This window comes from Bubalus bubalis, chromosome 7 (assembly GCF_019923935.1).
Source record: "Bubalus bubalis isolate 160015118507 breed Murrah chromosome 7, NDDB_SH_1, whole genome shotgun sequence".
In the NCBI taxonomy this organism is placed as follows: Eukaryota; Metazoa; Chordata; class Mammalia; order Artiodactyla; family Bovidae; genus Bubalus; species Bubalus bubalis.
Window position 1 is genome coordinate 74,828,732 of NC_059163.1, and position 72,089 is coordinate 74,900,820.

Genomic DNA, 72,089 nt, shown 5'->3' on the forward strand with positions numbered 1-72,089 from the left:
TCCCATCTCTTTCAGAATTTTCCACAGTTTATTGTGATCCACACAGTCAAAGGCTTTGGTATAGTCAATAAAGCAGAAATAGATGTTTTTCTGGAACGCTCTTGCTTTTTCCATGATCCAGCGGATGTTGGCAATTTGATCTCTGGTTCCTCTGCCTTTTCTAAGACCAGCTTGAATATCTGGAAGATCACGGTTCACGTATTGCTGAAGCCTGGCTAAGAGAATTCTGAGCATTACTTTATTAACATGTGAGATGAGTGCAATTGTGTGGTAGTTTGAGCATTCTTTGGCATTGCCTTTCTTTGGGATTGGAATGAAAACTAACCTTTTCCAGTCCTGTGGCCACTGATGAGTTTTCCAAATTTGCTGGCATATTGAGTGCAGCACTTTCACGGCATCATCTTTCAGGATTCGAAAGAGCTCCACTGGAATTCCATCACCTCCACTAGCTTTGTTCATAGTGATGCTTTCTAAGGCCCACTTGACTTCTTATTCCAGGATGTCTGGCTCTAGGTGAGTGATCACACCATCGTGATTATCTGGGTTGTGAAGATCTTTTTTGTGCAGTTCTTCTGTGTATTCTTGCCATCTCTTCTTAAGATCTTCTGCTTCTGTTAGGTCCATACCATTTCTGTCCTTCTTTGCATGAAATGTTCCCTTGGTATCTCTGATTTTCTTGAAGAGATCTCTAGTCTTTCCCATTCTGTTATTTTCCTCTATTTCTTTGCATTGATCGCTGAAGAAGGCTTTCTTATCTCTTCTTGCTATTTTTTGGAACTCTGCATTCAGATTCTTGTATCTTTCCTTTTCCCCTTTGCTTTTTTTTTTTTTTTTTTTTTTCCTTTTTTTTTTTTTTTTTTTAATTTTATTTTATTTTTAAACTTTACATAACTGTATTAGATTTGCCAAATATCAAAATGAATCCGCCACAGGTTTACATGTGTTCCCCATCCTGAACCCTCCTCCCTCCTCCCTCCCCATTCCATCCCTCTGGGTCGTCCCAGTGCACCAGCCCCAAGCATCCAGTATCGTGCATCGAACCTGGACTGGCAACTCGTTTCATACATGATATTTTACATGTTTCAATGCCATTCTCCCAAATCTTCCCACCCTCTCCCTCTCCCACAGAGTCCATAAGATTGTTCTATACATCAGTGTCTCTTTTGCTGTCTCGTACACAGGGTTATTGTCGCCATCTTTCTAAATTCCATATATATGCGTTAGTATACTGTATTGGTGTTTTTCTTTCTGGCTTACTTCACTCTGTATAATAGGCTCCAGTTTCATCCACCTCATTAGAACTGCTTCAAATGTATTCTTTTTAATGGCTGAATAATAGTCCATTGTGTATATGTACCACAGCTTTCTTATCCATTCATCTGCTGATGGGCATCTAGGTTGCTTCCATGTCCTGGCTATTATAAACAGTGCTGCGATGAACATTGGGGTACTCGTGTCTCTTTCCCTTCTGGTTTTCTCAGTGTGTATGCCCAGCAGTGGGATTGCTGGATCATAAGGCATGTCTATTTCCAGTTTTTTAAGGAATCTCCACACTGTTCTCCATAGTGGCTGTACTAGTTTGCATTCCCACCAACAGTGTAAGAGGGTTCCCTTTTCTCCACACCCTCTCCAGCATTTATTACTTGTAGACTTTTGGATTGCAGCCATTCTGACTGGCGTGAAATGGTACCTCATAGTGGTTTTGATTTGCATTTCTCTGATAATGAGTGATGCTGAGCATCTTTTCATGTGTTTGTTAGCCATCTGTATGTCTTCTTTGGAGAAATGTCTATTTAGTTCTTTGGCCCATTTTTTGATTGGGTCATTTATTTTTCTGGAGTTGAGCTGTAGGAGTTGCTTGTATATTCTCGAGATTAGTTGTTTGTCAGTTGCTTCATTTGCTATTATCTTCTCCCATTCTGAAGGCTGTCTTTTCACCTTGCTAATAGTTTCCTTTGATGTGCAGAAGCTTTTAAGGTTAATTAGGTCCCATTTGTTTATTTTTGCTTTTATTTCCAATATTCTGGGAGGTGGGTCATAGAGGATCCTGGTGTGATGTATGTCAGAGAGTGTTTTGCCTATGTTCTCCTCTAGGAGTTTTATAGTTTCTGGTCTTACGTTTAGATCTTTAATCCATTTTGAGTTTATTTTTGTGTATGGTGTTAGAAAGTGTTCTAGTTTCATTCTTTTACAAGTGGTTGACCAGAGTTCCCAGGACCACTTGTTAAAGAGATTGTCTTTAATCCATTGTATATTCTTGCCTCCTTTGTCGAAGATAAGGTGTCCATATGTGCGTGGATTTATCTCTGGGCTTTCTATTTTGTTCCATTGATCTATATTTCTGTCTTTGTGCCAGTACCATACTGTCTTGATAACTGTGGCTTTGTAGTAGAGCCTGAAGTCAGGTAGGTTGATTCCTCCCGTTCCATTCTTCTTTCTCAAGATCGCTTTGGCTATTCGAGGTTTTTTGTTTTTCCATACAAATTGTGAAATTATTTGTTCTAGCTCTGTGAAGAATGCTGTTGGTAGCTTGATAGGGATTGCATTGAATCTATAGATTGCTTTGGGTAGTATACTCATTTTCACTACATTGATTCTTCCAATCCATGAACATGGTATATTTCTCCATCTGTTAGTGTCCTCTTTGATTTCTTTCACCAGTGTTTTATAGTTTTCTATATATAGGTCTTTAGTTTCTTTAGGTAGATATATTCCTAAGTATTTTATTCTTTCCGTTGCAATGGTGAATGGAATTGTTTCCTTAATTTCTCTTTCTGTTTTCTCATTATTAGTGTATAGGAATGCAAGGGATTTCTGTGTGTTGATTTTATATCCTGCAACTTTACTATAGTCATTGATTAGTTCTAGTAATTTTCTGGTGGAGTCTTTAGGGTTTTCTATGTAGAGGATCATGTCATCTGCAAACAGTGAGAGCTTTACTTCTTTTCCAATTTGGATTCCTTTTATTTCTTTTTCTGCTCTGATTGCTGTGGCCAAAACTTCCAAAACTATGTTGAATAGTAATGGTGAAAGTGGGCACCCTTGTCTTGTTCTTGACTTTAGAGGAAATGCTTTCAATTTTTCACCATTGAGGATAATGTTTGCTGTGGGTTTGTCATAGATAGCTTTGATTATGTTGAGGTATGTTCCTTCTATTCCTGCTTTCTGGAGAGTTTTTATCATAAATGGATGTTGAATTTTGTCAAAGGCTTTCTCTGCATCTATTGAGATAATCATATGGTTTTTATTTTTCAATTTGTTAATGTGGTGTATTACATTGATTGATTTGCGGATATTGAAGAATCCTTGCATCCCTGGGATAAAGCCCACTTGGTCATGGTGTATGATCTTTTTAATGTGTTGTTGGATTCTGTTTGCTAGAATTTTGTTAAGGATTTTTGCATCTATGTTCATCAGTGATATTGGCCTGTAGTTTTCTTTTTTTGTGGGATCTTTGTCAGGTTTTGGTATTAGGGTGATGGTGGCCTCATAGAATGAGTTTGGAAGTTTACCATCCTCTGCAATTTTCTGGAAGAGTTTGAGCAGGATAGGTGTTAGCTCTTCTCTAAATTTTTGGTAGAATTCAGCTGTGAAGCCGTCTGGACCTGGGCTTTTGTTTGCTGGAAGATTTTTGATTACAGTTTCAATTTCCGTGCTTGTGATGGGTCTGTTAAGATTTTCTATTTCTTCCTGATCGAGTTTTGGAAAGTTGTACTTTTCTAAGAATTTGTCCATTTCTTCCTCGTTGTCCATTTTATTGGCATATAATTGTTGATAGTAGTCTCTTATGATCCTTTGTATTTCTGTGTTGTCTGTTGTGATCTCTCCTTTTTCATTTCTAATTTTATTGATTTGATTTTTCTCCCTTTGTTTCTTGATGAGTCTGGCTAATGGTTTGTCAATTTTATTTATCCTTTCAAAGAACCAGCTTTTGGTTTTGTTGATTTTTGCTATGGTCTCTTTTGTTTCTTTTGCATTTATTTCTGCTCTAATTTTTAAGATTTCTTTCCTTCTACTAACCCTGGGGTTCTTCATTTCTTCCTTTTCTAGTTGCTTTAGGTGTAGAGTTAGGTTATTTATTTGACTTTTTTCTTGTTTCTTGAGGTGTGCCTGTATTGCTATGAACTTTCCCCTTAGGACTGCTTTTACCGTGTCCCACAGGTTTTGGGTTGTTGTGTTTTCATTTTCATTCGTTTCTATGCAAATTTTGATTTCTTTTTTGATTTCTTCTGTGATTTGTTGGTTATTCAGCAGCGTGTTGTTCAGCCTCCATATGTTGGATTTTTTAATAGTTTTTCTCCTGTAATTGAGATCTAATCTTACTGCATTGTGGTCAGAAAAGATGCTTGGAATGATTTCTATTTTTTTGAATTTACCAAGGCTAGCTTTATGGCCCAGGATGTGATCTATCCTGGAGAAGGTTCCATGTGCGCTTGAGAAGAAGGTGAAATTCATTGTTTTGGGATGAAATGTCCTATAGATATCAATTAGGTCTAACTGGTCTATTGTATCGTTTAAAGTTTGTGTTTCCTTGTTAATTTTCTGTTTAGTTGATCTATCCATAGGTGTGAGTGGGGTATTAAAGTCTCCCACTATTATTGTGTCATTGTTAATTTCTCCTTTCATACTTGTTAGCATTTGTCTTACATACTGCGGTGCTCCCGTGTTGGGTGCATATATATTTATAATTGTTATATCTTCTTCTTGGATTGATCCTTTGATCATTATGTAGTGACCATCTTTGTCTCTTTTCACAGTCTTTGTTTTAAAGTCTATTTTATCTGATATGAGTATTGCTACTCCTGCTTTCTTTTGGTCCCTATTCGCATGGAAAATCTTTTTCCAGCCCTTCACTTTCAGTCTGTATGTGTCCCCTGTTTTGAGGTGGGTCTCTTGTAGACAACATATGCAGGGGTCTTGTTTTTGTATCCATTCAGCCAGTCTTTGTCTTTTGGTTGGGGCATTCAACCCATTTACGTTTAAGGTAATTACAGATAAGTATGACCCCGTTGCCATTTACTTTATTGTTTTGGGTTCGAATTTATACACCATTTTTGTGTTTCCTGTCTAGAGAATATCCTTTAGTATTTGTTGGAGAGCTGGTTTGGTGGTGCAGAATTCTCTCAGCTTTTGCTTGTCTGAAAAGCTTTTGATTTCTCCTTCATACTTGAATGAGATCCTTGCTGGGTACAATAATCTGGGCTGTAGGTTATTTTCTTTCATCATTTTAAGTATGTCTTGCCATTCCCTCCTGGCTTGAAGAGTTTCTATTGAAAGATCAGCTGTTATCCTTATGGGAATTCCCTTGTGTGTTATTTGTTGTTTTTCCCTTGCTGCTTTTAATATTTGTTCTTTGTGTTTGATCTTTGTTAATTTGATTAATATGTGTCCTGGGGTGTTTCGCCTTGGGTTTATCCTGTTTGGGACTCTCTGGGTTTCTTGGACTTGGGTGATTATTTCCTTCCCCATTTTAGGGAAGTTTTCAACTATTATCTCCTCAAGTATTTTCTCATGGTCTTTCTTTTTGTCTTCTTCTTCTGGGACCCCTATGATTCGAATGTTGTAGCGTTTAATATTGTCCTGGAGGTCTCTGAGATTGTCCTCATTTCTTTTAATTCGTTTTTCTTTTATCCTCTCTGATTCATTTATTTCTACCATTCTATCTTCTAATTCACTAATCCTATCTTCTGCCTCTGTTATTCTACTATTTGTTGCCTCCAGAGTGTTTTTAATTTCACTTATTGCATTATTCATTATATATTGACTCTTTTTTATTTCTTCTAAGTCCTTGTTAAACCTTTCTTGCATCTTCTCAATCCTTGCCTCCAGGCTATTTATCTGTGATTCCATTTTAATTTCAAGATTTTGGATCAATTTCACTATCATTATTCGGAATTCTTTATCAGGTAGATTCCCTATCTCTTCCTCTTTTGTTTGGTTTGGTGGGCATTTATCCTGTTCCTTTATCTGCTGGGTATTCCTCTGTCTCTTCATCTTGTTTAAATTGCTGAGTTTGGGGTGTCCTTTCTGTATTCTGGCAGTTTGTGGAGTTCTCTTTATTGTGGCGTTTCCTCGCTGTGTGTGGGTTTGTACAGGTGGCTTGTCAAGGTTTCCTGGTTAGGGAAGCTTGTGTTGATGTTCTGGTTGATGGAGCTGTATTTCTTCTCTCTGGAGTGTAATGAAATGTCCAGTAATGAGTTATGAGATGTCTATGGTTTTGGGGTGACTTTGGGCAGCCTGTATCTTGAAGCTCAGGGCTGTGTTCCTTTGTTGCTGGAGAATTTGCTTGTTATGTCTTTCCCTGGAACTTGTTGGCCCTTGTGTGGTGCTTGGTTTCAGTGTCGGTATGGAGGCGTTTGATGAGCTCCTGTCAATTAATGTTCCTTGGAGTCAGGAGTTCCCTGGAGTCAGGGATTGGACTTAAGCCTCCTACTTCCAGTTATCGGTCTTAATTTTACAGTAGTTTCAAAACTTCTCCTTCTATACAGCACCACTGATAAAACATCTACGTTAAAGATGAAAAGTTTCTCTACTGTGAGGGTCACTCAGAGAGGTTCACAGCGTTACATGGAGAAGAGAAGAGGGAGGAGGGAGTTAGAGGTCACCCAAATGAGATGAGGTGGAATCAATAGTGGAGAGAGTGGGCTAGCCAGTAGTCACTTCCTTATGTGCACTCCACAACTGGGCCACTCAGAGATGTTCACGGAGTTATACAGGGAAGAGAAGAAGGAGGCAGGAGACAGAGGTGGCCAGAAGGATAAAAGGGGGAAATGAAAAGGCGGGAGACAGATCCAGCCAGTAATCAGTTCCTTAAGTGTTCTCCACCGTCTGGAACACACAGAAATTCACAGAGTTGGGTAGAGTAGAGAGGGGTTAGGGAGGAGATATAGGTGACCTGGTGGAGAAAATGGAGAGTCCAAAGGGAGAGAGAGCAGTCAAGCCAGTAATCTCGTACACTAGTGAAAAATGGGTCCTGAAGATTGGGTTCTTAAAGGTACAAAATTGGTAACAAATACATAAAAACAAAAATTAGAAATCTAGAGTAGAGTTTGGAATTTCAAAAATGCGATGTTAATGAAAAGGAGAAGGAAAAGAAAGAGAGAAAAAACGAACAAAGAAAAACAAACAAGGTCGTGAAAGTAATAAAGAAACTACAGGTACAAAATTGATAACTAATACCAAACAGCAAAAATTAAAAATCTAGAGTAGAGTTTGGAATTTCAAAAATACAACGTTAAAAAAAAAAAAAAAAAGAAGAAGAAGAAGAAAAATAAAGAGAGAAAACAAACAAACCAACAAAAACAATGTCGCAAAAATTATAAAGAAAATACAGGTACAAAATTGATATCAAATACCAAAAAGCATAAATTAAAAATCTTGAGTAGAGTTTGGAATTGCAGATATACGATGTTATATAAAAGAAGAAGAGAAAGAAACAGAGGAAAAAAAAAAAAGTCACAGCAATTATGAAAAAAACTATAGGTACAAAATTGATAACATATATCAAAAGGCTAAAATTAAAAATCTAGAGTAGAGTTTGGAATTTCAAAAATGCAATGTTAAAGAAAAGAAGAAAAAGAAGAAAAAAAAAAAAAAAAAAAAAAACCACGGTCAAAAAATTATAAAATATATATATGAAGTTTGCTGAAGAAGAAGAAAAAAAAAAAAAAATAGGGTCTTTTTTTTTTTTTTTTTGCAAAGTAATAGTTATAAAAGTGAAAATTAAAGGACAATAGAGGACTTAAAAAAAAATTTTTTTTTTAATTAAAAAAAAAAGAAAGAAAGAAAGATTGATCGTAAAAATAGTAAAAATATATCTAGGTCTTTCTCTGGTTTTGTTGTGAGTATTGTGGGTTCAGTTCATTTTTGGCAGTTCCTTAGTCCGACTTATATTTCTCAAGATCTATAGGCCCCTTCCTATGTAATCCGTAGTAACCACAGGGTTTTAATCTATGGCCTGTAGCTTCCAAGGCGTTTCCCTCTGTTATAGCTTCTTCTGTTTGCTGGTCTCTTCAGTGTCTGGTTCCCGCCCTGACACAAAGGGGACGGTGGAGGACCCTATTTTTTTTTTTTTTTTTTTTTAAATTTAGGCTCACTTGTTCAGCCGCGCTGTGGGGAGGGAGGGAGGGATGCTGCAAACAGATAACACTGGCGTGCGCTCGAAGTGCCTCAGCCACACTGGGTCTGCCCCCGCTCACGGCGCGTGTAACCTCCCTGCCCACACTGCTTGGGCTCTAGGTTGTTCCGCCGGGAACAATCAGAGGCCGGCCCTGGACTGAGCTCCCAGGTCCAAGCCGCTCAGGTTCAGGCACTCGGGTAGTCCTCAGAGGCGCAGACTCGGTTGGGCCTGCATTTTGTGTTCTTCCCAGGTCGAGCAGCTCAGGTGATGAGGTGTTTGGCGGGCGCCAATGCTGCGACTTATCGCCTCCCCGCCACTCGGTTATCTGGGTGTAAAACCGGCGCACCTTCTCAGGCAGATATTGACCGTCCAGACCCCCAAGAAGTTTTAGTTAGCAAAGAAGCCTGCTTACAGTTTTATAGATAGTGTCTCTCTGGGGCTGCGATTGCCCCCTTCCGGCTCTGGCTGCCTGTCACCGGAGGGGGAAGGTCTGCAGCCGGCTATCTCTGTTCAGTCCTTTGTTCTGTGCGCGGGCCTGGCGGTGTCTTAGGTTAGGGCTGGCTTTTCGCGTGGTAGATATCCCACAGTCTGGTTTGCTAGCCCAAATTATTTCGCTCAGATAGCGCTCAGGACATTCGGCCCGATTCTTACTCTAAGGGACACAGCCCGTGCCGCACTTCCCTGCCCAGCCCCCGCTTGCTAATGCCGTGTGCAGGCGTCTGCGCTGCTTCTCCGCTGGGGGAGTTCCCGTAGGGCTCACAATCCGCGATTTTTAATTGTTTATTTATTTTTTTTTTTTTCCCCTCCCTTTTATGTTGCCCTCTGTGCTTCCAAAGCTCGGCACAGATTCGGCAGTGAGAGGGTTTCCTGGTGTTTGGAAACTTCTCTCTTTTTAAGACTCCCCTCCCGGGACAGAACTCCGTCCCTCCCTCTTTTGTCTCTTTTTTTGTCTTTTATATTTTTTCCTACCTCCTTTCGAAGAGTTGGGCTGCTTTTCTGGGTGCCTGATGTCCTCTGCCGGCATTCAGAAGTTGTTTTGTGGAATTTACTCGACGTTTAAATGCTCTTTTGATGAATTTGTGGGGGAGAAAGTGTTCTCCCCGTCCTACTCCTCCGCCATCTTGGCTCCTCCTCTCCCCTTTGCTTTTTGCTTCTCTTCTTTTCATGGCTATTTGTAAGTCCTTCCCAGACAGCCATTTTGCTTTTTTGCATTTCTTTTCCATGGGGATGGTCTTGATCCCTGTCCCGTGTACAATGTCACAAACCTCATTCCATAGTTCATCAGGCACTCTATCTATCAGATCTAGGCCCTTAAATCCATTTCTCACTTCCATTGTTTAATCATAAGGAATTTGATTTAGGTCATACCTGAATGGTCTAGTGGTTTTCCCTACTTTCTTCAATTTAAATTGAAGAGTACCTAGATTAAGTCCACCATATTCCTAGTCTTTCCACTTATGTAAATGAAGATTTCCCCTTTATAAATTTCTCTTACAGATAACAAACTGAGTGCTACAAAACCTTAAAATTGTCTCATCACAAAAAAAGAAATGTTAATTATATAGCATGATAGAAGTACTACAGCTAACCAAGATGGCAAATATATTGAAATATATAAATGCATCAACACTTTGTACACTTTAAACTTTCACAGTTATGCTCAGTTATATCTCAATAAAGAATAATAATGTTTCTGTTGTCTTCACCTGAATCAATTTTTAATGTAATAGATTTTCAGTGAGAGTTAACAAATATAAATATTGGCATCTAACTTTTGAATATTTGAGACAATTCAGTGAATCAGTGTTGTGGCTAACCTTTAAGGGGGCTTCCAACAATCTTTACTTCCTGATGCTTGTACCATGATGTAGTCTTTTCCAACAATAAATAGTTCTGGCTATGAACAGTGAAAGAAATGATAATGTGTATTTCTAAAGTTAAGTCGTAGAAAAGCATTAACACTTATTTAGGTTAGCTTTCTTATTTAGCTTAGTTTCTTGGCTCTCTCCCTCTGGGAGAAGATAGTGTCATACCATGAAGATACTTAAATATCCCTGTGACTGTTCCACATAAACAGAAAAAGTCAGAAATTAAGACCTACCATCAACCATCAGACAACTTGCCAATTACAGAGTGAGCCATTTTGGAAGCAATTTTGTCCCAGGCAAGCCTCCAGATGATGGGAATCCAGCACCCTGGGTGTTGTAACCTTGTGAGAAATCTGAGCCAGGACCCCCAGCCACACCATTCCTGAATTTCTGACCTGCAGACATAACAAAAAAAAAAAACAATCATAGCTGTCTTAATTTTCTTAATTTTGAGGTACATTGTTACATAGAAATAGCTAACTAATATGGTTATCAAGTATTTAATAAGCATGTAATTTTTAGAAGCAGGAGAATAAAATAGTAAATGATATCTTTCTGGTTAACACAATCTTACTGGAAAGATAATATCAAATGAAGAAAACACATTTCTTTCCATGTAGTTGACATGCAAAATGAACCATTAATTAATGACCAGTACATATAGACTTCTAGCAAAGACTGGAGAAGACAATGTCACCCCACTCCAGTACTCTTTCCTGGAGCATCCCATGGATGGAGGAGCTTGGTAGGCTGCAGTCCATGGGGTCGTGAAGAGTTGGACATGACTGAGCGACTTCATTTTCACTTTTCACTTTCATGCATTGGAGAAGGAAATGGCAACTCACTCCAGTGTTCTTGCCTGGAGAATCCCAGGGACAGGGGAGCCTGGTGGGTTGCAGTCTATGGGGTCACACACAGTCAGACACGACTGAAGCGACTTAGCAGTAGCAGCAAAGACTAAATTGTGTAGTTCAAGAAATAGCTATGAAGTTAGTCAGCTGCTCACCATTTCCTGTAATGAAAAACTGTGTATTGTTTTATTATAATTATTAATTTAAATTTGTTAAAAATAAGATTACATCTTAAGGTTTTTAATTCCTACAGTAAAGTTTGACTAATAAATGGTTATTGGATCATCAATAAGCAGTTTACATTTTAAGATTTATGGAAACTATCTTAGCAATGGTTTATGAGATGCCAAAAACCAAGAGAGCTAACACAATAATCAATCAACAACCAAAATTTTATATAATTAACATTTGTAATAGAAGCTCAAGAATGCTCAGAAACAGCTAAATATCAGGAAATAAATATATATGTTTTCCCCTCAAGATGGAAGAATAGAAGAAACAGTATGACCATGGAGTCTTGCCAAAGATGTGCATGAATGGAGAGCTTAAAACACAGTTTCCCTCCCCTATGCAGTAGCTACTTACAGCATATGAAGTGGAAACCGAGGATCACTTTAGTACAAAACAAACAAGCAAAAAAGGTATATATGTTTGTTTAGGTCTGTAGGATAGTTATTCTAATGTTGGAAAAGTAAACTACTATTAGGTGGTCATCAATTTGCTGGAGGACTAGGGACATCTAATACCAATGATTTCATTAAGCTATTAGATTCTCTTTGATTAACAGTAACAATTGGTGTTATACCACCTGACAAAGGAGGCTTTTCATCAGGGCAGCTAGTCAAAATACACCAGCGTAGTCTCTCTTATCACTGCTTCCATATGAAACTCCTAAGAATAGAGCTTCCTCAGTCCAACAGCTGGAAAACCCCACTTCTGAGATAAGAGATTGTGTTCATCATGACAAAAAGTATAATATTATGAAGGAATTTTCAGAAATAATAAGATCTACAGGAAATGCTGAAAACAATTTAACAAATGTCCTAACTCTGCTTATGTTTTAAGCTTCTCTTCAAAGCTGGGCATTGCATTCATGGCTGCTAACTTGCATTTGGCTTTTCAGCTTTGGATAATCACAGGAATCTATTCTCATTCTCTTTTTTTCCTCTCTCTCTCCCTTTCCTTCTGTCTCTTCAACAACAGAAATGATATTTTACACTCAGAAGAGAATTGACTATAGCCAACCTTTCTAAACCTAATAATGATAGTTTTGTTTAAAAATGGAAGATTTCATTTTTAGCAGAAGTAAAAATAATACTTGCTAGGCACTGGGCTCAGCTATAAAGAGTTTACTCATATTGACTCACTTGCGCCTCACAAGAACCTTGAAAAGTAGCTTACTATGATTATTCCTATTTTACAGATAAGGACAGTAATACATCAGGAAGTTGAATGATTCACCAAAGGTCATGTAGCTAAGGAGCCTTGCCACCTGTTCCAGACTTCATGTACTTATTGCCCAACTTACTAGAATGTATGTTCCCCTTGCCCAACTTTTGTTTTTTTCATTTTTAATGTGACAGCAATCAAGGAATCAGAACTCTGAATAGAGCTGCAGACTTTTTTGTGTTAGGCAAAGTGGGTTTTGTCTGTTGTTTCATCTTTTTAAAACAGCTCCAATATAAGCAATATACCAGGTAGAGCAAATATATACATTCTTGAAAATATTTGTACAAATCCAATAGTTTTGTACATAAATGGTATTTTAAATGAACTAAGAGAACTACTGTTTAAATTACTTTTTGAAGTACATTTTAGAAATTCAAATTCTCATAACTTGGGTTTGGTTGAAGCATGTCACCTTGTAAATGATTTTTTTTACCTTTCTTGGATAAAAGGGGAAGAAAATAGAGCAAAGTAGAATGATAGAAGTGATGCCAAATTTTAAGAAGAAAATATTCTTCAAGTGTTATTCAATCATATGACCCTTGAATAAGTATAACAAATTCTTTATTATATAGAACTTTGTGGTTAACAAAATGTTTTCAAATCCATTTGTGTTTTGAGATTTAAAATGGCCCTGTGATGAAGAAAGTCCAAGTATAATCATAATCACATTGTGTGTGTACTCAGTTGCTAAGACGTGTCCAACTCCTTGCAATCCCATGGACTGTAGTCCTCCAGGCCCCACTGTTCATGGAATTTCCCAGGCAAGAATACTGCAGTGGGTTGCCATTTCCTACTCCAGGGGATCTTCTAGACCCAGGGATTGAACCCACATCTCTTGCATCTCCTGCATAGGAAGGTGGATGCTTTACCACTGCACAACCAGGGAAGGATAATTGCATGTGAGTAACTACTTGGCTTTCAGCTCTTGAGAGATGGGAATAACCTTTTTGTTATTCATTCCTGTATCCCCGATCTTAACATAATATCTGGAATGTGCAGATACTCAATAAGTAATTGCTAAATAAATAAAAGAATCAATCGGTTAATAAGTCATTGTGTGGATGAGAGATCAAGATTTTTACCTCTGGCCTAACTGCCTGAGTATGAAGTCCAGCTCTACTTTAAGGGAAAGAGAATTGGATTCCCATGAGTGAAAAAAATTAATTTTGACTTGTACCCCATACCATAAGCAAAAACAATTTTTTGAATGGAAAAAGACCTAAATATAAAATTTAAAAATATATTTAAAAGACAGTTTAGGAGAATAAGTCCATAACAGCTGTTTTGGGAAATTTTTGATAAGACATAACTTTTTATAAAAGAAATGATAATGAATTTGACAATATTTTGTTCATCGAAGTCACCATTAAGTAAATAAAGAGACAAAGATGGATTGGGAAAAGATATTTCAACAAATATAACGGACATAAAACTAGTATGCAGGATATGTAAAGAACTTCCACAAATCAATAAGAAATAATGGAAACAAAATAGAAAAAAATGAATAGGAGACTGAATAGGTACTTCACAAAACACTACTTCTCCTAATAGTATTCATATGAAAAGATGTTCATCCTTATTGATCATAATGTAAATTTAAAACTCATGGATTATGACTTCAGGCCTACCAGAATAAAAAAAATTTAAAGGCTGAAATTGCCACGTGTTTCCAACATATTGGAACCAAAGAAACTCTCATGTACAGATGGTGAGAATGTAAATTGACACACTTTGGAAAGTAGTATGACATTATTAAAATTGAAAAGATGTGTCCCTAATTCTACTTCCATTTATATATACCTCTGAATTGCAACACACACAATAATTAATGGTAGAATGGAAAAATAAACTGCGGTTTGTGCAGCATGCAACAACGAAAATGGAGAAACCATTACTACATACAACATAGAGGTAATATGATCACAATCAAAATATCAATGAAGAAAAACAGATACAAAGAATACACAAGCTCAAAGATTAATTCACCCTATTTATTCAAAGTTCTGCTGCTAAGTCACGTCAGTCGTGTCCAACTCTGTGCAACCCTATAGACAGCAGCCCACCAGGCTCTCCAGTCCCCGGGATTCTCCAGAGAAGAACACTGGAGTGGGTTGCCATTTCCTTCTCCAATGCATGAAAGTGAAAAGTGAAAGTTAAGTCGCTCAGTCATGTGTGACTCTTCGCGACCCCATGAACTGCAGCCTACCAGGCTCCTCCGCCCATGGGATTTTCCAGGCAAGAGTACTGGAGTTGGGTGCCTTTGCCTTCTCTGATTCAAAGTTCTAAAACAGATAAAACTAAACTAATCCTCTTAGATATGTACAACTAGTATGTGGTATATATGTCAAAGAGATTGATATTTTTAAAAAATTGAATCTATGATTACCTACTAGAAGATCCTGGGGCATTAATTGGAAAGACACACACGAAGGGCTTCTGAGATGATAGTTCAGTTCAGTTCAGTTCAGTTCAGTCGCTCAGTCGTGTCCAACTCTTTGCGACCCCCTGAACCACAGCACACCAGGCCTCCCTGTCCATCACTAACTCCCGGAGTTTACCCAAACTCATGTCCATTGAGTCAGTGATGCCATCCAACCAGACCTTTGTGGACAAAGTAATGTCTCTGCTTTTTAATATGCTGTCTAGGTTGGTCATAACTTTCCTTCCAAGGAGTAAGCGTCTTTTAATTTCATGGCTGCAATCAACATCTGCAGTGATTTTAGAGCCCCAAAAAATAGTCAGCCACTGTTTCCACTGTTTCCCCATCTATTTGCCATGAAGTGATGGGACCAGATGCCATGATCTTCGTTTTCTGAATGTTGAGCTTTAAGCCAACTTTTTCACTCTCCTCTTTCACTTTCATCAACAGGCTCTTCTTCACTTTCTGCCATAAGGGTGGTGTCATCTGCATATCTGAGGTTATTGATTCCAGCTTGTGGTTCATCCAGCCCAGCGTTTCTCATGATGTGCTCTGCATAGAAGTTAAACAAGCAGGGTGACAATATATAGCCTTGACGTACTCCTTTTCCTATTTGGAACCAGTCTATTGTTCCATGTCCAGTTCTAACTGTTGCTTCCTGACCTGCATATAGGTTTCTCAAGAGGCAGGTCAGGTGGTCTGGTATTCCCATCTCTTTCAGAATTTTCCACAGTTTATTGTGATCCACACAGTCAAAGGCTTTGCCATTTTCAATAAAGCAGATATAGATGTTTTTCTGGAACTTTCTTGCTTTTTTTATGATCCAGCAAATGTTGGCATATTGATCTCTAGTTCCTCTGCCTTTTCTAAAACAAGCTTGAACATCTGGAAGTTCACAGTTCACATATTGCTGAAGCCTGTTTTGGAGAATTTTGAGCATTACTTTACTAGCATGTGAGATGAGTGCAATTGTGTGGTAGTTTGAACATTCTTTGGCATTGCCTTTCTTTGGGATTGGAATGAAAACTGACTTTTTCCAGTCCTGTGGCCACTGCTGAGTTTTCCAAATTTGCTGGTATATTGAGTGCAGCACTTTCACAGCACCATCTTTTAGGAAGCAATGGTAGCAATATCTAATTTCTTGATCTTGGTGATTTTCATGAGTGTTTCTTTATAATAATTCATTAAGCTATCAGTTCAAGGAGATCCAACCAGTCCATTCTGAAGGAGATCAGCCCTGGGATTTCTTTGGAAGGAATGATGCTAAAGCTGAAACTCTAGTACTTTGGCCACCTCATGCGAAGAGTTGACTCATTGGAAAAGACTCTGATGCTGGGAGGGATTGGGGCAGGAGGAGAAGGGGACGACAGAGGATGAGATGGCTGGATGGCATCATTGACTCGATGGACATGAATCTAAGTGAACTCCGGGAGTTGGTGATGGACAGGGAGGCCTGGCGTGCTGCGATTCATGGGGTTGCAAAGAGTCAGACACGACTGAGCGACTGATGTGATCTGATCACTTTTTGGTAATTTTTGCATATTTCATTTCATAACAAAAAATCTGAAGTCATTAGAAATATACTAAAAATATAAGCAACTTTAAAAATTGGGGAACAGAGAGAGCATCTCTGTATCTTCCTCTCAATATTGTTGTAAGCCTAAAACTGCCCTTTACAAATGGTCTTAATTTTTTTAAAAGGATAAACAAGATTTTTTTCTTCCAGTTGTATTGGGATATTATTGACATACAGCAATATCTAAGATAAACATAATAATAATTTGACATATGCATCATGAAACTATTACCACAATAAGTTTAGTGAATATTCATCATCTCATGTAGATGCAACATTAAAGAAATAGAAAAGAATGTTTTTCCTTGTAATGAGATTTCTTAGGATTTACTCTCATCACAACTTTTCATATATAACATATAGCAGTGTTAAATATATGAGAAGGCAATGGCACCCCACTCCAGTACTCTTGCCTGGAAAATCCCATGGATGGAGGAGCCTGGTGGGCTGCAGTCCATGGGGTCGCTGTGAGTCGAACTCGACTGAGCGACTTCACTTTCACTTTAATCTTTCATGCATTGGAGAAGGAAATGGCAACCCACTCCAGTGGTCTTGCCTGGCGAATCCCAGGGACAGGGGAGCCTGATGGGCTGCCGTGTATGGGGTCGCACAGAGTCGGACACGACTGAAGCGACTTAGCAGCAGCAGCAGCAGCAGCAGTGTTAAATATATTCATATTGTATGGTTCATCCCCTAGTACTTATTTATTTTATAACTGTAAGTTTGTATACCTTTTCACTACGTTCATTCAGTTCACCCTTGCCCTTCTTCCCACCGTTAGTGCTACAAATCTGCTATCTGCTGTGTGGAGTCTAAAAAAATAAATAAATAAATGAACAAACATAACCAAAAAGAAAGTTATAGATACAGAGGACAAACACATGGTTTCCAGAGGAAAGAAAATGATGAGAGGTGATAAATAAGTGAGAAAGATTAAGAGGTACAAGCTTACAGTTGCAAAATATATACGACATGGTATAAAATGTACAGCACAGGGAATATAGTCATTAATTATAAAATATTTTTGTATGGTGACAGATCATAACTAAACTTGTAATGACCACTTTGTAAGGTATAGAAATATTGAATCATGGTGCTGTGTAACAGAAATTAGCATAGTCTTGTAGGTCAATCATGCTGGGCTGGAAGAAGCATGAGCTGGAATCAAGATTGCCAGAAGAAATATCAATAACCTCAGATATGCAGATGACCCCACCCTTATGACAGAAAGTGAAGAGGAACTAAAAAGCCTCTTGATGAAGGTGAAAGAGGAGAGTGAAAAAGTTGGCTTAAAACTCAACATTCAGAAAATGAAGATCATAGCATCTGGTCCCATCACTTCATGGGAAATAGAGAGGAAACAGTGGAAATAGTGTCAGACTTTATTTTTCTGGGCTCCAAAATCATTGCAAATGGTGACTGCAGCCATGAAATTAAAAGATGCTTACTCCTTGGAAGGAAAGTTATGACCAACCTAGATAGCATGTTCAAAAGCAGAGACATTACTTTGCCAACAAAGGTCAGTCTAGTCAAGGCTATGGTTTTTCCAGTGGTCATGTATGGATGTGAGAGTTGGACTGTGAATAAAGCATATTCAAAAGCAGAGACATTACTTTGCCAACAAAGGTCAGTCTAGTCAAGGCTATGGTTTTTCCAGTGGTCATGTATGGATGTGAGAGTTGGACTGTGAATAAAGCTGAGCACCAAAGAATTGATGCTTTTGAACTGTGGTGTTGGAGAAGACTCTTGAGAGTCCCTTGAACTTCAAGGAGATCCAATCAGTCCATTCTAAAGGAGATCAGTCCTGGGTGTTCTTTGGAAGGACTGATGCTAAAACTGAAACTCCGATACTTTGGCCGCCTCATGCGAAGAGTTGACTCATTGGAAAAGACCCTGATTCTGGGAGAGATTGGGGGCAGGAGGAGAAGAGGATGACAGAGGATGAGATGGCTGGATGGCATCACTGACTCGATGGACGTGGGTCTGAGTGAACTCCGGGAGTTGGTGATAGACAGGGAGGCCTGGCATGCTGCGATTCATGGGGTCGAAAAAAGTCAGACACGACTGAGCTGAACTGAACTGAACTGTAGGTCAATCATACTTGAAAAGCAAACAAGCTCATAAGAGATCAGATTTGTGGCAAGATTTTTTTTAATTATGAAGGAAAAGAGATTTTGATTATAGACTAAACTTTTGAGGAGTTCTGTTTCAAAATGAGTAAAGAAAATGAGGCTGAAGCTGTTGGGGGAGGTGATCTCAAGAGGATGACTGATGGAAGAAGTTTATTCTGCAGAAAGCAAATGGAGAAGAAATAAAAGAGAATCGCTGAAGCAAGGTTTTCCAATAGGCAAAAGGGGATGGAATCCAGGACACAAGTAGAAAAGTTGGCATCAGACAGATGCATGGCTACTTCATCTGTGGAAATAAGCACGTTGTACTGAAAACATATGTTGGCAGTTGAATTAATGTAGGGTGTGTGTGTGTGTGTGTGTTAGTCACTCAGTCATGTCCACTCTTTGTGACCCCATGGACTGTAGCCCGCCAGACTCCTCTGTCCATGGGATTCTCCAGGCAAGAATATTGGAGTGGGGTTGCCTTGCCTTCTCCAGGGGATCTTCCCAGCCCAAGGACTGAACCCAGGTCTCCCACTGTGCAGGCAGATTCTTTACCATTTGAGCTACCTGGGAAGCAATGGTGCCCTACAAATATTCTCTTTTGATAGATTTTGTTTTCTCAAAGAAACAAGAGGAGAGGTCATTGGCCAAGAGAGAGGATAGAAAAGCTGTGTTAGAGATTGAGGAGAGAGACAAGAAGCTGTAAAATAGTTCTCTAGAAAAATAGAAGAGTGAATGGATTAAGGAAGTATACTATAAACACTAGGTAAATAGCAATGAGTCCACTTTTAGTTAATGGAAATAAACATAAAATGGGAAGAGTGAGCACATTGTGTATTTTTCTCCAGCTCCTATTCAACTGCAGAGATGAGGGTTCTGATTTTAGTACACACAAACACATACATGTAAACACTGAAATAAATTCATTTATATGCATATGTACACATATGTATATGTTTCTTTTTTGGTCTCATCTTATTAGAATGTAGTCTCCAAGAACCAACTATTCTTAATAGGATATTGAATATAGTTCCCTATGCTATAAAATGGGTTTGTTAGTCACTCAGTTGTGTCTGACTCTTTGCAAGCCTACAGACTGTAGCCTGCCAGGCTTCTCTGACCATTGGATTCTCCAGGCAAGAATACTGGAGTGGCTTGCCATGCTCTTCTCCAGAGGATCTTCCAACCCAGAGATTGATTCCTGTTCTCCTGCATTGCAGGCAGATTCTTTACCATTTGAGCTACAGGGAAGTCCTTATGCTATACAGTAGAAGCTTCTTATTTATTCATCCTATATATAAAAATTTGCATCTGCTAATCCTAAATGCCCAATCTTTCCTTCTCCTACTCCCCACCACTCTTGACAAACACAAGTCTGGAGTCTGTTTGTTTTGTAGATGTGTTCATCTGTGTTATATTTTAGAATCCACATATAAGCGATCTCATATAGTGTTTGTCTTTCTCTTTCTAACTTAGTTCACTTAGTATGATAATTTCTAGATCTACCCATGATGCTGCACGTGGCTTTACTTCATTATTTTTCATGACCAAGTAATATGCCATTGTGCTTTTGTACAACATCTTCTTTATCCATTTCAGGCTTCCTAGGTGAAAGAATCCACCTGCCAATGCAGGAGCTGCAGGAGACATGAGTTCTATCTCTGGGTTGGGAAGATCCCCCAGAGGAGGAAATGACAACCCACTCCAATATTCTTGCCTGGAAAATTCCATGGATAGAGGAACCTGGGGGAGCTACAGTCCATGGGGTCACAAATAGTCAGACACGACTGAGCAACTGAGCATGCACACAATATTCCATTGTGGTTATATATAACATCTTTATCCATTTCTCTTTTCACTGACATTTAGGCTGTTTCCATGTCTTGGCTATTGTAAATAGTGCTGCTAAAAACAGGAATGGGCTTCCCAGGTGGGGCTAGTGTTGAAGAATCTGACTGCCAAAGCAGGAGATGCAAGAGATGCAGGTTTGATCCCCGGGTCAGGAATATTCCTACTGGAGTGGGAAATGGCAGCCCATTCCAGTATTCTCACCTGGAAAATCCCATGGACAGAGGAACCTGGTGGGATATAGTCCATGGGGTTACAAAGAGTCAGACACAACTAAGTGCACACACACATACACACACACACACACACACACGAACATAGGGATACATTTTTTTTTTTTTCAGTTATAGCTTTGTTTGGATATATGCCCAGGAGTAGGATTGCTGGATCGTATGATAATTCTACTTTTAGTTTTTTGAGAAATCTCCATACTGTCTTCCACAGTGACTGGACCAATTTACATTCCCACCTACAGTACAGGAAGGAGGGTTCCCTTCTCCACTCCCCCTCCAGCATTTGTTATTTGTAGATATTTTAATGCTGGGCATTCTGACCAGTATGAGGTGGTACCACATTGTAGTTTTGGTTTGCAGTTCTCCAATAATTAGTGATAAGGAGCATCTTTTCATGTGCTATTGGCCATGTATATGTCTTCTTTGGAGAAATATCTATTAGGTTTTCTGTCCATTTTTTTCCTTTTTTTAAATTAAAGGATAATTACAATATTGTGATGGTCTTTGCCATACATCAAAATGAATCAGCATTAGTTATATATATGTCCCCTCCCTCTTGAACCCTCCCCACACCTCTCTCCCCATCCCACCCCTCTAGGTTGCCACAGAACACTGGCTTTGAGTGCCCTGCCTCTTACACTGAACTCTCACTGGCTATCTATTTTACATATGGTAATGTATATGTTTCAATGCTATTCTTTCATATCATCCCACCCTCTCCTTCCCCCACTGTGTCCAAAATGTCTGTGTCTCCTTTGATATCCTGCAAGTAGGATCATCAGTACTATTTTTCTAGATTCTTTATATACACATTAATATAAATGGATAAGGAAGCTGCAGTACATATACACAATAGACTATTACTCAACTATAAAAATGAACACATTTGAGTCAGTTCTAATGAAGTGAATGAATCTAGAGTCTATTACAGAGAGAAGTAAATCAGAAAGAGAAAGACAAGTATAGTAAGGCATACATATGGAATTTAGAAAGATAGTCCTGCCCATTTTTTGATTGGGTTGTTCTTTTTTGTAATTGAGTTGTATGAGCCAATTACTTTTACATCTTATACATCTCTGTACCCCTAACATCTAAAATAATGCTATAATGCTATTCGTATGGTAGATATTCAAGAAATTTGTTAAATAAATGAAAGAGAACCTTTGGTAAATATTATCAATGCTTTAGTTTTAAAGTCAAAATTTCTACTATTTCTTTCAAACATCTGATTCATTTCACATGAAAAATATCTTGAAATTGTAAGAACAGTGGAGTTAAAAACTAACCAAACTATTGCAACTATTTCTGTCTCCATCACAGTATTCTCAATACTGTGCAATGAAAATATTCAAGTAAATTAGATAAGATTGATCTGATTTCAACTGTCATCCATAAACATTGATTTTAAATTTTGTGTTCAACAATAACATTTGGCTAATATGAACAACTTCATAATGAATAAATATTAATTATTTAACTTGCAGAATAAGATTATACAAATGTCTCTCTTACATTTTAGAATGTTATGTAACAATTTACTTCAAAAATCTTTCTGTTCATGTAAATTTTAAATCCACTACCTTAGATAACAATTAGAAAGGCAGGCTCATCAAAATATGAAAATGACATGAAATTGAGGGCAGCAGGGATATCAAATTCATTGATGAAAGCAAAATGAAAAATACTCTGACAGAAGAAAGTATTGTGTTACATCTAGTAAGTTAAAACTCAACAGGAAGAAAAGTATTTAGTTAGTATTGTGGCCCCCCATAAACTACTTCACCAATATAACACAGGGACAATTTGGCTCAATAGAGCAGGTAAAAATAATTGTTGTAGCTGGCAATAGGCTCAAGAAATGCTTATGATGAGATGAAACTGCCCCCCAAAGAGCTAGCGTGATTTTAAGCGGCATTAACAAACCGTATATCTTGAGCAAATGAGAAAGCAACATTCTTTTCTGTGTACTACTTATAACACGCTTAGTGTTCTAATCCAATTCTAAGTTCCAATTTAAGTCAAATTAGAATATTTTTAGAAGACAATGTATAAGATGGTGAAGAAAATCTAATGTCTTAAGTGAAAGCATTTTTAAAAAGAATGGGGCTATTTACCCAGAAGTAGAGAAAACTCAGAGAAGATTACAGTCTACCTCAAATATTTTAGTATCCATTTATGAACAGGATTCTACTCATTATGGCCCCAAGAAACAGATTTGGGACAATGGGTAAAATATAGGGAAACACAGGTTGGTCAAATCACAAAATTTTTGAAATTAGAAAATTGCAATTTGGAGGTTTTCCATCAATTTCTGCACTCTGAGTTAGAGAATTAGATTTGCCCTTGAAACAGATCTACCTTTTTTTCAGGAAGAAGCACCTAAAACCAGGTAAACTCCTCTGGTTGTGCAGATGACAGGAATCAGCTGATTATTCTTGATACCTGACCTGATTGAAATATCCCAGATTGAACCATTAAATATTCTTCTGACAACTAAAAATTATTTGATCAATGGGTTTTTGTGTTCTTGCCCATCAATTTGCTCACAGGAGGGTTGGAAATCAAATCTAGAATCTTCATGTCAATCTGTGAACAAGACAAGATTCATAAGATGCTGCCTGCCTCTCCATTCAGTCCACACATTTTTATTGAACTTCTACTGTTTATCAAGCACTGTTCTAAATGGCAGGTTCACAAGAAGGAACAAAATGTTCTCACAAAAGTCAGTTTTTCAGCTCTCAAACCGTCCTCATTTCTCACTTTCTCAATAAAGCCGGCTCAGACCTTACAACTGAATGTACATTCTGCTTCCGTCATATTACATTCCACCCTTATCCTCACACCCAAGTCCTAATATCCTGTTCTATTTTTCATTTCTTCTTATTTTTTCACAGCATTTGCCACTTTCTAATATCTGTTGCAATTCACTTACTTGGAACTTAGATTCTCGAAATAGATTTTTGACTATTGTGTTTACTGCTAAATCCCCAGCACACAGAAAAATGCCTAGCAAAAGTAGGCACACAATAAGCACTTGTGAATGAATGAATAAAAACCCTGGTGCTGCCTACAAATTGCCTTGGTTGTTGCTAGCTCACCTTTGGGTTTTGTGGGGGTGAGTGGGTCAGGAGGGGGGTGCTGGCCAATCTGGTGATCAGTCTTACGTGAACCTCACAGCAACCAGTATAAGATTTGCTCCAGTTGGGCAGAAGATTCTACCTCCTTTGAGGCACTGTTACAAAGATAGGAACTTACACTGAAGGTGAAAGTGAAGTCGCTCAGTTGTGTCCAACTCTTTGCGACCCCATGGACTGTAGTCTACCAGGCTCCTCCATCCATGGGATTTTCCAGACAAGAGTACTGGAGTGGGTTGCCATTTCCTTTTCCAGAGGACCTTCCCAACCCAAAAATCAAACTCAATTCTCCTGCATTGCAGGCAGATGCTTTACCATCTGAGCCACCAGGGAAGCTGAAAGTCCCCACCAGGGACACTGAAGGTGAAATGGGAAAAATTCTTGACCATTGTGAGCAGAAATCAGGCAAATCATTATTAGAACTTTGTCCAATTGGCTTAGGAAATTGGGGTTGGGGCTTGATGAATATCACTTTGTAAGGAAGCATGCTGCAAGTAGCTCAGTCGTGTCCGACTCTGTGCAACCCCATGGACTGCAGCCTACCAGGCTTCTCCGTCCATGGGATTCTCCAGGCAAGAACACTGGAGTGGGTTGCCATTTCCTTCTCCATAAGGAAGCATGGGCAATATTAAAGTTCATCCCATAATATAGTTTATCATGCCAGCTAAAATGGTGGCTCAGATGGTCAAGAATCTGCCTGCAGTGTGGGAGACCCAGGTTTAATCCCTGGGTCACCAATATCCCCTGGAGTAGGAAAGAGCAACCCATTCCAGTATCCTTGCCTGGAGAATTCCATGGACAGAAGAGCCTGGCGGGCTACCATCCATGGGGTCGCAAAGAGTCAGACATGACTGAGTGACTAACACACACAAAATCCATCAGAAATGACAGTAAGAGTTCTCAGATTTTTTTTGCAATGGATCCTAGCTACTACAAGAGAACTTTGGCCCTCTCAAGGAGATATTTCCATGAGAATGAAATAGTCATGTGAGAAAACATAGGTGGAGCACTAACATTCAGTCAGTTCAGGTCAGTCGCTCAGTCGTGTTTGACTCTTTGCGACCCCATGAACTGCAGCACACTAGGCCTCCCTGTCCATCACCAACTCCCGGAGTCTACCCAAACTCATGTGCATTGAGTCGGTGATGCCATCCAACCATCTCATCCTCTATCGTCCCTTTCTCCTCTTGCCCTCAATCTTTCCCAGCATCAGGGTCTTTTCCAATGAGTCAGCTCTTTGCATCAGGTGGCCAAAGTATTGGAGTTTCAGCTTCAACATCAGTCCCTCCAATGAACATCCAGGACTGAGCTCCTTTAGGATGGACTGGTTGGATCTCCTTGGAGTCCAAGGGACTCTCAAGAGTCTTCTCCAACACCACAGTTCAAAAGCATCAATTCTTCAGCGCTCAGCTTTCTTTATAGTCCAACTCTCACATCCATACATGACCACTGGAAAAACCATAGCCTTGACTAGACGGGCCAATGTCTCTGCTTCTTAATATGCTATCTAGGTTGGTCATAACTTTCCTTCCAAGGAGTAAGCGTCTTTTAATTTCATGGCTGCAGTCATCATCTGCAGTGATTTTGGAGCCCCCAAAAATAAAGTCTGACACTGTTTCCACTGTTTCCCCATCTATTTCCCATGAAGTGATGGGACCAGATGCCATGATCTTTGTTTTCTGAATGTTGAGCTTTAAGCCAACTTTTTCACTCTTATCTTTCACTTTCATCAAGAGGCTCTTTAGTTCTTCTTCACTTTCTGCCATAAGGGTGGTGTCATCTGCATATCTGAGGTTATTGATATTTCTCCCGGAAATCTTGACTCCAGCTTGTGCTTCTTCCAGGCCAGCATTTCTCATGATGTACTCTGCATATAAGTTAAATAAGCAGGGTGACAATATACAGCCTTGATGTACTCCTTTTCCTATTTGGAACCCATCTGTTGTTCCATGTCCAGTTCTAACTGTTGCTTCCTGACCTGCATACAGTTTTCTCAAGAGCCAGGTCAGATGGTCTGGTATTCCCATCTCTTTCAGAATTTTCTACAGTTTATTGTGACCCACACAGTCAAAGTCAATAAAGTCATAGTCAATAAAGCAGAAATAGATGTTTTTCTGGAACTCTCTTGCTTTTTTGATGATCCAGCTGATGTTGGAAATTTGATCTCTGGTTCCTCTGCCTTTTCTAAACCCAGCTTGAATATCTGGAAGTTCATGGTTCATGTATTGCTGAAGCCCGGCTTGGACAAAATCCCCCTAAATTCCTGAGTCTGGTTTATTGCTGGGTCACTTAACTGAAACCCAATAGTGTCCACTGACTACTACAGTTGTTCAGCATCAGCATTACAGAACAGAAAGTAGATGTGATTCTTCAGTTCAGTAGCCAAAACTTAAGACCATTCTCAGCTCTCACTAACTTGTGCTTGGGGCTCTTCATACCAATAACCTAGCTAGCTGGTCTACCACTTGGAAAACCAGAGGTAAACAGATTAAAGACAACCATCTTTGGAATCAAACACTGCAGAGACAAATCACAGCAGATGATCAAACAAAAGTCACTCACAAAGATGTTTATGGTAAGGGTCAGTCAAACCAAGTGGAATAAAGCTGGAATTAATTCTGCATTTCCTAGATTGACAGAAGCTTCGTGAACACCATCACAGTACTGGACATGGCAATGCATCCACCATCACAAATTGGGCACAAGACTAAGAATTCCCCTGTATCTGAAGCAGAAGCTACCACTATACGTAGACTGTGAATCTTGCCGAAAGTTGACCAGTTTGTTTTAAAGAGAGGAAGACTGCATTGCAAAATGTGTGGCCGCCACCCATTTGCTATTGATTATGTTAGACTTTTGACCCCTCCCAGAACTACTGGTGATGCCCCACCACTGCGGACAATTTCTCAGATTATAAGTCACTGTGTCAGTATAATCAGTCAGCTCTGCCCATGCCATTGCAACCTATAATACTAACCTGTGTTGGATTTTAAGGTTTCTGGGCCATTTGCAATCTGATAACGGTGCACCTCTTACTGCAGGAGCTACTCAAAAACAGCTTACAGTCAAGGTAGTCGATGGACTCCCCATCCCATCCTGACACATCTGGTATTGTTGGTAGTTTTGATGGCTTCCTCAAACACTGAGTCAAACACTTTTTTGACTTCCCCTGTTTCAACTCCCCCTAGCTAATCAATTTGTTTCCTGCAGCTGTCCACAGGAAAGGATTATCTCCTCTTATCTGCTTCTGCAGTAATTGTCAGGAAGAAAGCAGTGGACATTATTTAGAAAAGTTTGAAAATTCAGGATTTCATCCTGACCATTCCTAGCCATGAAGCTACCTTCTTTCCCTCAGCAAAAATCCCAGAATGACCGAGAAGATATATCATCAAGGTGTCTGACCAAAAAGAGGCTTAAAAGACTTACAATGAATTTTGGTTCAGTTTCCTGAATTCTCCTGTTGGATTGACATGAAACTAGATCATAAGGATAATAAGTACACAGCTCGATGAGTTTTTCTATAGTGGTACAAGTAAGCCAAAAGAGTCAAATATATAGTAAGCGTATATTTTAAGATATCCTTAACCCTTTTGCAGCAGTGTATTCCAAACAAAAGGTCTAGCTATGAAAAGAAGATGGTTGGGGGAAAATGTGAAGTTATGACTACTGTAATGGGACACAGTGGAGAGAAAGCAACGCTCCAGTACCCAGGAGCCTAGACCCTGTGAGGAATATTAGAAGGAGGAACACTCATGGTCTTTTGTCCTCCACAGGCACCTTTAGAACTTTTGTCACTAAGAAAATACTCTGGTACAGCTCTCCCAAAGTATTGCAAGCAGATTCAGCAACCTACTGGGCCTGACATCCCCTGCCAGACAGCCTGAACACAATGTGATCACCATCCTCATTAACCTTATTGAGGAGTCTATTTGAAGCAGCAGCGATTCCCCAGTCCCTGTATCTCCCACTCATAACCCCCATCATCAAGTCCCAATATCTTCCCCACTTCTACTGCCATAACTCTTGCACAGGTGGTTGTACAAACAAAACAGATTAGATGGACTATATCTTGGGTGGTCCCTCCAGGAAAAAGGACTAGACTCAATTATTCAAATTGAACTGGGAAGCTTCAGGTCTGTTAGATGTCCAGGGGGCCATGTTGGAGTCACTGTCTACCTATGTCTCCCAACTGCCATAGGTCCCGCTTACTGAGGGAGTTTAAATTTGTAAACAACACTTTCTTTCAGATGTGGATGCTCCCATGCATGCTTCCAGTACTCTGCTTGTACAGAAGCCAAGTATTAATTTGCTTCGCTCCCCAAAACATAGTTACTTGCACCATGACAAGCTAAGTCTATTGGCATGGAAGACAGCACAGGGAGTACTCGGGGTACTTATTGCTGCTGCTGCTGCTAAGTCACTTCAGTCGTATCCGACTCTGTGCGACCCCATAAGACGGCAGCCCACCAGGCTCCCCCGTCCCTGGGATTCTCCAGGCAAGAACACTGGAGTGGGTTGCCACTTCCTTCTCCAATGCATGAAAGTGAAAAGTGAAAGGGAAGTCACTAAGTCGTGTCTGACTCTTCGCGACCCCATGGGCTGCAGCCTATCAGACTCCTCCATCCATGGGATTTTTCCCAGGCAAGAGTACTGGAATGGGGTGCCATCACCTTCTCCGTGGGTACCTATTAGGGAGTATTGAAAGACAAAAGTGGATGTACTGAGAGCAGTCAGCTTTCAGTAACTAGACCATTTTGGTATAGATTTGTGAGTATGTGTGTGTGTGGGTGTGTGTGTGTAAGAAGAATATAACCTCATTTTGTAGTCTTATTTTAGGGTAAGGGAAATATATAAGGTGGAACAGTTAAAGTACTTCAAAGATGAGATGAGTAAATTTGCTGATTGTGGGTATTCTGTAACTAGAGGCACTCAAGTATGGAATGTATAGTTATTTAGTAAAAGAATTTTAGAAGAAATTCAAATGTTGACAGCAAGACTGGACTAGAGTCTATGATATTTTTCCCTCAATTTTGATATAAGGGAAAAAAATAATCCAGCATAAAAATGTGCACAAATATTTTAAAATATGGAGCTTTATAACTCCTGAGCACATCATCAATATAAATAACCCTTTGCATTATACCACCCTTGTCATTCACCTGAAGTTCTTTGAGTAACAAGGCACCGTAGAAATCTACCAGCTCCTTTTATTTGACATATAAAGAAAATGATACCCAGTGCAATTAAATGGCTTTCTCAAAATCTCGTAGATCTACGACATACCAAAATCAGAAACTGAGTAGCATGGCTTTCAACAAGACTTTCTCATCTGGGGTCCCTTATCTAATCCACAGAATTCAGAAAAATCATTTGAATGAATGTATGCTTGCCTCTTCCAAAGAGGGTGCCTAACACCATTTCAGAGGCTAAGGGAAGAAGACAGGGTCATGTATATATGAATACCTGGAGTGCTGGGTGTTACCCTCAGACCCCCATTGGAGATGGCAATCCCTGGAAACATGTTGCATCTCTTATCCCTCCCAAGTCCCTCTTTTTGACAATAGGAAGAATTGTTTTGCCCTCAGAATTATCAGGCAGTCCACAAAACACAGTGAACCACAGATGGAATACATAGTCGTAGACTTTGCTCTTTGGAAGAAAAGCTATGACAAACCTAGACAGCATATTAAAAAGCAGAGATATTAGTTTGCTGACAAAGGTCCATATAGTCAAAGCTATGGTTTTTTTCAGTAGTCATGTATGGATGTGAGAGTTGGCCCATAAAAAAGGCTGAAAGCTGAAGAATTGGTGCTTTTGAACTATGATGTTGGAGAAGACTCTTGAGAGTCCCTTGGGCTGCAAGGAGATCAAACCTGTCAACCCTAAAGGAAATAAATCCTGAATATTCATTAGAAGGAGTGATGCTGAAACTGAAACTCCAATACTTTGGCCTCCTGATGAGAAGAGTGACTCATTAGAACAGAACCTGATGCTGGGAAAGATTGAAGGTAGGAGGAGAAGGGGACAACAGAGGATGAGATGGTTGGATGGTATCACTGACTCAATGGACATGAGTTTGAGAAAACTCTGGGAGATGATGATGGACAGAGAAGCCTGGCATGGTGCAATCCAGGGAGTTGTAAAAGAATCAGACATGACTGAGTGACTGAACAGCAAAAACAAGACTTTGGGTTCTTAAGTAGAAACAGAGGAAAGCACACTTAGAGAATTTGCTGAAAACCAGTTAGTGCTCTGGTCCTTTGCCACAAGCAAGCAACCGTACTCCACCAGGGCTCATGCTATCTCAGAAAAACACCGACGTTTTTATCCTCAATATTGTTTGCTGAGCAGAATGCTCAGTTGAGCCACTCTGGGGTTCAGTGCCAATTGAATCCTTACTCTTTAAAAAAAAAAAAAAAAACATTTCCTGAGCACTTTGGTGGGAAGTGGGAAGGCCAGGGGCCAAGGCACAATCTGGGCCTCTCTCTATTCTCTTTGTCTTTATATAGGCTGCTAAGGTGTGCAAGTGTGTGAATTATTATTTTCCTAACATTAAACACTTGATTTAAAGCATATTCCCTTTGAAGAAAGGTATAATTGGGGAATTATTTGAAGTCTCTAAGTGGTTAGAAACTGGGTTTAGCCAGATTTCTAGCTGTAAGCAAAAGTCAGCCTCTGATAAGAAGCTGTTGTACTTTATTGATGCAAAGGAGGTAAGTACCCTCTTGGGGGTTTCTCGGTTCAAGAGCATCCTAGCTGTTATTTGCAATCTGCGGTGTTCAGTGCTGAATGTTTTCAGAGACACTGGCCCCATATAACTGAGTTCTCGTCAGAGGAAGCTTCCAAGTACCTGGGCAAAGTTTTAATGACATATTGGTTGCAACATGGGTTTTGTGAGGCAGGAAAGCTTCCCTCCATTACCTATTCATATGCAATATTGAATTATAAAATAAAGCACAGAGCTGAAATAGATAGACTTTCCAACAGAGAGACACGCAGCCACATTACAAAGTCAATTTCATATATGGGATCCTGCGCTGAATCATTTAGCTATTTAGGAATGCATTTCGCAGCTAACTCATCCTGGCAGGCCCAACGGGATGCAGTTCCTCTTAAAATAAATATGGAGTCATCAAACAGACATCACTGTGACAATTAACTGCTGGGCTTGAAGGAACTTTTGCTCGGCTTTTCAAAGCAGCCAGAACAAAAAGAGAGGCTCCATGAGTCACAAGTACAATCTACATATGGGAATAATCTTTTGCAAAAATCAGTCTTGAATAAATATATTATATTTATTTTTTCACTTGGCACAGTTAGGAAATGAGGGGTTCCACAAAACTGAATTTTCCAGGTGACTTAAAAGGTACAACTTTAATACTCAAAAAGAAAAAAAAATAAAAAGAGACAGTGAGCTGGAGATATACCTAAATATTTTATGCAGACCTTGGTTTCCTTAGATAAATTTTTGGTTATCATTTAATTTTATAAGATTTTGAGTTGACTTGACATCATCCATTTGGGAAAGCTCTTGCAACAGTTCCAGAGAGGGATGGTGCAAGCCCTGGCCTGGGCAGGGGCAATGAAGAGAAGGGAACAGATTTGAGATGTAATTTGGAGGTAGAATTGACAGAACTTAGTAACTGATTGATTGTGGCATTTGGGCCAAGGGCGAAGGCAAATTACAATTCCAAGTTTCTGGCACAAATAACTGAGAATATGGGTGTGCTGTGCATGATGATGTCATATGAAGAAGAAGGAACAAATTATAAAGAAAAAATATCAAATGTACAATAAGGTCAATAATCAAGAACTTAATAGAATTCTTAAATAAAGGAAAAAGATCCCTTAGCCAGAGAAATGAGGTCTGCAAAACTCATGGCTGAGTCCACACAGACTTTGGTGAGGTTCACTCAGCTCAGAATGGCTCTTGACTGACCCTTAGATGGAAGGCATGATGTTACATGGCTTTAGCATGTTAGAAACAGTACATGAAAGAGGAGAAGGCTTCATGAACCTGACACACTCACAATTAAAGCAGTGGCTTAGAGCCTGAATGGAAACCTACTGTATTATAACATGATATGATAAATGATGTTCATTGTAAAGTTCCCTTCATTGGGTGAGGACCAAATGAGGTACTATTATTTTGAAACTTTAAGGATCACAGTTCACCATTTCTTTTAATATGCAAAGCAATTCTGTGTGGTCAGTAGATTCTCAGAACTTTACAAGTGAGCTCATGGATGCTCAAAGTGCTTGTGCCACTTGCCCAAAATCACCAGTCAGGGACTAAGTTGCCGTTTTGATGAATGTATGCCTAACTCCAAAAGCTGGCTCTCTCTCACACTGAGGCTAATGAAAGGAATTTATGGATGATATAGCTATCAGCTCTGTTCAAAACAAAAACTCTCCTGAGCAAGTAGAAATGTGCTTTAAAAATACTTGGCATCCTAAAGTCATGGGCTCCCTGTTGCCTGAATTCTCCAAGGGCAAGTAACTTCACGTGTCCATTAGGTTTTTAGATGAGACTCTTACGTTGGATGGGAAGAGAAAATAAATTACTGTCAATGGCAATATCCTATGAGTTTAGAAGCCAGGTTCAAATGAAATTGTGGGTAGAAAAGTGCTGCAGATATTGTCAAGTGATATTCGGATGTTAGCATCTTTGTTACGTGTGCCAACATGGGCACATCAATGACCCTATTCTACCACAGGCTGAATAATCTGATACTTGAGTATTATAATGAAATAAGCCTGAACTTCCCTACCCACTCTCATTCTATCCCTCTGTTTCTACCTAGGTTGAAATGCATGTCGTTTCTTTGAATGACCAACAAAATTAGGCATTTTCTCCAGAAGGCACTATTGAAATGGACACATATGCCAGGATGAAGATTGTAGAAACTCAAACGGCTTCTCTCACTGTTCTGAGTTATCATATTCACTTAGATGAAACTGTTTAACAGACTACCTAGTGGTCCCTTGGGGAGGTAGAGACATGTGGACAAATCATCTTTGATTGGAAGTGACACGAAAATGTGGCAGAAAGAGTTTTACATTATTAATTTATGTTTTCTCTGTCTTTCCCATGTCCTTTGACCCCGCTCAAGCAGGCAACAGGCTCAGACCAAGAGAGATTTGTGATAAGAGTATACTCTTGGCTTTTATAGCCAAGAGTATAAACTCATTAATAATACTAGGCCTTGAGGTAAGAGGGATATCCATCATTAAAAGAGATTTTCCTGGCTGGAAGGGAATTGGTAGGAAAAAAAGTCACATGGTTCTACATACTGAGGATACATGCACCCTACTTCCTGTGACATCAGATAAAAGGCAAAAATTCAGTGACTGACCACATAGTGTCTCAGAAAGGCTAGGGCCCAGGGCTCACAATCTTACCAAAGATTCCTTAAATGGACTGTGGGCAGTGGAAGCCAGGACCATGTACTTCTCAACAGAACCAGTGTATGGGTACTTGAAGAGGTCACAGGAAGCCTCAAGAATGTGTAGCTCAATTTTCCAAAGGAAAAGGTCAAAGCTCAAAAGGCAGAAACTTCTGTTGCTCTAACATCAAAGGATATGAAAAATCTTTTGTTCCTCTAACAAGAAAGGAGATGGAGACGCACATCCACTCCAGAATTTAAAGCCTAAAAGCAGGCAGAGAAACCTCATGGAGAGTCAAAGTGGAGGCACCAACTGTGGTAAGAAAATCCAAGGAAAGTCAGGACTTCCTAAAAGGACAAGAGTCCATAGATGACAAGCCCTGAATAACGAATAAACCTGGATCCAAAAGGAGCTGAGTGCTGCCACAGAGAGAGAAAACCCTCAGAGGGAGAGGGCATCCTGCGTCTACTATCCCAGCCTCATATGGTTCCCAAACAGCAGCCTTACCTGTGAGATTCAAATTCTTACATGTTTTCATGGCAAATCCTAATTTTACCATCTCCCAAAAGGCCAAGCAGAGCCTAATTTAGTGTGACACTTTCATGTCCAAACTACTTTTACTCCTCAGAGTGAACTGAGTCTGAACATCAAAATGAAATTTCAAATACATTAGTTGTTTTTTTTTTTCCTTAAGCCCTGAAACTTTTGCTAGAAAATCCATGGCACTATGAAAGAATTTCTGCCTTCTAGAAAAAATACTATATTTCCCTCTATGGGTATGAAAACTTCACCCATAAAATAAACTCCAGCCAATAGCCTCTGGGCAACTGAAATCCTGGGTTTTCTCTTTGTGTATCTGGAACATGGATTTTCTTCCCTTTATCGTGTTGTGGTAGAGAGTCTCCAAAAATGGCTCTCATCAATTCCCCTTCTCCCTCTATGCATAGCCTGTGCCTTCATCAAGAGGGAAAGTCCATTTCAATCATTCTCTTTGAATCTGGGCTGGCCTTGTAATTATCAGGATGTGTAGAACTGAGTTTGTTGAGTTCCAGTCCTCACTTTGAAGAGGTCTGGCAGCTTTCCCTTCTGTGCTCTCAAGGGAAGCCAACCTCCATGTCATAAAGAAGGTAGCAAGGTTATTAAGTGATAACACTCAGTGTGGAGAGAGAGAAAGAGAGAAGGAAGGAAAGGAGAAAAGAAAGGGAGAGAGTCAAAGAGAGACCATGTAGAGGTGCCAGACTTGTAAATGAATTAAGCATAGACCTTCCAGCCCAGTCCAGATAGAATGGACTGTAGTCAGATGAGTAACCTAAGTGATGACATTTCACCAGAAGAACTATTCACTGAGACTTGTCTGAATCCCTGGCCATAAGAAGCAATAAATCTCTGTTATTTTATGCCATTTGAGAAAACCTAAGATATATGATGGGTAGAAGATTATGTTTGTAGATGAGTCTTCGATATGAAGGGTAACATATAAATAAGGGAGAGATTAAAGTTGAATATAAAGTGAAGAGAAGGTTATTTCTCATACAAGAAAGACTTGTTGGGCAGATAGATTCGCTATTGCTCAGTCCTTCAGTGAATACCTGTTGTGTTTCATTTATTTATTTTTCGGCTTACTGGGTCTTCATTGCTGCACGGGCTTTTCTCCAGTTGCAGCAAATGGGTGCTACTCTCTAGTTGCAATGCGAGGGCTTCCCATGGCAGTGGCTCCTCCTACTGCAGAGCACAGGCTCAAGGGCACGCGGGCTCCGCGTTTGCAGCTCTCAGGCTCTAGAGCACAGGTTCAGTAGTTGCAGTGCACAGGCTTCGTGGATCCATGGTATGTGGGATCTTCCTGGGCCAGGGTTCAAACCCGTGTCTACTGTGTTGGCATGCAGATCCTTTACCACTGAGCCACCAGGGAAATCCAGTGCTTGTAGTCTTTAGGACAAATATAATCTCTTTAGCTTTGCAAGTGAGACTCATCATCATCTAGCTCCTCCATTGCTCTACCTATGCAACCTCATTTCCAACCTCGACCTTATATGTTCCCTTTAATACACCTGGAAATACTTTTTACTATATACACAAAGTATCTTGTTCTTTCACACATCAGTACCTTTTCAAAACCTACGTGGAATGCTTTCCATTACCCATGATATTCTTGTCTACCTGGTGAACTTCTCATCATGCTCCCAAATCCTACACTGATGTTACCATTTCTCTGATCATTTCCTCAATTTTGTCTTCACACCCATGCTAACAGAGAAGAAAAAAATTCTATATTTACTTTAAAAATAACTACAGATCTCCATCTTCACACTTATCAATGCTGTTGCATGGGTGCATACTAAGTTGCTTCACTTGTGTCCAACCCTTTGCGACTCTATGGACTGTAACCAGCCTGGCTCCTCTGTCCATTTGATTATCCAGGCAAGAATACTGCAGTGGGTTTCCATGCCCTCCTCCACGGGATCTTCTCGATCTTGGGGTGAAACCTGCATCTCTTGTGTTGGCAGGCGTGTTCTTTATCACTAGCGCCACCTGGGAAGCCTACCAATGTTGTTATATTTGACTATCTTCTCTATCTCCCACTTGGAAGATAGGTTACTTTCAATTTTTGACAAATATATTTATTAGGTGCCTGCTTTTCTCAGACTATATCATTTAATAAGCAAAGATCCCTTTCTACTAGAGGTTATATTCTAGTGTAAGAAGACACAATAAACAATAAACATAATAAATATATAAATTTTGTAATAGGCTAAAAAGTACAAGGTAAAGGAAATCAAGAATACCAAAGTTATCTAATGCAACATTGTAAATCAACTATACTTCAATAAAAATTAATTAAAGAAAAGAATGTCAGGGTTAAGGGAGAAGAGAAGAACTGATTTCAATCCTAAACAAGACAGTCAGTGGTCATTAAGAAGGTGAGATTTAAGCAAAGCCTTTTTGCCCTAAAAGCTCTTGAGAGTCCCTTGGACAGACACTAAGGCGGTCAAACCAGTCAATGCTAAAGGAAATCAGCCCTGAATATTCATTGGCAGGACTGATGCCAAAGCTGAAGTTCCAATTCTTTGACCATCTGATGCGAAGAGCCAATTCATTGGAAAAGACCCTGATGCTGGGAAAGATTGAGGGCAGGAGGAGAAGGGGACAACAGAGGATGAGATGGCTGGATGGTATCACCAACTCAATGGACATGGGTTTGAGTAAACTCCAGGAGTTGGTGCTGGACAGGGAGGCCTGGCTTGCTGCAGTCTGTGGAATTGCAAAGAGTCAGACATGATTGAGCAACTGAACAACAACAAGAAAAGTCTTGAAGAAGGTGAGAGTCAGTTGTTCACATATTGAGGAAAGAGCCAAGAAAAGAGCACAAAGTTGGGAGTGGAGTTGTATCGTCTGGGAGAAAGAAGGAAGAGATGAACTCTGCAAGTAAACAGAGAACTGGGCCTTATAGGACCTTATATCCTTTGCATGGGCTTTAGTCTAGACTTGGGTAAAATGAGAAGACAAGGCAGAGTATTTTGCAGAGGAGCAGTATGACGTGACTTGTGTCCTAAAATGATGTCTCTGTGTGCAGACATCTTTAGGAGCAAGAGTAGAATTAGAGAAACAAGTTAGGAGGTTACTGCAGCAATCTAGGTAGGAGGAGTAAAAGAAAGCATAAAGAAAGGAAGAGGAGTAGAGGAGAAGGCAGAAAGTGTATAAAAAGTTATAAAGAAGAGAAATAATTAAATGGAAACAGAAAGAAAGAAACAAAGCCTCCATGGGCAAACTCTGAACCATTGGCTAATCCATCAGTATGATATTCTATCACTTCAGACTCAGGAGTGTGGGGTTTACTGGTCTGTTACTAATCTAAGGGTATTTACTGCTGGCTGAGCTATCCAACTGTAGGTGTGTCTGCTTCTTGAACAACGAAATCAGCCTCTGGGACAATAGTCTAAAAGGAATTAGGATAAAGTCTTGTGGAAATCAAGCACCTGGCCTAAATATAGTGTCTTGCTTCTCTCCTCAATTTATCTTTGCCTTGTTTTCTTGTGAATCTGTGTTGGGGGAAAATTCTATCTGTCTTTGCTTCAAGAAAATGTTTATGTTCTCTTAGCTTAGTAGGATGCTGAGAAATGGAGTGATTCAACAGTGATTCAAGGTATGACAGGAGGAGCTAAAAAACAAGATGGTACAAATCTCATTTGGGAAGCAAATTGGTCTCCTGCCTTGAGAAAACTATTTTAATTGAAGTAATATTTTTAAATCATTGGAAAAAGCTTGTTTTAAAATTGTAACTTGTACTATTTTAATAACATAACTATTTTCTACATACACTTTCTTGTAAGACACCAGCTTGATTTTTAGCTACAGGAGAATAACTCTCCATGTTTCTGTAGGTCTTGATCTGCTTCCTATTTTCTACCTAGTAGGCATTTCATCACAATGTTGTTCTGCTCTGACAAACTTTGCTAGGCTATTTAATAATTGCTCTTCCTGTGTTAGAAGTTGTTATATTGATCACTTCAAGAGATAATATTTACTTTTTGGTCCGTATTTATTTGTTCAGTGCATTTCTAATGCAGTCATAGCAATTACCAGAGTTAATTCTGGAAAGTTGAGCAATCCCAGTCCTTGGTTCCTATCCATAGGTTTTCCTTCACCTTTAAAAATAATGATTTATGCAAAGTCACCAAGACAGCTATTGCTTCAATGCAAGGTTTATTATCTCCAAGATGAACAGATAAGTCATTAAGCACTCATGGACGGATTAGTGTAGAGAAAGATTACCACAGTGTGATTTTCTGGTTACGTGGTTCAATACAATGATGGTTTAAGGAAGTAAAAGCCAATTTCAGCACTGCCATTGTAGAGCTGTGTGTATCAATAGGCAGTTATAAAACTGTGACTGATGGGAACTTCCCCACCATAGAAGTTCCTTCCACCACATATCCACTAAGTGAGCCACATGGATGAAGAACTTCTAAGCAGTGTGACTGATTTCCCAACTTTATTTTCTGATATATTTCTTATATAGGAGCCAAGGCTAGAGAGTAATAAGAGATTTCACAAGAGCCTTGTGCAATTAGCCTTATTACTTTATAGCCACATTTTACATGTGTTTCTTTGGGCACAGTATATTTGTATGTGTGTGAGTCTGTGATTGTGTCTGTTGTTCTAGAACAGCTAAGACCTTTTTATCTATATTCCTAATCGGACATGACTAAAGTGACTTAGCATGCAGGCATGCATTGGAGACGGAAATGGCAACCCACTCCAGTGTTCTTGCCTGGAGAATCCCAGGGACAGAGGAGCCTGGTAGGCTGCCATCTATGGGATCTCACGGAGTTGGACACGACTGAAGCGACTTAGCAGCAGCAGCAGCAATGAATCTCAAAGTGGATGGGGTGTATGGATGGATGATAAGTGAATGAATGAATGACTCAGCATTAAATGTGTATTACTAATCAGTCTCCATGTCTCTCTTTCCTTCCCCTCCACTGTATTCTAAACAATGATGCAACTTAATCATGCCCTTATCAAAAGATATTTAAAATCCCTCATTTTTCTCAGAACAAAGCTCTATCATGTTAGAATGATATTAAAGCTCATCTGTGGTCTGGGGCCAACCTCCTTCTTCAACTTAATTTCCTACGTTTTCACCACAAAAGTTCTCCAAGTCAGTCAAACTAGCCCAACATCTCTCTATCAGGCCATATGGATCTCCACCTTTCTAACTTTACCTCACTCCCCAGTGCACCCCACTTCACCTTCAGCTTTCCTAAAACCTTAATGGCATACAATACAAATAGTAACAACAACAGCAATCACAAGAATAACAACAAAAATAGTAGGTAGTGGTGGTGGTGGGATTAGTACTGGTAGTGGCAATAGTAGAACTGATGTCTGCACAGTTAGTACAGATGCATAAGGAACACGGATTTAAGGCCAGACACCTGGGTTTTAGTCACAATTCCAAATTGTGTGGGTTAAGGCAAGTCATTTAATCACTCTGAACTTTGTATTCATATTTTTAAAATGAGAATAATAATACATGACATCACGGTGTTGCTGTCAAGATGAAAAGAGTAAACACATGTAAATAGTGCTCAGATGGTAAACGCACAACCAAATTATCTCCATTCACAGAGCGTTTAACATATATCAGGAAGTATGCTATTTTTTTTTTTAATGTCTGTCTTAATTTTGTCAAAAAGACCTGAGGTAGAACTAATTATTTTCTCCCCAGCTTACCCATGAGAAAGTTTAGGCTCAGAGTTACTTCTGAGAATAACTGAATCAGGTTACTTAACCCAAATTCACACAGCATGGAAGTGGTTGAGCTGTAATTCAAATCCAGGCAACCAAGTTCCAGAGCTTGGCGTTTAACCACTGTGAATTTATTTCTTCCAAGAGCCACAAAAAATCTTGCTCCCTCTATTGAGATTTCCTTGACCACTAAAGGCTTCAATAGTAGATAGCTTTTACTGTTTAGACACCTGTTTGATAGTGACATTATTTGAGTTTTCATGAAATACTAAGCATCTAACAAAACTGTATTAGCTCATTTAATTTGATATTTGTAATTTGATATTTCAAATCTCCTCTTTTATATTATCATGAAAATCATTTGTATGGTATTTAAGCGGCAGGCCTTGACTCCTACGTGCCTTTGTATATCCAGTGTATCATGCAAAATAGTCCTTAAACATGTCATAAGCACTGTCACGTCATGTTTTGGGTGACAATGGTAATCACATTGATGATAGCTAAGCACATTATAAACATGTATAACAATTTTAGTTTATATGAAGCAAGGCAAGCAATCCAGTGGGTTTTGGAAGGATAGAATGAAAACAATTTTGTTAGATGGCTCTACCACCAAACTAAGAGCTGGGATCCTTGTTTCAGATCCCTGCTTTGTCACAATGCTTTGTGTGATCTTGGATGGTGTCACTCACTGCTATGTTTATCATTTGAATTATCTGTAAAAATGTGTTAGCAAAATATTCAGCTGGTCAGCCTCACAGAGGTAATTAAGGTGCAAATACAACAACATATGTGAAGGAGTTCCCTAAATGTATACACAATGAACCCCTGACATGGATGAGGGTTTTAGCTGAAATGAGAGCTTCTTTATCCCAAATTGTGAACATCTCTATAGCATATATTTCTGCATAAAATGCATTCAATTACAACTATAAATTTAAGTTGCTTCTTTAAAACCTTAATTAAAATTACTGGGCATGTAACAATAAAAGGAAAACAACAGAGCTACCTTGAGCTGTGATTTATGGGTAGTCCATCAGGTTCACTATCCAACTAATCCTCACCATTTAAAGTATGCTCTAAGGACCAGTATCATCAGCATCCCTTGAGAAAATGCAGACTCTCAGGCCTCTCTGTGGACCTAGTAAGTCAAGATATGAATTTTCATAAAATCCTTTGGTGATGTATATATAGAGTAAATGTAAGTCACTGACATGAGTGCCTCAACCCTACACATTTGCCTTCAGTGATAGCTGATTTGAACTCAACACCAGAAAAAAAAAAATGAGTTATTACTGCATTCAGCTATTACTACATTCAGAGATACCCACTACATTCAGAGATAACATTCAGAGATACCCAACATGTCAAAGCTTAAGTCCCAGGATTCCCAAAGGTTGTAGGTAATGGAATGTACACTGAAAACATGCAGTCACTACCAGTAATGAGGTGGGTAAGTACCAGGTCTACCAAGTGGTTCTGCTTGAAAAAAAAAAACAAACAAACAGGGGCTAGTCTTAGATTCAAAGATTAAAAATTCTTTTATCTTCTTCTGGGAATAACTCATCTATAAGCACCTAGAGCCATGTGAAGAAAAAGGAGCACTTAGCTGGTGAGTGCAGGATGTACAGATGGCCAGGTTTCTCTTTGAAAATAAAAGGTTTTTACCCAAATGAAGGTCATGGCACGTCTTGGTGAATCACTGACCTACTGTGTCCAGAGGGGTTCAATTTCTACACACATTTTTAAGACTATTGTCCACACCTGTACAATCAGAATGAGCTACTGAAGTGCATTTTAATTCACTAAATAATTCACATTTTTGAGGCACAGTTATTGTCAACAATCCTCTTGTTGTTTAGTTGCTAAGGCATGTCCAACTCTTTGTGACCCCGTGGACTGTAGTACACTAGGCTCCTCAGTCCTCCACTGTCTTCCAGAATTTGCTCAAACTCATGTCCATTGAGTCAGTGATAATATCTAACCATCTCATTCTCTACAGCCCCCTTCTCCTTTTGCCTTCAATCTTACCCAGCATCAGTCTTTTCCAAAGAGTTGGCTCTTCACATCAGGTGGCCAAAGTATTCCAGGTGGTTCAGTAGTAAAGAATCTGCCTACAATTCAGGAGACCTGGGTTTGACCCCTGGGTGGGGAAGGTCTCCTAGAGAAGGGCATGGCTACACACTGCAGTATTCTTGCCTAGGAAATCCCATGGACAGATGAGCCTGGTGGGCTACAGTTCATGAGTCACAAAAAGAGTCAGACCCCATATAAAACTGGAGCATAGAGGCTCATTAGGGCTTCCCTGGTGGTTCAGGTGATAAAGAATCTGCCTGCAATGCAGGAGACCCTGGTTCAATTCCTCAGTCAGGAAGATCCCCTAGAGAAGGGATAGGCTACCCACTCCAGTATTCTTGGGCTTCCCTGGTGGCTCAGGTGGTAAAGAATCCACCTGCAATGCAGGAGACCTGTTCAATCCCTGGGTTGGGAAGATTCAGGGCATGGCAGCTCACTCCAATATTCTTGCCTGAAGAATCCCCATGGACAGAGGAGCCTGGTGGGCTACATTCCATGGGATCACAAAGAGTCAGATACCACTGAGCAACTAAGCACAATAAGAGGCTCATTACCATTTTACCAAAGCAGAAATTATATTACTTCAATATTGTCCCCTGAGAAACAGAGCACAGATCAAAAAACAATTTTAAATATTTAGCTTTATTCTCCATTTGGCAAGTTAATATTTTTCTTTGGGCTGCACTGGGTCTTCATTGCTGCATGCAGGCTTTCTCTAGTTGTGGCAAGTGGGCACTACTCTTCCGTGTGGCGTGTGGGCTTCTCATTGTAGTGGCTTCTCTTGTAGATCACAGCCGCTAGACACGTGGGCTTCAGCAGTTGCAGCATGCTGGCTCCGTAGTCATGGTGTGTGACTTTAGGATAAGCAGGCTTCAGTGCTTGCGGCACTCAGGCTCAGCAGTTGCGCCTCATGGGCTTGACTGCCCTGCAGCATATGGAATCTTCCCAGACCAGGGGTTGAACTCATATCCCCTGCAATGTCAGTCAAATTCTTATCCACCGCACTGCCAGGGAAGTACTTTAATCATTTTTCAAAGGAATGTTTACTTGGGGTCCCAATGGGTGTTTAAGGGTGGTTAAGTCTACAGGAACCATGAAATGGAGTATAGAGGCAATTATCTGGTGTAATTTGGAATAATTTGCTTTCACCTGAATTGTAATTGAGACAAGAATGGGAATGAGAGTTCCAGAAGATCATGGAATTTGTCTGTGTTTCTCACTCACATATCTCAAGTTTCCTGAGAGCATGGATTTTGTTCAGTTCTACTATGCCCAAGCTCCCAGAAACAGATACACAGTAGGTGATCAATAAATGTTCTCTGAAAAAAAAAAAATTCTGAATTCTTTGAATCTCTAATTTTATTATGGAAGAATAGAATATTTGGTGATATACCATAAATACTTCACAAGATTTTCATAGGTGAAGAATGAAGGCAGCTAATTGATTTTTCCATGTAGTTACCATTTACAATTGTCTTTTTATTTCATTGGATTTTCTGACTATTAGGCCAAATCAGTTCCAGCTATCAAGAATTTAATATCATGAGAGACAACATGAAAATAAGTGGAAGAATACAGATAATGAATCTGGTGTGAGTTGTAACTCTAACGGTTACCAGGCACAAAACCTGGGGCAAGTTAAAAAATAGGGATGATAATATTTTCTTCACAAGAATATAGAACTTCAGTGTGATAATATCACTGAAAGCACTTAGCCTGGCATTCAAATATATCAATTATTATCACTAATAATAAAATTATTCATGCAAACACAATTTGGATGCTACAGATCAATGAGTATATGTCCCTAGGGCTTCCCTTGTGGCTCAGCTGGTAAAGAATCCACCTGCAATGCAAGAGATCTGGGTTGATCCCTGGGTTCGGAAGATCCCCTGAAGAAGGGAAAGGCTATCCACTCCAGTATTCTGGCCTGGAGAATTCCATGGACTTGATAGGCCATGAGGTCGAAAAAAGTTGGACATGACTGAGCGACTTTCACTTTCTCTCTTAGACTATGGTGCAAATTAGAAAGAATTAGAAGTGGATAAAAAGGCAGTGAAAATCTTTCAAGATGGGCAAGGAGAAAGGATTTTACTGAAAGCAGTAAGTTACCTTTCTACCTGAGTTGACTTATCCAGCTTTACAAGGAAATTCTAAGGTCGTTAGACTTCACATATCCTAGTCATCCTGAAAGACTTGCTTTGATATTTTCTCCTTGGCCACAATGAATAATTTTCACTGCATTTTCTGCTGAACTTTGTTTGTGGTATTTTGACACAGATACAGATATGAAGGAAAAATCAATCTCAGGAGAAGGTTTTTATGATACTAAACTTTTCTACAAAATTCTACAAAATGAAGGCTATTTGCACTTGAAATAAAGATCATAGTTATGCCTGGAGCTTAACCTTTCTGGCTGCTCAATATTATCATAACCTGGGGGATATTGTAGACTATCTATAACCATCAGAGTTTCAGCAAAATGTGAATTCATTCGCTCATTGACTCATTCATTCATCCATTCATCCAGCAAACATATATTAAGCATTTACTACGTTTCTAGTTCTGTGCTGACTGCTGGTGATGGAGAGATTACTGAGACTTCCTTCCTCCTCTCTCAAAAAAACTGACTAGACAACTACCCTATTATAATACACAGTTACACTTCTTACACAAGAGGTAATCATTGTGCGTGTGCGTGCATTCAGTCATGTCTGACTCTTTGCAACCCCATTGACTGTAGCCCACCAGGCTCCTTTCTATGCAATTTCCCAGGCAAGAATACTGGAGTGGGTTGCCATTTCTTATTCCAAGGTATCTTCCCAACCCAGGGATCAAACCCAGGTCTCTTGCATCTCTTGCATTGGCATGTGGATACTTTACCACTGCTGCCACCTGTGAAGCCCCAGAGGTGCTTATCCCAGAGGTGCTTTCTCATAGATACCTGAGAAAACACAAAGGGAAGTCCCCTAAGCCAGAATGAATCTGTCCCAATTGGGAATATTGGTTTTTGAGTGGGCTATTCCTAACCCACAAGTGAAAGAGGAGAGTGAAAAAGTTGGCTTAAAGCTCAACATTCAGAAAACGAAGATCATGGCATCTGGTCCCATCACTTCATGGCAAATCGATGGGGAAACAGTGGAAACAGTGCCAGACTTCATTTTTTGGGGCTCCAAAATCACTGCAGATGGTGATTGCAGCCATGAAATTAAAAGACGCTTACTCCTTGGAAGGAAAGTTATGACCAAGCTAGATAGCATATTCAAAAGCAGAGACAGTACTTTGCCAACAAAGGTCCATCTAGTCAAGGCTATGGTTTTTCCTGTGGTCATGTATGGATGTGAGAGTTGGACTGTGAAGAAAGCTGAGCGCCAAAGAATTGATGCTTTTGAACTGTGGTGTTGGGGAAGACTCTTGAGAGTCCTTTGAACTGCAAGGAGATCCAATCAGTCCATTCTAAAGGAGATCAGTCCTGGGATTTCTTTGGAAGGAATGATGCTAAAGCTGAAACTCCAGTACTTTGGCCACCTCATGTGAAGAGTTGACTCATTGGAAAAGACTCTGATGCTGGGAGGGGTTGGGGGCAGGAGGAGAAGGGGACGACGGATGAGATGGCTGGGTGGCATCACCGATTGGATGGACATGCGTTTGAGTGAACTCTGGGAGTTGGTGATGGACAGGGAGGCCTGGCATTCTGCAGTTCACGGGGTCTCAAAGGGTCAGACACAACTGAGTGACTGAACTGAACTGAACTGAACAGTCCTGACTCCTCTGGACATCAAATGAGGTAGAGTGATTTAAGGGGACTTTGGTTTGTGAGCAACACAGTTTTGGACAGTGACTTGAGGAGGTAATGAAAGGGCAAGAAGGAGTTGACTTCCCCAGTGAAGTTGCAATAAGCTAGAGTCCCATGTTCTGTACCCCCATCTCCCCTTGCCATGCTTTTAGGCATCCATCACAGAAGAAAATTTAAAGTACTTACTCATCAATCACACTTCATTTATAGATGAATAAGGCTGTAAATAATTGACTGGTTAAGATCACAGAGCCATTCAGTGGGAGAAAAAAAATTAGAAGCCTCTGAGTTTCTGGGGTCTCTGATAAATATCCTGCTCCCAGGCTTATGGAATCCATGGCCCTAACTTCCTGGCTCAACAGACTCTTTGAGGAGAAGGTGACTTTTCATCACTCTGGGACTCACACTGAACACATGGCTTTCTTCTCAGCCCTCACCTCAGTCTGGTTAGCTGAGGAGTTCCTCCATTTTGTAAGTATACCAAGAATAGGGCATTGGTCTGTAGGTAGATGGACTAATGTAGACATTCCTTCACCAAACTACAAACACAAACTCTTAAAGGACAGTATAGATTCTCTCCTAGTTGTTTTGTTGTTGTTTGGTCTTTTATTTTAATACCTCCAGCACCTAGCCCGTTTCAGGAATCCATTGTTGAAAAAATTCAATGAATGCTTTCATCTACATTTCGTTACTGATTCCCTCAGTCTCCTGGGTTCAGCCCATGATATATAGCACCCTCAAAATTTCTAGAACGACCCCTTCCCCAGTATTTCACACAACTTGGTTTGAACTCCCTCTACTGGTGAAGAGAGTAAAAATCCCTGTGACTCCTAATGTACCTTACAACACTTACTGAGAAAAACAGAATGCTACCAATGCAGGGAAAAAAGTCTAAAATGGACAGCATTTCCTGAGGGAGCATTAGACTTCATCTTTAAGAGATCATTGCTTTCTGCAAGGAAAACTATAAAAAAGAGTGAACCTTATCATCAGTTTCACTGTAGTTGAGTCTGGGAGTAAAAAGCAAGAGATTGAGAAAACTCCTGGGCCGAGATAGGAGGATGACTAATGAACTAGAAGATATCTGGGGTGTGTAATCCTTAATTGCACATTTCATTGCTTTTACTATTTTCTCTTATGACTTTATAGCTGGCTAACCATGTTTTCCAAGAGCCAATACATAGCAGTAAGAATTTGTTGAAGAAAATAAAAAGAAACCTCTTAACTTCTTTGGAAACTTTTTTCCCTTTAATAGATTTTCACCTTTCTCCCCTAAAGCAGCAATTCTTTCAAAAACAAGCACACTACATTTATTTTAGAAACGCATAGGGAACTTTTTAATATCTCACACTCATTTTCTCCTTACCTTCTTAAGTATTTGTCTTCTTTATATTTCAATATAAGGCAATGTCATGAGTCATAAGGCTGATATCTAATTATTACAAGTGACATAATTGGAAGTAATGGAAACTTATTTCTCTCTCAGAGTGTTGAGGAAATTCAAGCATTTTCTATGTGGTGAACAGTTACTGGTTTTGAGGCATGTAAAATTTGGCAGGTCTGCATTCCACTCAAGAAGTTCTCAATTAGATGAGGCTAGTTGAAGTACAAAAACTCATATAGTCTAAATTCACTCCTACAAACTTAAATGGAAAAGAAAACAAAATGGAAGGTCACAACATTTGTTTAGTGTTCAATATGCATGAAAGATTCTCATCAATGTATCTCATATTTATGTCAATTTATCTTCATGAAAACCCTGTAAGACTTCTTTTGGTTTAACAAAAGAGAGAATAGGCTTAGAGAGGCTAGGGAACTTGCCTAAGGTCACACAGAATAATAATAAGAAAGCCAGAATAATAATTCAACTCTGTTAACATTGATGCAGAGAATGGAATAGTTATTGCCAGTGGCTAGGGTGGGGGAAAAGGGAACGGAGAGGTATTATTCAAAGGATATGAAGTAACTGTATCTATACTGTAGAGATACAGTATATCTCTAGGACTTATCTTGTATAGTGAATAAGTCCTAGAGAACTAATGTATCGCATAGTGCATACAGTTAACAAATTACTATTGTATACTTATAATTTTGCTAAGAGGCTAAATCTTATCTTGTGCTCTTATCACAAAAAATATTAATACTAATTTATAGGAGGGTAGAAGAAATTTTTAGAAGGTAATGAATAAATTACATTATTTATTTATAAATTACTACAGCATAAATCATGATTATGACTTCAGGGAAGCATACTTACCTCCAAAGGCATCAAATTGCATATATTAAGCATTACAGCTTTTTTTATGTCAATGATAACTCAATAAGGTATTTTTTGCTATTGCTATTGCTAAGTCACTTCAGTCATGTCCAACTCTGTGCAACCCCATTGACGGCAGCCCACCAGGCTTCCCCATCCCTGGGATTCTCCAGGCAAGAACACTGGAGTGGGTTGCCATTTCCTTCTCCAATGCATGAAAGTGAAAAGTCAAAGTGAAGTCACTCAGTCGTGTCCGACTCTCAGCGACCCTATGGACTGCAGCCTTCCAGGCTCCTCCATCCATGGGATTTTTCAGGCAAGAGTACTGGAGTGGGCTGCTATTGCCTTCTCCAAGGTATTTTTAGTGTATGACAATTATACCATTCTCATTAAATATTTTCTGTTTTGCACAAGTCATTTTTCCTTAAAAGTTATCTCTGTAAACAAACCAAAAAAGCCCTTTATTTTTAAGTTGTCTAAAAAAACAATAGTATGACACATCAAATAAATGTGTTAACAATGACTTCTCATAAATCTCAACTTTAAAAAAATGGGTACTGTAGAAGTAATGCCTGTTCATCCTTTCTTGCTCAATGCAAAAGTTCTCCTAATGTTTCTGGGCAGGTGCTTATAATTTGCTCTTCTTCCTGTAGGTAATATGCACCCTAAAGTATTTTATCTCCAAAAAAAGAATTCAAATCCCCTGGACTCTAACACCTCCTGATACTGGTTAAAGAAGAGGTAAAATGAATTTTTGGCACCCCTTCTTTCTAGTCATTTTAGTGATAGGAAAGAGTAAGGACCATAAAATCTTAAAATCTGTTTGTGTCAAGTCTAAAGGAAACCCATCCTGACAGTCTCTGTTTAGAGCATGGATGACCTTTTGCTTCACTTATCTGATATTTCAGCTGAAGTACTTTGAAGATCTGAATCATCTCAGAAAGTGATCCAATTCTGTTTCAGCAAGCACCAGCTGTGTCCACATATGGTGACCGAATTGAACTAAGACTTTAAATAGAGTCAAGTTGGTAAGCCGAACTGCCCAAATGATCCATTGCACCAGTAAACACAGCAGTGAAATGCATCCTGGCTCAAGTGGTCAACACCACCCTTTAGTCCTATTCTTAATTGAGGAGATAGTGTATCATTATACTATTTTAGAACATACATTTAAAAATATCCATTCTGGTCACTGAGAAAATGTTTCCTTCTGAGACTCTATTTGAAAAGTATGCTGAACATTCCCAGAACTTCTGAATAAGTAATAACAATAAAATTGTTTCTTACATATATGAATAAATGTGTTATATTCTCTGGCACTGCTGTCTTATTTGAACCTTACAACCACCAATTAGCTGAAGAAAACTGAGATTCAGAGAAGTGAAATGAGTCACCCTGCAAAGTCCAGTTGTTTGAATCTAAGTCTAGGACTCTTTCCACTGAGCCTGTTACCAACTAGAATGTTACAACTGGACATTCAAGGTCCTCACAGACCTTCCCACAGCTTGTATCCAGACAGGACTTCTTTAGTCTACCACTTCTTCCTCCATCAATTCTGACGAGGCAGAGGAAGGAAAATGAGAGGGTAAGAGGATTGGCATCAGGTAGGAAAACTTCCCCCTTTCTTCTTCACCTTTAGGACCAAGTTCTTAGGGTGAAAGATTTCATCCATAGGAATCTGAAGCACAAAAGGTGAAACCACCTACAAAGGAAAAAATAAATAACCAAAGAGCCAACCTCTTGTCTAAAGAGGGTGAGGTTGTTGTGCTCTGGTGCCATTTCCCCTCTCACCACAGGATCCTTGAACAGGTGCCAACTTCCATTTGGGAAATGCTCACCTTCACCACCTTCTCTGGGCCAACAAATACCTATGGTTTCTTTAGATCTCAGCTCCATAGCAATTTCTACAGAAAAGCCTTTCCTGGTCCTCCATGGTCGGTCAAATCTCACTTCTCTAAGCTCTCCTGACACCGTACACCTGTCTTCCTGGCACTTGTCATGATTATAATTTTATATTTCTACTAATGTGATTTACAGATTAATGTCAGCTTTCTCTCCTGGATTACAGTATCCATCAGAGACCCATGTGTTTCTTTAGTGTCTATTATAATATCTGGTATATAGCAGATGTCTATAAATATATGCTGATATATTCAGTGAATGAATGAATGAATGAACCAAGAGAATATGGAAGAAGAAAAAGACGTGCATCCTATGGTCAGATATAAAGCTAACTGAAGAATTTTCAATTATACAGCAGTTTGAAGCTTACCTGAATGAATGCAATGAATTATTTTAGTTATTATTATATTACCATTTTGACATAATTTTATAGTTCTTTTTGTTTTTTAGGGGGTAGGGTAGAAGGAAAGTTTGAGGTGAGTAGAGAAAGCAATAAAAAGGGAAATTATTTAATGTAATACTTCTGGATTTCTGTCCTAATAAATTGATAGGTTGTCAGTACAATGAAGCACTATTCAAGGATTGCATTCCTTACCATTTACCCAGAACAAAAAATCCAAATAAAGTGTATTTCTAATTTACTCTTCAAATCCTTTAAATAGCATGACTTTGAACTCTGAAAGAATTTCTACAATCCAATTCACTTTCATCATCAGGCCCTATACTCAGTGTTTAAACATTTCATTCTCAATGCTATTGTATTACAGTTCACAACAGAAATGTTTAATTCCCCCAAACACCTGTTTTTGCTCAAACAAAACAAAAACCATCAATATAGTTCAAGTTCGGTAAATCCTATCTACAATCCCCATTATTTTCATTGGGAAATAATAACAATTCCTGAACCTGAGAATTGAATACTCCATTCCACTTCTGTAAAGATTTTCATCAGCAAAACCCAGAGCACTCAAGTATACAATGATGAGATTAGAGTCTGCTGAAACTATTGCATTGTTGGAGCTTTCAGATAGCACTCATTTGACAATCTCTGTGTTTTAAACCTAATGAAGTTGTGGCCAGAATATATGCAAATTAAACTCTGTTGAGAAATACCGCATAGTTCACATGATCAGAAACCCTCATGTGGAAATGTATCATGCCTTCGGCTTGGGGTAGCTAATTATTCCTGGGAAAGGGAGGGGTGGTAGTCAGAGAAAGAAGTGCAGGTGAAGAAACGGGACACCTGGAAAAAGCAGAGAGTCAACAGAGATAAAATGGGGCACTTGACGGCTGAGATGGAGAAACAGAAAAGCCAAAGTCGCCCCAGCCTAACTCCCAGCTGTAAAAAAATCCCAGGATCAGATGAAAAACATCATTAATTTCAATGTAATTAAATATCATTAATAAGATGCTCTGGAGTGTGTGCTGCTTAGAGATAATGGAAGCCCCTGGGCATGACCTATGGGGAGGATATATCTCAGGATCACACAGGCTCTGGCTTCCACGCAAAGCTTGGAAAGTAAAAGTTGTGCAGTTAGTTAACTTTGTTTATTGACTTCACAGCTCTTTCAACAACACCGCCTCCAATAAAAGAGATCAGAGAAGATGGTGCATGGCAGCCATAAAATTTATCTTCGTCGAATCAATAGAAAGAAATGCACTTCTTAAAGCCAACCCAGGCAAACAGCTCACCTTAACGAAAACCCCTATGGATAAGTACGTGGTAGGAATGTCTTTATAAGTGGAAGAGCGTCTTACAGGGGTTTAGGTTCTACACTTGACTTATAAAATCATGTATAATCAAAACAGTTCTAGTTTTCCTGGCTTGGTGAGATGCTAACACATGCCTGTGAGAGATACTGAGGGCTGTGAGGTTGCCCCTCTTCCCTCCATGAATGCGAGACTTAGTAATGACCCCCTTGGGCTGGAGAGTGATGTACATCACACAAGCCCAGTCTGGGAGAGCAAGAAGAGTCACACTCCATGTGGAAATTTATTTTCTTCCTAATTCTTTTCCTCCCTTCCACTCTTTCTCTATCTCTATCAATAAATAAAGAAATTTATGAACATCCGATGCTATTACACTATACTCTTTCCTCTATCTGGAAGATCATTTCTCTCATCTGTGCTCTCACACTCCACTCCCTATACAGCCCACTCATATCCAATACACCCTTGGAGACTCCACTCACGATGATTTCCCTGACTCTCCAAGTCTAATTTACCTGGTCCTCTTCTGGGTTCTTGGAATCCTTTGTGCCCATCTATGCAATCATTTATCATGTCTAGAGTAATAATTGGTTTACATCGCTCCAGCTGCACAAGATGAGGAGTTCAGCAGTCTTGTCATATGTCTCTTTGTATCATTAACAATGAAAACAGTGCATGGCATCAGGGAGTTATTCAGCAAATAAGAAATGGAGGAAGAGAGGAAGAAAGGAAGGAAGGAAGAATGCACTGTGTGACTAGAGCAATTTTTTACCCCAATGGGCATCAATTTCCTCATCTGGAAAGTGAGGGGGTGGCTATTTCCAACTTTGGAGATGAGTATTCTATGATTTTAGACTTGGAACAACCTCACAGAGACCTACCACTAGGCCAAAAAGAAGCAATTAAAGGAAATACTTAAGAAATAAGCTTTAAAAATAATCCAATCAGCAGAATGCATCTCAAAATATGTGCACAGCTCTGAGCCACTGTCTTGAACAGTTGGAAAGTAGCATGTTCAGCAGTGAAAAAAATCTCAAGGGACTTGGCCAATATGAACTCACAGATGTTCCTGTTGAAGTCAGCTGATGAGTTTCCTTCAAAGCCATGGTTAAGTGGAGTCCTCAGTTCACCTCCAGGGCACAGCCCACTCAGTCTCTGCACCTTTGGATTATAAAAAAAAAAAAAAGAGAGAGAGAGAGAGAGGAAGAGAGGTAGAAGGGAAGGAGGAAAAAGTATCAGCTAACACAGAGAGCACAATTTGTATCTATTAATATGTGTTCTAAGAGCTGATGACATTTCTTTTTCTAAAGAAGAGTCTTCATTTGAAGTAAGAGTGCCAAAGCAATAGATTTATTCATAAGTTTAAGGTTTCTCTTCACTTATCATTCTTCCCTCCATGCTAGAATAGCCCTACCACTATCCCCAGGCAGTGGGTGTAGAGAACACAAAAGTCATGGGTTTTCTTCTCAAGGGATTTTTAAATTGTACTTAGGGAAGTTAGAAGGATATGGAGAAAAAATTATTTGTTGAGTGTCGACTCTGCAGCAAAAGCTTTATATACAGTATCTCATTAATTTTAAGGTTGACAGGATCCCTTCCAGATACTGTCAGCATTTTACAAAGAAGAGGAAATGGAAGCAGAGGGATTTCAAATATGCTGCTTAGGTCATCCAATAAATAAGTGACAAAACTAGAATTTGAATCTCAGCCTTGTACTATGCAAAGCCACCAAAATTCCTCCTGACCTAGAACCCACAGGCTGAATCAGGGCTTCCCCAGTTACTCCAGAACTTTCTTCTGGATGCCAAGGGTTGTCAGTGAGTGGAGTGATACACTAAGATCTCAGAGAAGGCTAGTGGGCCCTGGAGAAGCATAAGTCCCTGGGTCCACAAGCGGCTTCATCTGTTTAACCCAGTGTTCCAAACGTATAAGGTATATATGTGCCATGATGTGAAAAAGTTTAGGAAACAATGCTCTAGTCTTGTCTTCTGTTACCCTACACACGTGATGCTCCAGTAACACAAAGTAATATAGTAAACAAAAATGTATGCTTATATCACACCTGTATGGATTTACTTATTGGTAAATACTGAAACATGATGTGTTTCATGTTTGGCATGATGTTTCATGATGGCAGCTGTGAAAGTGCTGCCCTCAATATGCCAGCAAATTTGGAAAACTCAGCAGTGGCCACAGGACTGGAAAACGTCAGTTTTCATTCCAATCCCAAAGAAAGGCAATGCCAAAGAATGCTCAAACTACCGCAGAATTCTACTCATCTCACACGCTAGTAAAGTAATGCTCAAAATTCTCCAAGCCAGGCTTCAGCAATATATGAACCGTGAACTTCCTGAGGTTCAAGCTGGTTTTAGAAAAGGCAGAGGAACCAGAGATCAAATTGCCAACATCCGCTGGATCATGGAAAAAGCAAGAGAGTTCCAGAAAGACATCTATTTCTGCTTTATTGACTATGCCAAAGCCTTTGTGTGGATCACAATAAACTGTGGAAAATTCTGAAAGAGATGGGAATACCAGACCACCTGACCTGCCTCCTGAGAAATTTGTATGCAGGTCAGGAAGCAACAGTTAGAACTGGACATGGAACAACAGAATGGTTCCAAATAGGAAAAGGAGTACGTCAAGGCTGTATACTGTCACCCTGTTTATTTAACTTATATGCAGAGCACATCATGAGAAACGCTGGACTGGAAGAAACACAAGCTGGAATCAAGATTGCCGGGAGAAATATCAATAACCTCAGATATGCAGATGACGCCACCCTTATGGCAGAAAGTGAAGAGGAACTCAAAAGCCTCTTGATGAAAGTGAAAGTGGAGAGTGAAAAAGTTGGCTTAAAGCTCAACATTCAGAAAACGAAGATCATGGCATCCGGTCCCACCACTTCATGGGAAATAGATGGGGAAACAGTGGAAACAGTGTCAGACTTTATTTTTCTGGGCTCCAAAATCACTGCAGATGGTGACTGCAGCCATGAAATTAAGAGACACTTACTCCTTGGAAGGAAAGTTATGACCAACCTAGACAGCATATTCAAAAGCCGAGACATTACTTAGCCAACAAAGGTTCGTCTAGTCAAGGCTATGGTTTTTCCTGTGGTCATGTATGGATGTGAGAGTTGGACTGTGAAGAAGCCTGAGCGCCTAAGAATTGATGCTTTTGAACTGTGGTGTTGGAGAAGACTCTTGAGATTCCCTTGGACTGCGAGGAGATCCAACCAGTGCATTCTGAAGGAGATCAGCCTGGGGATTTCTTTGGAAGGAATGATGCTAAAGCTGAAACTCCAGTACTTTGGCCACCTCATGCGAAGAGTTGACTCATTGGAAAAGACTCTGATGCTGAGAGGGATTGGGAGCAGGAGGAGAAGGGGACGACAGAGGATGAGATGGCTGGATGACATCACTGACTTGATGGACATGAGTCTCAGTGAACTCCTGGAGTTAGTGATGGACAGGGAGGCCTGGCTTGCGCGGTTCATGGGGTTGCAAAGAGTCGGACATGACTGAGCAACTGAACTCAACTGAACTGATATCTTTACTGAATATCTCCTATGTGCTTTAAGTGGATGAGACAGCTGTATAAACCAGTAAATTACCCTACAATGTGATGAGTACCCTAACTGATGTACCAAGTGCTTGAAAAAAAAAGAACGTGTAACTTTCTCTTTTTGATGTCAATTTTCAACAGCTTTTGAAGTAGGTAGGGACTTACCAGACAGAGAAGAAGGGGCAGGCATCCAGTAGAATGGGTATCAGATCAGATCAGATCAGTCGCTCAGTCCTGTCCGACTCTTTACGACCCCATGAATTGCAGCACACCAGGCCTCCCTGTCCATCACCAACTCCCGGAGTTCACCGAGACTCACGTCCATCAAGTCAGTGATGCCATCCAGCCATCTCATCCTCTGTCGTCCCCTTCTCCTCCTGCCCCCAATCCCTCTCAGCATCAGAGTCTTTTCCAATGAGTCAACTCTTCGCATGAGGTGGCCAAAGTACTGGAGTTTCAGCTTTAGCATCATTCCTTCCAAAGAAATCCCCAGGCTGATCTCCTTCAGAATGCACTGGTTGGATCTCCTCGCAGTCCAAGGGAATCTCAAGAGTCTTCTCCAACAACACAGTTCAAAAGCATCAATTCTTCGGCACTCAGGCTTCTTCACAGTCCAACTCTCACATCCATACATGACCACAGGAAAAACCATAGCCTTGACTAGACGAACCTTTGTTGGCTAAGTAATGTCTCGGCTTTTGAATATGCTATCTAGGTTGGTCATAACTTTCCTTCCAAGGAGTAAGCGTCTCTTAATTTCATGGCTGCAGTCACCATCTGCAGTGATTTTGGAGCCCAGAAAAATAAAGTCTGACACTGTTTCCACTGTTTCCCCATCTATTTCCCATGAAGTGCTGGGACCGGATGCCATGATCTTCGTTTTCTGAATGTTGAGCTTTAAGCCAACTTTTTCACTCTCCACTTTCACTTTCATCAAGAGGCTTTTGAGTTCCTCTTCACTTTCTGCCATAAGGGTGGCGTCATCTGCATATCTGAGGTTATTGATATTTCTCCCGGCAATCTTGATTCCAGCTTGTGTTTCTTCCAGTCCAGCGTTTCTCATGATGTGCTCTGCATATAAGTTAAATAAACAGGGTGACAGTATACAGCCTTGACGTACTCCTTTTCCTATTTGGAACCATTCTGTTGTTCCATGTCCAGTTCTAACTGTTGCTTCCTGACCTGCATACAAATTTCTCAGGAGGCAGGTCAGGTGGTCTGGTATTCCCATCTCTTTCAGAATTTTCCACAGTTTATTGTGATCCACACAAAGGCTTTGGCATAGTCAATAAAGCAGAAATAGATGTCTTTCTGGAACTCTCTTGCTTTTTCCATGATCCAGCGGATGTTGGCAATTTGATCTCTGGTTCCTCTGCCTTTTCTAAAACCAGCTTGAACCTCAGGAAGTTCACGGTTCACATATTGCTGAAGCCTGGCTTGGAGAATTTGAGCATTACTTTACTAGCGAGTGAGAGGAGTGCAATTGTGCGGTAGTTTGAGCATTCTTTGGCATTGCCTTTCTTTGGGATTGGAAAGAAAACTGACGTTTTCCAGTCCTGTGACCACTGCTGAGTTTTCCAAATTTGCTGGCATATTGAGGGCAGCACTTTCACAGCATCATCTTTCAGGATTTGGAATAGCTCAACTGGAATTCTATCACTTCCACTAGCTTTGTTCGTAGTGATGCTTTCTAAGGCCCACTTGACTTCACATTCCAGGATATCTGGCTCTAGGTTAGTGATCACACCATCGTGATTATCTGGGTTGTGAAGATCTTTTTTATACAGTTCTTCTGTGTATTCTTGCCATCTCTTCTTAATATCTTCTGCTTCTGTTAGGTCCATACCATTTCTGTCCTTTATCGAGCCCATCTTTGCATGAAATGTTCCTTTGGTATCTCTGATTTTCTTGAAGAGATCTCTAATCGTTCCCATTCTGTTGTTTTCCTCTATTTCTTTGCATTGATTGCTGAGGAAGGCTTTCTTATCTCTTCTTGCTATTCTTTGGCACTCTGCATTCAGATGTTTATATCTTTCCTTTTCTCCTTTGCTTTTCGCTTCTCTTCTTTTCACAGCTATTTGTAAGGCCTCCCCAGACAGCCATTTTTCTTTTTTGCATTTCTTTTCCATGGGGATGGTCTTAATCCCTGTCTCGTGTACAATGTCACGAACCTCATTCCATAGTTCATCAGGCACTCTGTCTATCAGATCTAGGCCCTTAAATCTATTTCTCACTTCCACTGTATAATCATAAGGGATTTGATACCTGAATGGTCTATTGAACTATAACACACATACAAAAGAGGTAAAAATCATAACTTTGTAGAGTTCAAAGAATTATCACTAAGTGGGCACACCTGTGTGATTACCACCCTGGTCAAAGAACAGAAGATTGTCAACAAATTACAAGACCTATACCCCTTCCTCAGAGAAGACAATTGCACCCCACTCCAGTACTCTTGCATGGAAAATCCCATGGACGGAGGAGCCTGGTAGGCTGCAGTCCATGGGGTCACTAGGAGTCGGACATGACTGAGCAACTTCACTTACACTTTTCACTTTCATGCATTGGAGAAGGAAATAGCAACCCACTCCAGTGTTTTTACCTGGAGAATCCCAGGGACGGTGGAGCCTGGTGGGCTGCCATTTATGGGGTCACACAGAGTTGGACACGACTGAAGCAACTTAGCCACAGCAGCAGCATACCCCTTCCTAATCATTATTCTCTTTCTTAAAAAGTAGCCATATCCATTACTTTTGGCCTTATAGAGTGTTTTTGCCATTTATGTATTTTTTATTTTTATATAAATGGAGTAATTCAGCATGTAACCATTATTTCATACCTCAGTTTTTTGCTCAGTACTAGATTTGTGATACTTTTCTACTTTATTATAGTCTTTTCATTTTCCTTACTATATAGTACTCCACTATTTGTTCATCTTGTTTCCCTTTTTATTTCATTGTTGGAAGACATCAGCATGTTTTTCTGACTTGGGATTAATGTGAATAATTCTGCATTAAATGCTCTTATACATGCATTTTAAAGGCATCTCTGATCAAGATCACTGCTTCACCACTCATTCTGGTCTTCTCCTTCTCTGCAGTTACAGATCCTAGAATCATCTCAGGGAAACAAAACAGTGTGAAGTTAAGAGCTCTGAGTTTGGAGCTAGACCACCTGGGTGTAAATCTGGGTCTCCCATTACTACCTATGTGATCTTGAATAAATTACCTACCTTTTCTACATCTTGATTTTCATATCTGGAAAAAGAATAATTAGAATTGAGTTCATATTTGTAAACTACATAGACAGTGTTTCACACATAGCAAGCAGCATATATGTATTTCCTCAATAAATAAATAGCTATGCGAAAACAATCCTGCATTTAGAAAGATGCTTTTGGTTCAAACAGCTTACATGATACAGGTTAGCTACTTTCTTCTATTTGGGACTTATTTTTTTTTAATCTAATGGTTCATAAGTTGGAATCAAAATTAAACACACAAATAAACAAGTTACCATACCCTCAAGTTTTTGTCTAGGGATACATTCTTAACATATTCTATCTCAATATACAAATGAAAAGTCAGGCAACTGATAGGTCCTCAAAACAAACTTATTGAATAAATGAAATAAATACCACCACCACCCCCCGCCAAGAAAAAAGGAATCAAAAATTCTGATCATTGTAGTCTTGAAATTAAAATCAATTAACAAAATAGCTAGCTTTTTCATGTAACCACAGTTTGTTATACTACCTGAGAAATCCAAGTTAAAAACCAAGTATGTATTTATTAAATCATGTTCTCAGTTCTGTGATAAACTCCTTGAAAGAACACAGGAGAACAATATACCATATTTTCCTTCAGATGCTTGCAATTGTGGTATTCATTCATTCACCCTACATTTATTGATTGTCTATTGGATTCTACTCACTTGAAGGCTATCAGTACAGTTCAGTTCAGGCGCACAGTCGTGTCTGACTCTTTGTGACCCCATGAACTGCAGTATGCCAGGCCTCCCTGTCCATCACCAACTCCTGGAGTCCACCCAAACCCATGTCCATTGTGTCGGTGATGCCATCCAGCCATCTCATCCTCTGTTGTCCCCTTCTCCTCCTGCCCTCAATCTTTCCCAGCATCAGGGTCTTTTCCAATGAGTCAGCTCTTCTCATCAGGTGGCCAAAGTATTGGAGTTTCAGCTTCAACATCAGTCCTTCCAATGAACACCCAGGACTGATCTTCTTTAGGATGGACTGGTTGGATCTCCTTGCAGTCCAAGGGACTCTAAAGAGTCTTCTCCAACACTACAATTCAAAAGTATCAATTCTTCAGCGCTCACCTTTCTTTATAGTCCAACTCTCACATCCATACATGACCACTGGAAAAACCATAGCCTTGACTAGACGGACCTTGTTGGCAAAGTAATGTCTCTGCTTTTTAATACTTACACATAATAAATAATTAAGGAATATGAAAAAAGAACTACTCAGATACTAAACAGGGCTGTTTTTGTTCCCAAACTGAAACAGAATGCCTTTCTGGAATCTTTTTCAAAAGTGTACCAGATATAATAACACCCCCAAACCTCATTTTAATTAAATGTTTGTTCTACATGGATGAAATTAATTTTCAAATAAAGTAATACAATATGTTGACTTAGTTGCATGTTTATAAAATAAAATTTTTACTTTCATCAGCTAGTTTTCCTAAGTCAATTGAAAAATCCTATTTCATTTGATTCTGATGCAAGGCCAGCCTATCTGATATGGGATACTACAGAAAATACCAAGTGGAAAGATGGAAAGGGTATAGGCAACGGAAAGCATGCAAATGTCTAAAAACCAGCTCTCTGAAGAGAAAGGCTCTCTGACTTACTCTCTGACTTGGAGTCACTTGCTCACTTCCATGGTGTAAATATTACCAGCAGAGCTGTTTTCAAGTTCCCAGGGATATGCCCACTGAACACTGAGTGGGAAAGCTGTACCATCAGGTATCATGAGCCAATGTAAGTTGGTTCCAGCACACCACTGAGGGCAGAGTAAGGGAGCTTCAAGTTTTCTTTAAAGAATAACCCATCCTCCACGACACATGATAGTGAAGGCGTCCCACCCTGCCTTGAGGAGTAATCCTAAGAACTGAGATGGGTCAAAGCTACCCACTCCATTATTCTTGCCTGGGGAATTCCATAGACAGAGGAGCCTGGCGGAAAAACTGCATACAGTCCTTGGGGTCACAAAGAGTTGTACAGGACGAAGCAACTAATACTTTCACTTTTCACTTTCTGAAGAATCTGAATCTTGTGCAGAACACAGCAAGGAACAACTGCTTGGAAGAAATTCCTAACATTCTTGTGATCCAAAACCAGCCCTCACCCTGTGCCTAAGCTCTAGTTCATCTAATTTATGAAACTTGGACTTTCCAGGTTTATGAAACCATGGACTTTCTCCATGGTTCTATGAGCTTTTTGAAATCCTTCTAATAAATTCATTTCCCCTTATTCTGCCTAGAGTCAATCTCTGCTTTAGGGGAGGAGTAAAGCAAAGGATTTGATGTTTATTAGTTTGGGATAATGTGTATTTAAATAGTTGCTCCACAACCCTCTTCTTCATTCTGAGTCTTAAAAGGAAGGAGATGGGGTGGAAGGAGTCAAGTGTAATTTAGTGACAAAGGCACAAGGTGACACAACTTCTTTCCCACCTTTTCTCATTATGCCAACTAATTACATCTAATATTAATAGAGAGTGGTTTGGGTGGTGGAGGAGTACTATATTAGATTAAAAGCTAAGATGCTACAACAAGGGGATGGGAAGAAATATGGGGGCTTAATGGATAAAGGACTTTATTCCTCTGTCTCACAGTAGTTCCATTGTGGACGATCTGGGTAGGGTGAGCTGCTCTGCTCCACTTGGTCAAACACCCAGGCTCCTACCTCTTGCTGTTCCATCTTTCCTTAGGCATCTTGTTATTCATATGATTGAAGCTGGGTTTCTACCAAACCCAGTTTCCAGCCATCAGGAAGCAGATGGAGAACAGCGAGGAGGCATGCTTACATTCCAAGGGTAAGAACTTTGCCACATGAAAAAAATATAAGTTACTGGTCATCCATATTCTCAGATACAACTTAGTTACAATGAACAAGGGAAAGGAAGAACTGACTAGAAAACTAGATATCTCCCTGAGAAGAGCCTTTTAGAACCACTTGCTGCTGCTGTGTTTTTTAAGAGCACAAACATAGGTCATAAATGTGAAATGTATTCCAAAATATTAAACTAGAGATTGTCCAAAATTCTATGTTTTCTATGTAATAAGTTTACATAGGTCAGCAGTTCTAAACCAAGAGTGAAATAATACACTGTAACATCTTAAGTATTTGTACAATCCTATCATAAGGAATTCATTAGTAATAATCTTCAAAGTATTAACAGTTGAAAATAATTTATTTTTGAAAAATTAAAACCAACTCAAGATTATTGCTCCAGCAATATTTCCTAAACTCTCATTATTCAATTAGTACTATCAGAATTTTCTGTATTATTATTGTAGCATATCTGTATTATTATGCATCATGAGACATATCTTTACTGTTATTTACTTAAAACCTTTTTTCTTTAAATAGATTCATTTTTTACTTACATAAATGTATTTATGAAGGAAAGTTTATGTCACTGCTATAAATGGAAAACCAGTATCACTTGCCAAAATAGAAAATAAATTTTAAAATGAATAAAATTACCAGATAGTGTTGTTAATTTTTTCTTAGATCCTGTTACTTACTAGAAACTGTTGCTAGCTGAGAAGCCTGAGTCAGAGTTGGTTTTTGATCTGTTCAAAAGGGAGACAGTAAAAGCTGAGATGTTTAAAGAAACGGGCAGCAAATTGAGTAGTTTCCCTTGATGTTATCTAAGAATTGAAAGAAATTTTAAATAGGATTAAGCAACTGTGTGCATCAATGTTATTTGATTCTTATCTATGAACTATCTAAAACCACTCTTCATGGAAACCGGCCCATAGGAAAATGCCACTTCTCATTTGCACATGGATATGCTTTCACGGGGGCTGGGGGGCGGGGAGGTGAAGCTATAGTTAGCACACAGAAGTTCTAATAATCTTGCCAATGCCATGGGTTGTAAACATCATCACCCATCTGTGTCTAGAGGGGAAAAGGGGTCCCTGTCTTAAATCCAGCCATTGTCTCAGAGCTGTGAATTAGGGGGAAAAATTGTCACAAAAGATTAGTCATCCATACCCATGGGCCTCAAATCTGAACCATCTTTCCCTCCCCAGGTGTTATTTGGATGAAGTTTGACTTCCTGACTTCAGAGGGCTGTTTTCCACTACCAGATCTCCTTGACATGCTCTCCAGAGTGTTTGTGTCAGATGCTGCCTCAAATGTTTTAATCAACCACATTCCTCCCATGAAAAGAAGATGATTTGAATATCTGGTTGGGAAACCTAACCTATAATTATGCTGAGTATCTGACTGCTTTTGATACTCCTAAACTTATGCTGCACTCTAGGAAAACATTTTCCTTTTAGAAACAGACAGTCATGAAGCATGAAAATAGTTGTGGCAGCTAGTCTGTCTCCTCAAATGGCATCCAGCTATTGCTAGTCATCAGGGCTATAAAAGGGGAAGACTTCAATGCTCTAAAATAAAACTGGAACAATGGAACTATATGGCCACAGATAGACTAGACAATGCAAGAGAAGTGTGTCAAGATACACCACCCCAAAATACGCCACTTTGACATAAGGATAATTCTGAGTTGAATGCAACTGAGAAGAAGCAGATACTAGAAAACACTTTTCTCTCCCTCTATTTGCCTAAAAGCAGGACATAGTTTTTAAAGGTGTCCCTTCTACCCTAACAGGAAGGACAGAAGTAAATCACTAGAGAAAACTCTAGGACTTTATCAGCAAGACATGCATCAGAGGAATCCACAAACAAATCTCCCTAAAAGTAGACCTTATCTACCCTTAGTTTCCCCATACATTTGCCAACCCACAATGTGCCACCCCCTAGAAGTTTGTAATTCTTTGTCTTGTCACTGCTCTACAAAGTTATTATTCTTTGCTAAGATGCTATACAAGCTCAAGTTCTAAGGACCACCCCCACCTTTGAGTTACTCATCACTGAGTATGCGTGACATGTATGTGTGAACTATGTGTTAAAAAAAAAAAAAAAAAAAAAACTTCTGTTTTGTTTTTCTCCTATTAATCTGTCTTCTGAAAATCTACTTTACCAGGCCCCAACCAGTGAACCTAAGATGGGGTAAAGAGAAAAGAAGTTTTGCCCTCTCCTACACAAGGATACAAAGACTAGATGTACAATTTCTTACCAATAGAGATCAAAGTTTAACTTAAAATATATGATTATCATTGTGTAGATTTAAAAAGTGTTTGCAACCTAAAAGTTGAGAGTTATGTTTTAATTGGTGGAAATGTTTAGGACTTCAAGCCTGGGAGGCAGCATCAAGTAACCCTGAGAGAACTGCTCTGAGGAGGTGCGAGGAGGGAAGAGCCAAGTTATATAGAAGTTTTTCGACAAAGGACAGGTCAAAAGTTATTGTTACCTAAAGAAAACCAGATAACCCAAGTTAAAGAATTTAGCATTTTTCTTTGTATGGAAAGATGCAAGAGTCTGAGCTCACTGAAATCATTTCTTTGATATGTACCTCAGCTATCTGGGGCCAGTATCCTGGGTTTTCACATCCTGAGTTTCCTTGGGGCTCACCATAGACAGTGGCTACAGTCTGATGGCCGGTAGATGGAGGGATTCTTTCCCTTCCTGAGTTCCGTCAGGGCTCATGAGCTCATCATCCCTGGTGGCTGCAATCACTGATGACTGTGACATCCTTGTTCACTGATATGGCAGGAAATATTCCACTTCTCAATAGTGAGACACAAATTCAAATGTGGCAATGAGACACATTCAGAGATAGCTGAGGAAATCAAGTTGATGATGGGGATAAAAGGGCATGTTCTAGTCATGTGTATGCAGATTATAAAGATTTGTTCATTTGTTTCTCTCAACTCTTTGAAGACTTGCAGAAGAATATGAAGCTATCTTAGTCCAATTTTCTCCCTAGTGGTAAGCCAGTCAGAGTCAGCAAACTGCAGGTTCAGGAACTACCTCAATTTCAAACATCCACCATTTTCCCCTAAACCATTTAGTCTCAACATGGGAGTGAAGAGGTATAGTGAGGGAGTTACATCAAGATCCTATGGAGGCTATAATACACTCTCCTGAATCCCCAAGATTCTGATGTCCCCAAGTGTTCCCTTTCCCCTCCATTGAGAAGCATTGTCTTAGTAAATTGTTGTTACTAAAGACAGTTTAAAATATTCTTTAGGTAAATTCTGCAGGTAAGTTAAGAACCTTTTCAATACCTTGATCTTAAAAGGCCTCTGAAGATGTTACATTTCAGAGACCTGGGTTACATGTCTAAGATTGCTCCTTACAACTAGAAATAGGAGGGAAATTTTTTCAGAGCATATTATGCTCTCTGTCTTTCTGTGAGTGGAGCCCAGCTCTCAAAATTTTATGTGTCTCTCCATTTCATCTAAAGTAATTTTCTTGGTGTCCCAGAGACTTATATAGGAGGATGTCTCAACATGTCCTCCACCTTGAGATATCTATGATCCTGTAATATAATCAGAATAGAAACCATCATTAATATCTGTCAAGTAACTGAACCCAAATATCTCAAAACTTAAAAGAATCCTATTATAGCCTTCCTAGTACTTCTCAAATGAGAAGAAATGACCTTATCTGGGGAAATTATTTTCAGCTATATTTTTAGCTACTATAAACCAGGCTCAAAACTCAGAGCAGTTGGATAAAGATCCTTAATTTACATTTGGAAAAATATATTTAAATCTCTTCACGCATGTGTATGTATTTATTGTGTATAACTAAATTGCCTGATAACAGAAGGCTTAAAAAATGCAAGCAGTGGGGAAGAGTTGTAAGTGGGAAAATGTTGCATTAGTCTGGTTCTTTAATTACAATCTGTTTGCACTGTGGGTTGCTTATAGATGTATTTTTGTTTGTGTATATACAGGTTGATCCCAGATATTTGCACATAAACTTGTGAATAGGAATAGTAAAGATGGTTTTGTTATTCCTCCTAAAGGGAGTCTCATGATTTGTTCCTTTTTCCAAAAATCACAGAGATGTAAAATTTCAGGGGGTAGAGAGGAGGTTATACCATCCAATTACTTACTCAATTATTCTTCCTACAATATGCTTGACAAATAGTCATTCAACCCCCATCCACGTGCCTTGAGTCAAAAAGAATTTCTGGAACAGTCTATGAATTTGCAGCAGATGACTAATATTTTAGCTCTGCATCTTGTATTTCCTCTTCTGAAGGAGACACCTTTGGTTTTCCTTTGGGAAATTGGTCTTCCTTGTTTGGTGCTGAGTCACTTCAGTCATGTCCGACTCTTTGAGACCTTACGGACTGTAGCCTGCCAGGCTGCTCTGTTCATGGGATTCTCCAGGAAAGAATACTGGAGTGAGCTGCCATTTCCTTCTCCAGGGTCTTCCTTCTTTAATGCTGTCTTAATGGTACTATCAGTTCAGGTGTCCTCTTCTTCATTAACCAAGCAGTGCTCATGTGATCCATATCTATCTCCCAGGAATTTAAATTCTGAGTGTAAGTGGGTAGGAAATAAAAATAGTTGGAACTAATATATCCTAATGGTAGTACCTTGAAAAGCCTGGTTCCCTGAAAGACCAAATTCTTCAACTTAAATTTCAGATCAGTGAGCACACAACAGTTTCTCATAAATTTGATTTTTGCCTAAAACTAAAGTTGATTTGTATTGTTTTTAACCAAAAGTATTATTAGCTACCCTACTGGTCTTGTATTTATTCACCTGGAGAAATATAGACAGGCATGTGTGTGCATCCTCAGTCACTAGTCATATCTGACTCTGTGACCCCATGGACTGTAGCCCACAATGCTCCTCTGTCCATGGGATTCTCCAGATAAGAATACTGGAGTGGGTTGCCATTTCCTCCTTCAGGGGATCTTCCTGACCCAGGGACAGAACCCATGTCTCCTATGCCTCTTGCATTGCAGGTGGATTCTTTATAGCTAAGCCACCAGGGAGGCCCGTATACAGGCATTATCCCTCTTTAATATCACAGCCCTTTCTATGAGTGACTCGTGAGCATGTTCTTCAAGTATTTTTATTTCCTTATATGACTTTTTAAGAGGCCAGCTCACCTTTTTTCAACTTCTGCTATGTGTCATTAGTTTTCTTTCCCTTCTCGTTCTCATTTTTCTCTCCCACTGTCAGATATTCCTGAAAAATATCTGAAATACGAGACTATAAATGCTTTCCGATTTTTATTCCAGCACTTTTGCAATGGTTTGTAAAGGTTGTACAGGAAGAACTCTAAAACTATAAATACGATAACCAATGAGCTTGCATATGGTGAGTGGAAGCTAGAATTCCCCACACCACAAAATTTCACTGTTCTGCACATCTTTTTTTTTTTCCACTCTTGATGACAAAGGTATCTCAAGTTTCCTTAATCAGTTTATACTCTGACTTTCATTATATATGATGTGATGTTTCTGGCCTTCATCATCCTTGGAGCTTCAGTCATTGGCATCATTTTCTAAGACTCAAGAAAATGCTTCCATTTCTGGCATAAATTCAGCACTATGTTTGGATACCAGAATTCTTTTGGAAACACATGGAGACATGTTGCCAAATGGCTGGGAAGAAGGAAGAAAACTTGAAACTTCTTTTTTTGCAAGACACAATTGCTTTATCCCTTTACATGTAGCTTTCTCATTCTTCCTCTTGAAACAAGGTTGAGAGTAGCTTCTGGCTTCCCCTAGAGTCTCTCTTCCCAGTTAGTCCACAGACCCTTTCCATGGTACTTCCTAAGAGGAGATGAGCCACTTCTCCCCTATAAGGAAGAAGCCCACTACCAGTCAACTTGCTAACTTAGCTTGACCTGATTTCAGCTGGGTTTCAATATGACTTCAAGTCCTTTTACCTTTCTACTTGATCTTCACCAAACGTGCTCCAGTGATATGTTTCTCTCAATGCCATAAATATGTACTGAGCCCCTCCTAAGTGCCAGGTTCTGTAGATAAAAAGTCCAATTAGGCATTGATCCTGCCCTCCAGGGCAGATGGACACATAAACAACAAGGCAATGAAAAATGATGAATGTGACAGAACAACTGAGCCTGCACAAGACGGCAGTGATTAAATCTGGTGAGCATGGGGTCAAGAAAAGTGTCATAGAAGACAAGAGGTGACCTTGAGCTGGCTTTGGAAAGATGAATAGGAATACACCAGGCAGATGAGGGGGCATGCCATGCACTTAAAAGTGAACGTGTCACACCAGGTGTGTGGAAAAGGGGGATGGTCATTTTCTTCTATCCTCTATAATTGCACCCTATGATCATATTAGTCTTTTTGGCAGCCACAATGCACAGCTGGCTCACAGAGGGCTAAAGCCACTATCTTTCTTGCATTGTTTTGCCACATCGCCCCTCATCGTTCATGCCAGTGAGTCATTACTCTTAATCAAGGAAACAAAAGCAAGCCCTGAGCTCCTTCATCTGTCCCTTCTTGATCACCGCTCTTTGGTTCTGGAAAACACAGCTTCGTTTCTTCGACATTCGGTGTGAGAACCCCTCCACCTCCATCAGTCTCCCTGTCCTCCCTTCCTCACGCAGCTTCTTCAGAGATGACATGCTCCTAGCTTTGCAGGAGGTAGAAATCATCTTTCAACAAGTTTTACAGAGAGTTAGATGCAGTTTCTACCCAGCTGTTGTCCAGCGTTCTCTGAAACCAATCAAAAGAAAAGAAACCAAAAACATGTTTGCAAAAATCAAATTAAAGCCAAGCTCTGATGGAGTCGCAGCTTTCTACGCCCGTACGGGCTGTCTGCCAAGAATGTTTTTAATGTAATAATCGCTCATCCATAGACCCATAATAATTGATATTTGCAATTCGATAATGCTTCTGAACAATTTTTTATTTGTTTCCAATCTCTCTGGTTCCCTCCTCACCTCATCTGCCCAACAACCCCCTGTGTCAGCACATTCATGGCTCTTAATGACCCTCTCAGCAGCTACTGATCAAAGTCAAATTTTAATTACGAGTCTAATTTTGGAAGTTTGCTTCCTTTTAATCAGAACTTTTAGAAGGGAGTCAAATCTGTGCTTGCAACAGCTCACAGGAAACACAACAAGCTCTAGGACTACTTAATTAGAGGTGGCCAACTAGTTTAGAGCCTCACACTTCCTACCAGTTTATATCTAACAGGTGATTACACCTAGAGAATGTGAAATACATCACTAATGACTGCAATATGACCTGGGAGGTGGGGAGATTGGAAACGAGATGCAATTGTGTGACCACAGAACTTTACTCTCATCATTTGAGAAGAGCTGCTTTTTCTCTAATACTCTTTTCTTCCTACAGTTTGGTCTGAGCCCACCTCAAGACTTCTCTGAGTTTCAGTACTGTTACCATCATCCCTTCAAGGAATATCTTAGTTCAGGTTTTGTAAATCCTAACCATTCTTATAAGACCATCTCAAAAACTCCATCTTCTGGGATTTCCCTGGTGGTCCAGTGGTTAAGAATTCATCTTCCAAGGCAGGGGACGCATGTTCAATCCCTGGTTGGGGACCTATGGAGACCATATGCCAAGGGCAACTAAGTCTGTGTACTGCAACTTTTGGACCTAGGTGCCTCAACTAGAGAGAAGAATAAATACCACAACGAAAATCCTGTATGCTGCAACTAAGACCTGACAGAGCCAAAAAACAATTAAAATAACTCCATCTTCTGGAGTTCCAATAAAAATGACCCTCTGGAAATCCCAGAGTACTTATTATCATCATCAATATCAAATGATAATCACAATGATAACTAGCATTCATTGAATGCATGCTATATTGGTACATAGGAAACATCTTTATCTTCCCAACAATTCTATTGTATACTATTTCATCCCCATTTTATAGATGAGGAAACTGAGTCTCATACACATTAAAAGGCGTTCAAAATGAAGTAACCATTTAGTGGCAGAGAATTTGAATGTCGGTTCTATCACAGCAAACCACAAGGATTCATATTCCTTCAACATGCACAAAAATAATTTCCATTATAATGTAAACTTGTGCAAGAAACTTATATCTCCTATTTTTTTGAATTTTATAACATTCACCAAGTTGTCATTTAATAAATAATTGAGGGTTGGATAATTCTCTCTTAGAACAAATGCAAATATATTTAGAAACTTGCTCATGAGGGAGAATAAGTAACTTTTTAAAAAGTATTTCTCCACTTCCCAACATCTTTATAAATTTGGCACTTAAATAAGATCAATAAACTGATGCCCATACAGCACCATAGCAAGTTTTTAATGAAAAGATAAAAGTACAGGCTCGTGCATTAATAGTGCCATTATTAGACAGCAGTTATTATGGACATAATATATGGGAAACACCATGGTAGGTGCTGAAAAGGGCATGAAGATGATCATAATTGTTCTTGCCATTAAAGTAATTTACTTACCTAGGTTAGGAGCACAACAAAGCAAAACAGTGAATACTTTTACTAATCCAGATTTGTCTTCTGAAAATGTTAGATGATGATAAAGACAGAGTTTTTGTTCTAGAGCTTATTTAGATGAATACATGTGTGTGTGCATTTGGAGCAGAAGCCAGAGGGAGAATGCAGTTGTTACAATAATAGAATTCCAGATAAACTCTGGACTAAGTTGAGAAGGCAAGAAACAGAAACTGTCAATAGCAATGTTTTACAAGGAAAACAAAAATGTTAGCTGTGAATTTCAAATTGTTTGCCAAGTGGCACATGGTGTGTGCCTTCCCCTGTGAAATCTTCAGTATGGTTTAATGTTGTATGTGTGTGTGCTCAGTCACTCAGTCATATCCAACTCCTTGCAGCCCCGTGGACTGCAGCCAGGCTCTTCTGTCCTTGGAATTCTCTAGGCAAGAATACTGCAGTGGGTTGCCATTTTCTATTTCAGGGGATCTACCTGACCCAGGGATCCAGTATGTGTCTCATGTGTCTCCTGCTTTGGCAGGTGGATTCTTTACCACTAGCACCACCTGGAAAGCTCAAGGTTTAGTGCTGATCACCCATAATTTTATGTAAGTGAACTTTTCTGGGAAATAAGTAGTAGTAGTACTGTCAGTCGCTCAGTCATGTCCAACTCTTTGCGACCCCACAGACTGTAGTCTGCCAGGCTCCTCTGTCCATGGGATTCTCCAGGCAAAAATACTGGAGTGGATGGCCAGTCCCTTCTCTAGGGGATCTTCCCAACCCAAGAATCGAACACAAGTCTTCTGCATTGCAAGCAGATTCTTTACTGTCTGACCTACAGGGAAGATCTCTGGGAAATAAAAAGAGGCTTAATTTTGCATCTGTGTTAAAGCAGTACAGTCCAGGGACACCATGAAGGCTGGAGGGACCAGATACATCGACCAAAGCTAAGAGTAAAGAACAGGCGCCATTCAAGATGATCAAAAGATCTGTGCCCTGTTCCGCCCACTCTTTCCTATGGAGGTGCTGCACTTACTCTCTTCTCCCTGGCTTGGGCTTCCTGCTCCTTTATCACATGGCCACTGCTGAACTCTGAACCCCATTGTTTTGATGGAATTCCCTTTTAGATTCCTAGGCTCTGTTGAAAGGCATAGAAAGGGGGTCTTCCAAATACTGGTATCCAACATGAACCTCAGAATGTGACCTTATTTGGAAGCAAGATTTTTGTAGAAAGAGTCTAGAAAGAAAAGAGGAGATCATGCTGGATTAGGGTGGGCCCTAACCAGTGACTGACATTGTTGTAAGAAGAGAGAGACCTGAGCACAGACACTCAGGCAGAGTTCTGTTTAATGATGGAGGCAAAGATAGAAGTAATGTGTCTACAAACCAAGCAATGCCAAGATTGCCAGCAACTCTCAGAAGGTAGGAAAAAAGCAGAGAATAGATTCTCCCTCAGCATTTCCAAAAGGAATAATACCTGCCAGCATCCTGATTTCAGACATCTGATTTCCAGAACCACGAGAGAATAAATTCCAGTTGTCAGCCACTGACTTGGAGCCACCCTAGGAAACAATAGAGACTTAATTTTCTGACTGAGGTTTTCGCATCCCCCAATACTCAGTGAAACACTCTCCCTCTGTCCCAGCCCCAGAGCCCAATTCTAGCCAAATCTATCCTAAAAAGTAAAGGGATTCAGTGGAAATCCCTACAGAATGTATTCAGTTTTTTTCTAAGATCCTGACAAGGAAAACCATAAGACATATTTTTTCTATCACAACCCTTTCTGATTCTCACTGTAATAATAACTCAAGACTCTTCAGAGGTTTAGACTCCTGAGTGATAAAATCACTACAGGAAGTCAACAGCCCAGTCATGTTAACAGGCAGTAAGTACAACGTGGCAAACTTCATTTATACTTGAAAACACAGATGATAGAACTGTCACCGTCCATGAACTCACATGTGCACACTCCATGCCCTGCAGATAGACAATAAGTGCACTCTGGCCTAGAGTCTGGATGCTGCTCTGCCATGTGGGCATCTCCTTAAATGACCTGGTCCAAGAATTGTTACATGAGACGAGCACAAGGTATGCTGCTCTGATAAGCGACTCCATTCATCTCTTTGACAAATGTTTTTCAGTGCATATTATGAGCACAGTATTGAAGACTTAATTTTTTTTTTTTTAAGAAAGACATAGGACTCAAGGTATGGTTAAGAAGGAAGAGACACAAACACTCATTTGTAATACATGGAGGTAAATGCTAGGACCTAGGCTCTGGGAATTCTTAGACTTCACTAAAGTTTCAAATATTCAGGAATGAGCTGAAGATGCTTTTTATACAAATCTGGATTGTCAGTTTTGACTCTTGGGCAGATGAGTCTAGCTAACTGGCCATCATCAGCATCTCAACACAGGTTTGCTGTTCTCTATTCATCTTGTGTACATAGTTACTCCAGTGAGTGATAAAACCTTTCTTTCTTTGAGAGAAATGATCCTCAAGTGAGAGATAAAACTTTAGTGTGAGCTGAAAAGCCATACTACTTGCCTTGTGCTTCTAGAAATTCCAGAACACCTACAGACATGGAGTTTCAGAGAAACCAAGTTACCTATTCAAATATTGTCATTGTATAAAGTGGAGATTTTAGAATATGCCGTAATGGACCGTAGATAAATAGCAATAATCCACTTTAGTGAAAATGAGAAAGAAAAGGAGGGGGGGGAACTCTTGAATGACAATTAAGTAATGAATTTCTGATGCATCTTTGTTTTGTTTGGGGGTGAGAAGTTTGTAAAACTGTTGGAAGAAAACCTTCATTCTCCTGTCCTTATATTCTTATGAGAGAAATTCAGTTAGAGTGAAAATGCTGGACTCTTGTCTGTATTCTTATGGATCCTCCAGAAGGACAGACAGGGGGTTCATACCAGTGGGCAAAGACACTGGAAGGGCTTAGCCCTTCCAGTCCTGTTTTTCAGAACCG